This window comes from Rhinoderma darwinii, chromosome 2 (assembly GCF_050947455.1).
Source record: "Rhinoderma darwinii isolate aRhiDar2 chromosome 2, aRhiDar2.hap1, whole genome shotgun sequence".
In the NCBI taxonomy this organism is placed as follows: Eukaryota; Metazoa; Chordata; class Amphibia; order Anura; family Rhinodermatidae; genus Rhinoderma; species Rhinoderma darwinii.
The window spans coordinates 74,042,887-74,093,547 of NC_134688.1; the positions used below are offsets into that span (position 1 = coordinate 74,042,887).

A 50,661-nucleotide genomic window follows, 5' to 3' on the forward strand; every position below is an offset into this window, starting at 1 on the left:
AGGTAGGTGAGTTTGTGTACTACGGAAAATCAATCTTTCATGTAATTTAGAAATATGTATACCTTGGTGATTATTTGATATGGCTTAAAAGGATCTGTCACAAGGTCATATAAGTTGAACTGGTTTACTGACCTGAATAGCGATGTCTCTCTGATTTCAGCGCTGTTTTTCTTTTTATCCCGGACCCCCCCCCTTTCCGGAGATATGGCCCACTGTTGTATTGGCTCCCTATATGCTAATTTGCTGTAGTTAGCCAACGGGGTGGAGCTAGCTTCCCTGCCTCTGATGCTGACCAATCAGCACAAGGCAGCTTGAGAGTAGTTCAGGATCATCTTTTGGCTACAATGTAGAGCGGGTACAAAGAGTGTCTCCTTCTGGAGGACCTGTCCTGCGTTACAGTTGATATGAATGGACACTATGTAATGCTTAATTTCCCCTGTGGCGGCGCTGCAGTGAAACTGTAGACTTACTGCCAGGTTTCCCCACAGATTATAGCTGATTGCTGGGGGCCTCCACAGGGGGGGGACAATTTGTGAACAGCTCACTGTCAAGGGACTTTTCTAAAAGTAGGGATTGTTCAAAGTGGAGAACTCTTCAAAGTAAGGACTGTTCTGCCATGGCATCACGGTGCTGGAGAGATGTGGTCATGTGAGGGATGACAAGTAGTAAAGTTGTGAAGACGTGGATAATGGTGGTGATTTGGGTCCGCTGAGGTGTTTCATGTATTTTAAACATGTTGTAATGGTATTTTCAATGTTATTCTGAACATTTGTCTTGTATTAACCCTTTAGTGACCAGCCAATTTAGACCCTAATGACCAAGCTATTTTTTTTTTGTTTTTCCATAGTCGCATTCAAAGAGATATAACTTTTTTATTTTTCCGTCGACATAGCTGTATAAAGACTTGTTTTTTGCAGAATTAGTTGTACTTTTTAATGGCACCATTTTGGGGTACATATAATTTTTTGATTAACTTTTATGAACATTTTTTGGGGGGAATAGAAAAAAAAACCTAAAATTCCGACATTTTATGCGTTTTAAATTGACGCCGTTCACTGTGCGGCGTAAATAACATGTTACCTTTATTCTATGGGTTGGTACGATTATGTCAATACCACATATGTGTAGGTTTTTTATGTTTTACGACTTTTGCACACTAAAAACACTTTTGAACTAAAATTATTTATTTTTGCATCATCGCTTTCCAAGAGCCATAATTTTTTTTATTTTTCCATCAATGTAGTGATTTTTTGGGCTTGTCTTTAGCGGGACGAGATGTAATTTTGATTTGTACTATTTTAGGGTGCATGGGACTTATTGATTAACTTTTATTATGACTTTTTTGGGGGGCAATGGAAAAAAATAGCAATCTTGCCATTGTTTTTTGCGTGTGTTTTCACGGTGTTCATCTTGCGGTTTAAATGACATATTAACTTTCTTGTTTGAGTCATTACGGTCGCGGCGATTCCATATATGTGTACTTTTATTTATTTTTTACACTTTATGAAAAAAGATGTTTTTTTTTTTTTTTTTACTGTAATTATTATTAATAACTTACTTATTTTGTTAGTCCCACGTGGGGACTTTACTAGGTGATCTTTAGATTTCTGCTATAATGCTTTGGTATACTTAGTATACCAGAGCGTTATTGCCTCTCAGTGTAAATCTGACAGGCAATCTATTAGAACGTGCCTCTGACACGTCCTGATAGGCATATGCCCAGGGAAGACCTGGGGGCTTTTATCAAGCCCCCGGCTGCCATGGCACCCCATCGGAGGCCCGCGATTGCATTTGCGGGTCGCCGATGGGTGACAAAGGGAGCTCCCTCCCTCTGTAAATAAGTTAAATGCCGCGGTCGCTATTGACCGCAGCATTTAACAGGTTAAACAGCCGCGATTGAAGTAAACTACGAACGCGGCAGTTGAAGCAGGAGCCCGGGGCTCCGCTGTGACATCAGACAGCCGAGCACCTGCTCCAGCCTGCACAGGACACCTGTGCAGGGCTTAGACTGGGCCGCCGTGAAAAGACGATGGCCTAGCCTAAGGCCCCTTAGTGACCGCCGTGAAAAGGCGTATTGGTGGTCTTTAATGGCCTTTTGTGGTCATTTAAGGCTAGGTTCACATCTGTGTTGTGGCTTACGTTTATATTGAAAGCCTCAACACCGTGACGGTTCTGCCTCACAACAAGCACTAGTGACGCCCTACGGACTCCATTCACACAATGGGGTTTGATGGTTTCGCCATGATGTCCATTGTTTTCATTGAAAAATTATTTTCCCGTCAACATCGACGCAATCTACATTAGAGCCCCCGACCGGAGCCTCCGACGCATATGTGAAAAGCGCCTAATCCATGTACGTAGTGTGTTGTGTTTTTACTAATGTCACAGTAATGTATAACTGATCCCCTTAGTCATGAGCTGCTCTATGTTTTTAGGATGCTTGTATCCTCACCTCCCTCATTCCTAGAGCCTATTCCAATGTTTGGATAATATGACATTGATAAATGTCAATTCTTAACATATGTTATAATAGTTTATTTTACTTTAGTTTATTTTATTGCATACCATACATTAGATACAGTATGTTCACTATTTCAGAAGTAGGCGAGACTCGAGAAAATCACGTGGGGAATGAATTGTGAAAGGGTCACAATGGAATATGTAAACAGACAGGGGAAAACATCATTTTAGTAACAGGGATTAGGACACTGTGTAAATAGAGAGATTGTGCATAACCATGTGCTCCCTTTTTAAGTCCCACAAAGCCTGAGAGTCAACCAGAAAGCGGTGAGTCCTGTACTTTTCTTTCTGTACTGGAAGTCCTGATTTTGTGTAACGTATCTGTTTTACATGTAGCCTTTACATAAATCAGAGTTGTACCAGGGTTGTCACCCATCTGTAAATTCATGGGCCGTCCATAAAAATAGAAGACTTTTTACCCCAAAAAATCATGCTCCCGTGATTATTTTTGAAGCAGGAGGAGAAGCGTGTACAGGTTATTGGATTAGTGATATATCTACAGATCTCTATCCACATATACTTATATTATTGATCACTTAACTTAAGATGTATTTGTCACCTTATATGCTTAATATTTTTGAAATATGAAAGAGGAAGAGGATGTGATATATATATATATCACATCCTCTTCCATTGACAGGTAATACACTCATACATTAAAACAATGCAGCATACAAAACCTGGAAAGGGATAATCAAAGCTGTACTGCTAGAATTTTTTATTTGCAATGGAAAAAAAAGGTCGCTATGATTACGGCGATACCAAATTTAAATAGTTTTTTATGTTTTACCGCTTTTACAAAATAAAAACCATTTGCTAAAAATTCTCGCCATATTCTGAGACCCATAGCTTTATTATTTTTTCATAAATGGAGCTGCGTGAGGGCTTGTTTTTGTGGGGCAAAATGTAGTTTTTAAGGCCTTGTTTTCGCCGCGTTTTTGATGCTTTTTACTTGCCGAAAAACGCGCCAAAATGTGTCAAAAACTCATGCTTTAAACTTTCCATTGACATCAATGGGAAAGCGCATTGTAGTTCACATGCAGCGTTTTTTTTTACACGAACTTGTTTAAAAAAACGCGCCATTTAAAAAAAAGAAGCGTCAGGTCAATGTTTTGGCGCCTAAAAGGCGCTGAAAATACACCTAATTCCCATAGTCAATGGGAGTCCGAATTACGCACCAAAAAAAGCACCAAAAACTCAAACAAAATGCGTCAAAAAACACCTGAATTTTAAAAAGCGATTTCGAAAAACACTAGCGTTTTTGACCCGTTTACACATATTTTCTACTGAGCGCCATGTGAACAGGGCCAAATGGTACAATTTTGGGGTGCATTCAACTTTATGATCACTTTTTATTACTATTTTGGAGGAGGTGAGGTGATAAAAAAACAGCAATTCTGGCGTTCACTTTGCAGGATAAATTATGTTATATTGTAGTCAGGGCCGGCTCCAGGTTTATGTGGGCTTTTGGGTGATACAGACTTAGTGGGCCCCTTTGGGGGAACTAATGGCAACAGTAAATCTTCAGAAAAGTGCAGTTTGTGCCCCCATACAGAAGTTAGGCCACCCAGTCTGTGCCCCTAATGCCACAGTGCCCTCTGTAGGTAGTGACACGTGCCCTCTGTAGATAGTGCCACACAGCGCCCTGTGGCTAGTGCCACACAGACCCCTGTAGATGGTGCCACACACACCCCCTTTTAGATAGTGCCACACATACACCCTTTTAGATAGTGTCACACACACCCCCTTGTAGATAGTGTCACTTGTGTACACACACACACACACACACACACACACACACACGCCCTTGTAGATATTGACACACACTTACCTGTTTGTAGATAGTGCCAAGAGCAGAATCTCTGGGCAGAGCATCGGCAGCGCTCTGGCTGGGGATTCCGCTTCAGGAGGAGCCACTGATGTCATTGTCCAAATATGGATAGGGACATAAGGGGCTTCTCCGGGAGCGGAATCCCCGGCCAGAGCGTCGGCAATGCTCTGGCCAGGGATTCTGGTCCTGGATGAGCCCCTGACGTCCCTGTCCATATATGGACAGGGACATCAGGGGCTCCTTCTAGGAGCGGAATCTCCGGCTAGAGCGCCGGAAACGCTCTTGTGGGATTCTGCTCCTAGACAGGGGCTCCCTCTAGAAGCGGAATCACTGGCAAGAGCGTCGGCAACGCTCTGGCCAGGGATTCCGCTCCTAGAGGAGGCATGATGGCAGCATAAGTACACGGCAGCCCAGTGGGCCCTTCCAAGGGTATTTGGCCCTGGCACTTACCTGGGTTCGCCAGGTGCTGACACCGGCCCTGATTGTAGTAGTGCGACATTACCAATCATGTTTATTTTTTTATTTTTTTTACATTACTTTAGGGGGAAAATGGCAAAAGGTTTTTTTTGAACTTTTAACATAATTTATTTCCTATATTAGTAAAAAGTCTAAAGGGGTTTTCGCATTTTGGATATTTATGACACATCAACAGGTTATGTCCCAATGGGAGTAACGGAAACAGCCGAGCAAGCACTGCACGTCTGCTTCTGTAACAGCCATGTCTAAGATGGGAAAACCCTTTTAACTCGTTTTTTTTGGGATTTTTTTCCAATAAATTGTTATTCATTTTCAAGAAACATATATAAACAATTGACATACAATAAAATAAAAATAAAGAAACATGTCAGCCATCACATACATATATATGATCACAATAGAGCTACAAGTTGTGGTAAGAATTAGGTAAAGAAACCATAGAAACCAGAAAGCAAGCATCAATATTCCATATTCCAGTATGAATCCCATATGACATTGTCAAATACTATCATATTCTCTGGGTAGTAGAGCCAGCAAGCTTTTTAACTAAGCATGCCAATGAAGCTTAAGCGCAATCAATTGAGATGAATGAGAAGCTACTGCAAACTCGTGATGCATATGCGAATTAACCTTAGCACATAAGTCAGAAAGTGTTGGAGGGATAGAAGACTTCCAGTGTGAACGTGCTGAGGTTAAAATGTGCGCCAAAGGCCAACAAAGTTCTGGAGACATTTCCGCTACATTAATATTCACAAAGGCCATATCGGGGGCTGGGGAGATAACCAGCCACTAAAGCGATAACTTTGAAAGTATCCTCCCAAAACACTTTAACTATTGGGCAGGACCACCACATATGTTCCACATTGTCTCCAACAAAGATTCGAATAACCCGGAATAATATGAACTAGCTGGGATGGGTAAAGGTACCATCTTAAATGTCTTTTTTTTTACCTGCTCCAAGCGGTTCATACATCGAGATGAACGTATCAGCCAGTCACAAGCTCTTCTCCACTGAGGTACCTTTGTCTGAATATTTAAATCTTGTTCCCATTTATGCATATATGGTAATTTTCTTTCCCTTTCTCCCAGCACCGACAACTATTTATATGCAATAGACATAGAATAGACCCCTAGTATAGTTTTCAAGACCCAATATGAACTGTCGAATGTGAGACAGTGAACCTGTAGCCTGCGGTTGTGGGCGCTGTTGAAGAGCATGACGAATTTGCAAATATTGATAAAATATCGCCTTTGGCAGATTCGCCTCGCGACTTAGATCCTCAAACGTCCTAAAGATAGAGTTACAATAAAGTTTATCTATAGTATCTATTCCAGACAGACTCCACAACTGAAAATTAGAATGGGGTATATAATATTCCAAACTTTTTAACCCCTTAAGGATGCAGCCTAGTTTTGGCCTTTAAGGCTCAGTGCCCATTTTTCAAATCTGACATATTTCACTTTATGTGGTAATAACGTCGGAATGCTTAAACCTACCCAAGCGATTCTGAGATTGTTTTCTCGTGACACATTGGGCTTCATGTTCGTGGTAAAATTTGGTCGATATATTCAGTGTTTATTGGTGAAAAATTGCAACATTTAGAGAAAATTTTGAAAAAATAGCATTTTTCAGAATTTAAATGCATCTGCTTGTAAAACAGACGGTTATACCACCCAAAATAGTTACTAGTTCACATTTCCCATATGTCTACTTTAGATTGGCATCGTTTTTTGAACATTCTTTTATTTTTCTTGGACGTTACAAGGCTTAGAACATAAACAGCAATTTCTCATATTTTTAAGAAAATTTCAAAAGCCTTTTTTTTAAGGTACCTCTTGAGTTCTGAAGTGGCTTTGTGGGGCCTATGTATTAGAAACCCTGATAAAACACCCCATTTTAAAAACTAGACCCCTCAAAGTATTCAAAACAGCAGTTAGAAAGTTTTTTAACCCTTCAGGCATTTCACAGGAATTAAAGCAAAGTGGAGGTGAAATTTGCAAATTTCATTTTTCTTGCTGAATTTCAATTTTATTCATTTTTTTTTCTATAACACAGAAGGTTTTACCAGAGAAACACTACTAAATATGTATTATCCAGATTTTGCAGTTTTTAGAAATGTCCCACATGTGGCTCTACTGCGCTCGTGGACTAAAACACAAGCCCTAGAAGCAAAGAAGCACCTTGTGCATTTTGAGTCCTCTTTTTTATTAGAATATATTTTAGGCAGCATGCCAGGTTTGAAGAGGTGTTGAGGTGTCAAAACAGTAGGAATCCCCCAATAGTGACCCCATTTTGGAAACTACACCCCTCAAGGAATTCATTTAGGGTTGTTGTTACCATTTTGACCGCACAGTTTTTTCACAGCACGTATTTGAATTGGGCTCTGAAATGAAAAAAATGTCATTTTTTCCAATAAAATGTCATTTGTGATCAAAATTTCTTATTTTCACAGGGAACAAAATACCCCATTTTGTTGCCCAATTTGTCCTTAGTGTGGCAATACCCCATTTGTGGTGATAAACTGCCGTTTGGGCCCATGGGAGGGCTCAGAAGGAAAGGAGCGCTATATGTTTGTTGGAGTCCAGATTTTGTTGGATTGGTTTTCGGGTGCCATGTCGCATTTGCAGAGCCTCAGAGGTATCAAAGCAATGGAAACCCACCAAAAGTGACCCCATTTTGGAAACTACACCCCTCAAGGAATTCATTTATGGTTGTTGTTAGCATTTTGACCACACAGTTTTTTCACAGCACCTATTTCAATTGGGCTGTGACATTAAAAAAATGACATTTTTTCCAATAAGATATAATTTTTTACCAAAATTTCTTATTTTCACAGGGAACAAAATACTCAATTTTGTTGCCCAATTTCTCCTGAGTGCATCAATACCCCATTTGTGGCAATAAACTGCCGTTTGGGCCCATGGGAGGCCTCAGAAGGGAAGGAGCGCTGTGTGTTCTTTGGAGTACAGATTTTGCTGGTTTGGTTTTCGGGTGCCATGTCGCATTTGCAGAGCCCCAGAGGTATCAAAGCAATGGAAACTTACCAGAAGTGACCCCATTTTGGAAACTACACCCCTCAAGGAATTCATTTATGGGTAATGTGACCATTTAGACTCCATAGTTTCTTCACAGAACTTATTTGAATTGGGCTGGGAATTAAAAAAATATATTTTTTTTCCAATAATATGTCATTTTAGCTCAAAAATTCTTATTTTCACAAGAAATAAAATACTCCATTTTGTTGCCCAATTTGTCATGAGTGCGGCAATACCCCATTTGTGGTGATAAACTGCCGTTTGGGCCCATGGGAGGGCTCAGAAGGAAAGGAGCGCTGTGTGTTCTTTGGAGTACAGATTTTGCTGGATTGGTTTTCGGGTGCCATGTCGCATTTGCAGAGCCCCAGAGGTATCAAAGCAATAGAAACCCACCACAAATGACCCCATTTTGGAAACTACACCCCTCAAGGAATTCATTTATGGGTGTTGTGACCATTTTGACCCCATAGTTTTTTCACAGAACTTATTTGAATTGGGCTGGGAATGAAAACAAAATTATTTTTTTCTAATAATATGTAGTTTTGGCTGAAAATTTCTTATTTTCACAAGAAACAAAATACCCCATTCTGTTGCGCAATTTGTTCTGAGTGCCGCAATACCCCATTTGTTGTGATAAACTGCCGTTTGGGCCCATGGGAGGGCTCAGAAGGAAAGGACCACCATTTGGCCTACTGGGGATTTTCTAGTGCGAAGTCATGTATGCAGAAGCCCCTGAGGTACCAGTACAGTTGAAACCCGCAAGAAGTGACCCCGTTTTAAAAACTACACCCTAAAGGCATTCATCTAGAGGTGTAGTGAGCATTTTGACCGGAGACCTACACCCCATAAACTGTAATGTGGGTTCTCCCGGGTATGCAATACCCTACATGTGGATGTTATCAGCTGCCTGGGCACACAGCAGGGCCCAGAGGGGAAAGACGAGGGGGGATAAGCTGTGTGGAGTGCATCAGGGTAAGTAAAATTGGGGTAAATTATAAACCAAGGGATGTATGATAAATTTTAAAACACTTTCATACAGAGATCTGGTTATTCGGGACACGTGTCACATTGATATATTGTGTCATCCATTATCACCCTCTTATAGCAGACTTTGCACCTCTTTTGACTTTTTCCCTTCTTGCCAGTTTGGGGAACTTCTCCAGGAAAGTGTTGCCCTGGGCTCGCTTCCAGAAGTACTGGGTGCCCCCCCCCCCTTCTTGGTCCTAAAGATTAGGTTCTTGATAATCACCTCTTGAAATTCCAGGAAAGTTCCCGTCTGGCCTGCACATCGACGTAGCATGTACGCATTGTACAATGCCATCTGTATGATGTGCCCGGCCAGCTTCTTATACCGCACCGCATGGCGCTGTAGGGCTTCAGGGCTTGATCTTACAAGTCCATCCCTCCCATGTACCTATTGTAGTCCAGGATGAAGTCTGGTTTGGGGGTGGCCTTTCCTTCATATATCCTAAACCTGTAGGTATACCCTGATGCACTCTCACAGCTTATACATCTTCACGCCATACCTTGCCCTCTTACCCGGCAGGTACTCGCGGAATTGAACCCTCCCTTTAAAATGCACCAGGGACTCATCAATAGAAATACACTTCTCGGGGGTGTATGCTTGGGAAAACCTGGCACTGGAACGGTCTAATAGGGGTCTCCGTTTATACCAACGGTCAAAACTGGGGTCATCTCGGGGTGGGCACGGCTCATTATCAGTATAATGTAAGAAGCGAAGTATTGCCTCATTTATTTTATTTTTTTAGGTTCCAGTTCAGTTCTGAAGTTGCTTTGAGGGGCCCATATATTAGAAACCCCTATCAAATACCCCATTTTAGAAACAAGACCCCTCAAAGTATTCACAACAGCATGTAGAAAGTTTATGAACCCTTTAGGTGTTTCACAAAAATTTAGAGCAAAGTAGAGGTGAAATTTACATTTTTTTTTGTCAGAAAATCCTCTTTATACCATTTTTTTTATAACACAAAAGGTTTTATCAGAGAAACGCAACTTAATACGTATTGCCCAGATTCTGCAGTTTTGAGAAATATTCCACATGTGGCCCTAGTGCGGTAATGGACTGAAGCACCGGCCTCCGAAGCAAAGGTGCACCTAGTGGATTTTGAAGCCTCTTTTTTATTAGGCACCATGTCCGGTTTGAAGAGGTCTTGTGGTGCCAAAACATTGGGAACCCCCCAAAAGTGACCCCAATTTGGAAACTAGACCCCTTGAGGAATTCATTGTAGTTTTCTTGGGGTGCATGCGGCTTTTTGATCAGTTTTTATTCTATTTTTAGGTGGCGTGGTGACTAAAAAACAGCAATTGTACTATTGATTTTTTTTTTCGTTTTTTTTTACAGCGTTCACCGTGCGCTATAAATGACATATTCACTTTATTCTGCGGGGCGACACGATTACGGCGATACCCTATGTTTATAGTTTTTTTTTATGTCTTATGGCGTTTGCACAATAAAATACGTTTTGTAAACAATCATTAACTTTTTGTGTTACCTTATTCTAAGAGCCAGAACTTTTTTATTTTTCAATCAATAAAGGCGTGCGAGGACTTATTTTTTGCGTAACGAACTGTAGTTTCGATCAGTACCATTTTTCGGTACATGCGACTTTTTGATCTCTTTTTATTCCATTTTTTGGGAGGTGAAGTGACCAAAGAATTGTGATTGTAGTTCGGTTTATTATTATTTTATTTTACGGCGTTCACCGTGCGGGATAAATAATGAAATAATTTTGTAGTTCAGGCCGTTACGGACGCGGTGATACCAATTATGTATAGTTTATTTGTTTGTTTATATATTTTTATTAATAATAAAGGACTGATAAGGGAAAAGGGGGGATTTTTACTTTTAATACTTTTAAATCTTTTATTTTCTTATTTTTACACATCTTTTTTTAACTTTTTTTTTACTTTATTACTTTGTCCCATTAGGGGACTTGAGGGCAGGAGGCCCTGATCGCTATTCTAATACACTGCACTACATGCGTAGTGCAGTGTATTAGAACTGTCAGCTACTCACTGACAGCAAGCATAGTGGGTCCTGACGTTGTCATGACCCACTAGGCTTCCGTCTATGGCATAGCCGGACGCCATTGTTTGGTGTCCGGTTGCCATAGTCACCATCGCCAGCCGCTATCGTGTAGCAGGCCGGTGATGGCAGCTTAACCCCTAAAAAGCCGCGATCTCTATAGAACGCGGCTTTTAAGGGGTTAATCAGCGGGGACACAGCGATCGGTCCCCGCTGTAGGAGCTGTGACAGCTGCTGAACAAGACAGCAGCGTCACAGCTCCTGTATGTGTCGGGAGGACGGCCGAAACGGCCGTTACTCCCGAGACGTACTATTACGGCATGGAGCGCGAACGATACAGCTGCCATGACGTAATAGTACGTCAAGGAGCGGGAAGGGGTTAAAGATATCAATTTAGAGGGAATCCGGACATGCGTATTGTGTTTTAGCAAATATATCCAAATATCTAGAGTGGCCTGCATAGAGGACAGGGGAGTATGCGAAACAGTCTGCCTTAAACACTCCGCCTCCAAAAGTTCTCTTTATTAGGATCCATTTATGCTCAGAATCAGAATTCCACCACTCACGCAATGCATCAATTAAAGAGGCTCTTTGGTACAAAGAGAGGTTAAGGACACCCATACCTCCCAATTTACTAGGTTGGTATAAGATCTTACGTGACACCCTTGGATATCTATTTGCCCATACAAATTTCCCCACCAGAGCCTGAAGTTTATTAATATGGAAATTAGAGAATTTATATGGAAGGCATCTCATTGCATATAAGATTTTTGGTAAATACATCATTTTAAAACTATGAATTCTTGCTATCCAAGATAATTCAAGTTTGACTACTTTTTCCAATCAGAATATCAACATTAAGATCTATGAAAGACTTGGTAGGAAAGGACAGTTCCACCCCCAGGTAAGGGAGGCCATCAGTCACCCAAACAAAGGAATATACTTGTTTTAACTCCTTCCCGCATTTGGGTGTGACTGTACGTCCAGATTCAAAGTGAGTTCCCGCACAAGGACGTACAGTCACGCCCTGTAGATAGGAGCTGTGCGCGCTTCATCTTCAGCGGCTGTCAGCCGAGGCAGGACCTAATACGTTAAGGGCTTATTCAGACGAACGGGATATACGTCTGTGCAACGCGCATGATTTTCACGTGCGTCGCACGGACCTATATTAGTCTATGGGGCCGTGCAGACATGTGCGTGATTTTTACGCAGCGTTGGTCCGCTGCGTAAAAGTCACGACATGTCCGTTCTTTGAGCATTTTTCGCGCATCACGCACCCATTGAAGTCAATGGGTGCGTGAAAACCACGCATGTCACACGGAAGCACTTCCGTGCAAACAGCGTGATTCGCGCAACAGCTGTCAAAAGGATGAATGAAAACAGAAAAGCACCACGCTTTTCTGTTTACAAACATCCAAATGGAGTGTCATAATGATGGCGGCTGCGCGAAAACCACGCAGCCGCGCATCATATGATGCTGCCACACGTAGCTGTCAAGTGCCTTTTGCGCAGGCAAAACGCCCCGTTTTTGTGTGCGCAAAAGGCACACGCTCGTGTGAATCCAGCCTAACGGTCAGATGAAGAATGACAGTTACAATACACTGCACTACATAAGTAGTGCAGTGTATTGTAGCGGGGATCAGAAGACCAGATCTTTAAGTCTCCAGGTAAGTGTAATAAAAAAAGTGAAAAAAGTAAAAAAAAGATGTGAAAGAAAAATAAATAAATAAAAGTTTTAACTAATAAAAACCATATTCGCCCTGTTTCCCTGATCAACTCGTTTATAATTAGAAAAAAATGAAAACATGAAAAAAAAACTATACATAATATCGCCGCGTTCGGAACGGCCTAAACTCTAAAAATATCACATTATTTTTACTGTACGGTGAACACCGTAAAAACAATGACAGCATTTTATTTTTTGGTCATCTTGCCTCAAAAATTTTTTAATAAAAAGTGATCAAAAAGTTGCAAGTAACACAAAAGGGTACCAATGGAAACTAAAGTTCGTCACGCATAAAACAAGCCGTCCCGCAGCGATATCAACTAAAAGATAAAAAAGTTATGGCTGTCAGAATATGGCGACACTAAAACATTATTTTTTTTAGAATAGAGTATTTTATTGTGGGAACGTAGTGAAACGTAAAAAAAACTACATAAATTTGGTGTCGCTGTAATCGTATTGCCCCTCAGATTAAAGTTAATATGTTGTTTATACTGCACGGTGAACACTGTAAAAAATAAAAATAAAAACCGTGCTAGCATTGCTGTTTTTTTGGTTTCCTCATCTCCCAAAAAATGTAATAAATAGTGATAAAAAAAAATCGCATTTACCCCAAAATGGAACCAATAAATATTACAGCTCGTTCCACAAAAAACACGCCCTCACACAGCTCTGTCAACGGAAAAATAACACGTTATGACTCTCAAAACGCAATGATGCAAAATGATGCAAAATAACGGCCCAGACTAATTTTTTAGGTCCAGTAGAATTTCACTAAATACACCACATCGTCATTTGCTGGACCCCACAGGTGGGCCCTGTAGATGCAGCGGAGATGAGGAAACTTTAGAGCCTTGTGCTGCTTATAGGGCTAGTGAAGAAGTCAAAGATTAGTCAATGCTGGAGCGCAGATATTTTGTATAATACCCAATAAACCCGGCCTGTGCATAAAGGATTGGTTCAAAGCGACCACATCAATCCATGGATTATTCATTCACCCCATTATTACATCATCCTATTATGCCCTGATGCACTCTGCCCAGCTTACATATACCCTGATGGACTCCGCCCAGATGACATATGCCCTGATGCACTCTGCCCAGATTACATATACCCTGATGTACTCCGCACAGCTTACATATACCCTGATGTACTCCTCACAGCTTACATATACCCTGATGTACTCCTCACATATTACATATAGCCTGATGTACCCGCACATATTACATATGCCCTGATGTACTCCGCACAGCTTACATATACCCTGATGTACTCCGCCCAGGTTACATATACCCTGATGTACTCCGCCCAGTTTACATATACCCTGATGTACTCCGCCCAGCTTACATATACCCTGATGTACCCCGCCCAGCTTACATATACCCTGATGTACTCCGCCCAGCTTACATATGCCCCCACATTATAATCTGAAATACCAGTAAAACACCAAGCAAAATCTGCGCTTCAAAAGCCAAATGGTGGTTCAACTGAGCCTGGCAGTGTGCCCAAACGGCAATTTATGACCACATATGGGGTATTACTGTATTGTATTCTGGAGAACCTGCTTAACAATTTATGGGATGTGTGTCTACGGTGGTACAAGCTGGGCACAACACATTGGGCACTGAAATGGCATATCTGTGGAAAACGGCAATTTTCAATCTGCAACATCTATTGTGTACTCATTTTTGCAAAACACTTGTGGGGTCAAAATGCTCACTACACTCCTAGTTAAATTCTTTGAGGGATCTATTTTTCAAAATGGGGTAATTTTTCGGGGGGTACCACTGTACTGGTACTATAGCTCAATGCAACATGGTGTCAAAAAACGAATCTTATAAAATCTCCACTCCAAATACTAAATGGCGCTCCTTCCCTTTAGAGCCTTGCTGTGTGTCCGAATAGCAGTTTATGACCACGTGCGGGGTATTTCCCTACTCTGAAGAAGTTGCTTTAGAAATGTTAAGGTGCTTTTTCTCCTTTATTTGTTGAGAAAATGAAACATTTTGAACTAATTATTGGAAAATAATGTAATTTTTCATTTTCACTGCCCATTTCTAATAAAATCTATGAGACACCTGTGGGGTCAAAATACTCACTACCCCCCTAGATGAATTCCTTAATCGGTGTAGTTTGCCAAATGGAGTCACTTTTGGGGAGTTTCCACTGTACTGGTACCTAAGGGGCTTTGCAAAAGCGACATGGAGCAGAAAAACCAATCCAGCAAAATCTGCTCTCCAAAAGCCAAATGGTGCTCCTTCCCTTCTGAGCCCTGATGTGTATTTATACAGTTCTTTATTACCACATATGGGGTATTTCCGTACTCCAGAGAAGTTTCTTTACAAAACTTACGATGCTTTTTCTCCTTTATTTGATGAGAAAATGAAACATTTTGACCTAAAGCTACGTCTTAGTGGGAAAAAAAATGTTTTTTTCATTTTTACTGCCCAATTCTAATGAAATCCATGAAACACCTGGGGGGGGGGGTCAAAATGCTCACTATACCCCTAGTTGAATTCCTCTAGGGGTGTAGTTTCCCAAATGGAGTCACTTTTGGGGAGGTTTCCACTGTACTGGTACCTTAGGAGCTTTACAAATGTGAGATGGTGCAGAGAAATCAATCCAGCAAAATCTGTACTCCAAAAGTTAAATGGCGTGCCTTCCCTTCTGAGTCCTGCCGCTTGCCCAAACAGAAGTTTATGACCACATGTTGGGTATTTCCGTACTCTGGAGAAGTTGCTTTACAAATGCTGGGCTGCTTTTCCTCATTTATTTGTTGAAAAAATTGAATGAAATATCTGTGTGGTCAAAATGCTCACTACACCCCTAGATAAATTAATCTTGGTGTGTAGTTTCCCAAATTTATTCACTTTTGGGGGGTTTCCTTTGTTTCGGCACCACATGACCTCTTCCAACCTGACATGTTGCCTGAAATATAATTTAAGAAAAGGAGGGCCGAAAAATCCACTAGGTGCTCCTTTGTTACTGGGGCCTTTGTTTCAGGCCCGTAGAACACTAGGGCCACATGTGGGATATTTCTAAAAACTGCAGAATCAGGGCAATAAATATTCAGTTGTGTTTCTCTGGTTAAAACCTTTAGTATTTCAGGAAAAATGGATTAAAATGGAATTTCTGCAAAAAAAATGAAATTTGCAAATTTCCCATCCACTTTGCTTTAATTCCTGTGAAACGCATAAAGGGTTAAGAAACTTTCTAAATGCTGTTTTGAATACTTTAATGGGTGCAGTTTTTCAAATGGGGTGATTTGTGGGGGTTCCTAATATATAAGGCCCTCAAAGCTACTTCAGATCTGAACTGTTCCCTAAAAAAATAGGCTTTTGAAATTTTCTTGAAAATGTGAGAAATTGCTGCTAAACTTATAAGCCTTGTAACGTCCTAGAAAAATAAAAGAATGTTCAAAAAATGATGCAAACATAAAGTAGACATATGGAGGATGTTAACTAGTCACTATTTTGTGTGGTATAACTATCTGTCTTACAAGCAGATACATTTGATTTTAGAAAAATTCTAATTTTTGAAAATTTTCTCACAATTTTGGTGTTTTTCACAAAAAATATTGAATTTATCAACCAGTTTTTTTCACTAACATAAAGTACAATATGTCACGAGAAAACAATCTCAGAATCGCTTGGATAGGTAAAAGCATTTCAAAGTTATTATTACATATAGTAACACATGTCAGATTTAAAAAATGAGTGTCATTTGGTCCAAAAGTGGCTGCGTCCTTAAGGGGTTAAGGATCGCAAGGAGTCGGCTGGCATAAAAAGAGGCAAAATAAGAGTCTTAGACACATTTAGCCTATAGTAAGACACTTTAGAAAATGTGTCTAACACCTCCATTATGGCTGGGATAGAAGATAATGGTTTAGCACATGTGATGATAACATCATCTGCATATAAACCCAAATAATGGAACTCCTTTCCCACAAGAATGCCCGATATATACCATCATGTGAATAAATAACCTCTGCTAACGGTTCCATAACTAAAGCAAATATGACCGGAGACAGCGGGCAACCCTGCCTGGTACCATTACTAATATCAAAACTGTCCAACAAAAATCCTGATGTCAAAACTTTTGCATTAGGAGATACATATAAAGCCATAATAGCCTTCTTAATGTCTCCCGCAAACCCAAATTTAGAAAGGACAGCATCAAGATAGCCCCAGTGCACCCAGTCATCTAAAGACAGGAATGCACTCGGGACCTTAGACATCTCAACCACTTGAAGGAGGTCTAGCATACGTCTTAGACCTCCTGCCCGCTACAAATCCTACTTGATCAGGAGAGATCAATGCAGGGATGACCTCTTGTAAGCAAAAGGCTAACAACTTTGAATATATTTTTAAATCACAGTTCAACAACGCTATAGGTCTAAAGTTCTCTGTTTTAGTTGGAGGCTTCCATGGCTTGGGCAAAGCTGAGATAATTGCTTCAGAACTCATTTTAGAGATAGAGCCTGAGGTTTGCCAAGAAACATATAACCACAATAGATAAGGTGACAACTCTTCTACAAAGAGTTTATAATAATCATTGGACAAACCATCAGGACCTGGAGCTTTATGTCTAGCACACGATTTTATGACACGGCGAATCTCAGCAATTATAAATGGGGCATTTAAACATTCCAACTGAGGTTCAGAAAAAGTAGGTAGATGTAACGAATCCAGAAAGCATTTAATAATCTACTCAGAAAGTTGATATATAGAGGGGTCAATTTTTTAACTATACAAACCAGCATAATATTGCGCAAATTTATTAGCAATATCAATGGGGTTTCTGATCTTAGTACCAGTGGAATCTTCCAAATATTCTATCTTGGACTTAGCCGATTGATTTTTTAACTCTGCGAGCTAGAAGAGCACCCGTACGATCCCCCATAGCATAATATTTAGTTCTACATTTCCTCACATTATGTTCATACTTATCCAACATAACCGAACGCAACATGGTACGCAACTGCGTGAGATGATTGCCTAGAAGCTGAGATGGGGAGCTTTTGTTTTCTTTTACCTTCTCCGTAATCTGAGTCAACAAGTTAGCAATTTGCCTTTCTCTTGCACGTTTCTGATTAGCCGCTAATTTTATACATATACCTCTAATAAAGACTTTATGAGTAGCCCATAAAGTTTCGTCGGACACTTCCCCGTTATCATTAATTAAGAAAAATTCCCTTAAATGAGATAAAATGTCATCCTTAAGGGCAGGCAGTCTAAGGAGAGAACCATTTAATTTCCGCATATATGGTGGTAAGGTCTGGAACTGCTCCTCCACCACTAAAAATATCGGGGCGTGATCTGCCCACGTAATAGCACCTATAGATGTCTCGGAACATAAATGCAGACAGGAGGAACCCACTACTAAATAATCTATCCTAGAATAGGACGCATGCCTAAGGGAAAAAAAAGCTATAATCCACACATCATGTAGGTTTTCCCCTCTGAGCAAAAAAATTATGTCACCTCTGTCCTACCGAGGTGAAGAAGAAGTGTCAAATTGTCTGTTTACAGGGAGATTAAAATCACCGCATAATATCAGATGACCTACCCTATGTTCTCCCACCTTCTTAAACACCATTCTAAGGAATCTAGTCTGGGCCTTGTTAGGAGCATATAAAGCAACAATGGTAAATTGCTGACCATTTATAGTGCAAACCAGAATTATAAATCTAAATTTCTCATCAATAAACGTGTGGTCAACCACCAAAGCCAACTTATTTTTCACTATAATACACACTCCAGCTTTTTTGGCATTAGATGTTGAATGCACAATATAAGGAAACTAGTAATGCGCCACTCTAAAACAATCTTTGGGTAGCAAATGGGATTCTTGAATACACAAATTAGTATACTGGAGTGCAGTAACTCGTAAGTATGCGAGTACATAGATGAAAACAAAGAACTGTAGCCCAATCTGCATCCAATCTGCCAGCATTTGGAGACCGAGCAGAGGGGGACGTTGTTGTAATGGCATTAATTTCCACGTGCACATCAGGTCTTCAGCTCGGTCCGGGCTGTTGCAAGTAAACATAGATCCCTCTTTGCGAATAACCAGTTTCACTGGGAAGCCCCATTTATAGGGAATGCCAGAGTCCCTCAAAATCTTGGTCACAGCAGAGAATTCCCTTCGTCGAGTCAAAGTAGCTGCTGGGAGATCAGCATATAGTGATATGTCGCCATAACCCTCAGGCATAGTAGGATATCTTCTCAGATGATTCAAAAGGAAATCTTTAGTCTTAAAGAAATAAACTCTAGCCAGAGCATCTCTAGGCACTGAGGGTCCCAAATATTTGGGCTTTGGAATCCCCTGTATTTTATCTACCGTAAGATCCAAAACACTAAGATCCGGCAGAATTGTTTGCAACAGCTTTTGAAAATAGGAGTCAAGGTCAGAATCAGGGACCGTCTCAGGTATACGCACATTGTTCCGCCTGGACCTATCTTCCAGATCACAAACTTTGCTCCTAAGGGCACGTTCAGACGTGGCGGAATTGCTGTGGACTTCCGCTGCGGACAGTCCGCAGTGGAAATCCGCAGCAAACAGTTCATCCATTGGTTTCCACACCTTTTTAGTTATCTTCGTGCAGACATTGTGGAAAACTCCGCTGCGGACCATAGGCTGCGGTGCGGAATTTTCTGTCCGCAGCATACACTGTCTGTTGCGGACTTGATGCGTACTTGTTGCGGAATTTCTCCATTGACTTCAATGGAGTTTCAAAATTACGCAATGAAATCCGCAGATGTAATGTGTGTTGCGTTGCGGATTGCTTTCAGGAACAGGATATTTCATCATTCTGGCTGGACCTACAGTATGTGTGTCGAGGTCTATACCCAGACTGGGATGGGACAGGGTCTGATCTGCACTTGAATCCGCAACGAGAAATCCGCTGCATTTTACTTAACATTTTAGCCAAATCCGCAACGGAATCTGCAACGCGGATTATGTGCGGCATTGATGCGGACAGTGTCTGCAGAATTCCGCCACGTCTGAACATGCCCCCAGCGGATTAACCTCCTCTTCCAAGACAGTTTGCACATCAATCAGTTCATTATGTGAAGTAGCGTATTCCACCATTTTAGTTTCAATATGAGCCGTCCTGTCTCCAAAATCTGCCAACTCCTTCTTTATATCTGCCATCATAGTTTTAAAGTCCAGTAAGAGAGAATTACGTAGGGATTTTAACATTGATTGCATGACAACCTTAGATAGAGGAGAATCAATTGGCTAACCGCGTTCCTCGTGTCCAGACACATCAGAGAGGCAGCCGCCAGATGATGCAGGTAAAACCGCCATTTGAGACGACGCCATGCGGGAGGATGCAGATCCAGTTTTCCTGTCTTTTCCACGAAAAATACTAAAGCTGGGACACTGGTGCAGGTAATGTAGCCGAAAGAATGCAGATCTAGCTGATTTGTGCCAATATTTGAGGAGATGAAGACGGAGCTCTAATTTCCAGCAAACGGGCACGTCCCCTTTTAACTCATTCTGACATTTTTTTTTGTCCCACTAAGGGCTTTTAACAAGTTATCTCTCTCCAAAACCACTCAGATGCGGCGCACGCTATTGAGCGCCGCATCTGAGGGGTTAAACAGGTGAGATCGATACTAATATCGATCTCACCCGGTCGAGCAGGGTTGCCCTCAGCTACCTCTGGCAGCTGAGAGCAGGGAGATTTAATGGCTCCCTACTCTGTTTGTTTATTTATTCCGATGCAGTGACGTAAAAAGGCTATTGCATCGGAATAAAGCCCATTAGTGACCGACGTAAAAACACTATGGGGCGTTCACTAACGGGTTAACCCATTAGTGACCACCAATACTCCTTTTCACGGCGGTCACTAAGGGGACTTAGGCTAGGCCGTCGCCTTTTCACGGCGGCCCAGTCTAAGTCCTGCACGGGTGTCCCGTGCAGGCTGAATCCGGGGCTTGGCTGTCTAACGAAAACTGGACTCCTGCTCCAAAGACCGCAGTTTACTTAGATCGCGGCCGTTTAACCCGTTAAATGCTGTGGTCAATAGCGATAGCGGCATTTAACTCGTTTACAGAGGGAGGGAGTGCCCTCTGTCACCCATCAGTGGCCCGCAAATGCAATCGTGGGCCTCCGATTGGGTGCTATGGCAGCCGGGGGCCTGATAAAAGCCCCCAGGTCTGCCCTGGGCATATGCCTATTAGGACGTGCCGGAGTCACGTTCTAATAGATTGCCTGTCAGATTTAGGCCGGATTCACACAAAGTGTTTTGCGTGCGTTGCAGTTCCGTGTGTCATCAGTGAATGGTGCGTGGCTACGTGATTTTCACGCATATGCCATCCTTATGACACACGGTTTTGATGTTTAGAAAAAGAAATGAAGGAAGTGCTTTTATTTTTTCCTTCATTTCTTTATCTACTGTTGCGCGAATCACACGCGACACACGGAAGTGCGTCCGTGTGCCGCGCGTGATTTTCACGCACCCATTGACTTCAATGGGTGCGCGCTGCGCGAAAAACGCCCAAGTATAGGACATGTCGTGAGTTTTACGCAGCGGACACACGCTGCGTGAAAATCACGGAATGTCTGAACGGCCCCATTCACTAACATAGGTCCGTGCGACGCGCATAATTTTCACGCCCGTATCACGGACGTTAAACACGTTTGTGTGAATAAGGCTTACACTCACCGGCAATAATGCTTTGGTATACTAAGTATACCAAAGCATTATAGCAGCGATCGAAAGATCGTACACTGAAGTCCCCTAGTGGGACTAATAAATTAAGTAAGTAATGTGAAATAAAAATGATTAATAAAAATTACAGTAATAAATAAATAAAAGTACACATATATGGTATCGCCGCCACCATAATGACCTAAACAATAAAGTTAATATGTAATTTAAACTGCAAGGTGAACACAGTAAAAAAAACACAAAAAATAATGGCGAAATTGTTATTTTTTTTCCATTGCCCAGCAAAAATGTCATAATAAAGTTAATCAATAAGTTCCATAAACCCCAAAACAGTACCAATCAAAACTACGTCTCGTCTCGCAAAAAACGAGCCCAAAAAAATCACTACATTGATGGAAAAATAAAAAAAATTACGGCTCTTGGAAAGCGACGATGCAAAAACAAATAATTTTAGTTCAAAAGTGTTTTTATTGTGCAAAAGTCGTAAAACTTAAAATCATAAAAAACCTATACATATGTGGTATAGTCGTAATCGTACCGACCCATAGAATACAGGTAACATTTTATTTATGCCGCACAGTGAACGGCGTCAATTTAAAACGCATAGAACCTTGTCAGAATTTCAGGGTTTTTTTCTAAAAAAAAAACTCCTCATACAGCTATGTCGACAGAAAAATAAAAAAGTTATAGCTTTTTGAATTCGACTATAGAAAAACGAAAAAAAAAAAAAATAGCATGGTCGTTAGGGCCTAAAATAGGCTGGTCACTAAGGAGTTAATTATTGTAGTTTTACATTTTGCTAATTTGTCTTAGGCTATGTTTACACTTGTGCCATGGTTTACGTTTACAACATAAGCCAGGATGCTGCTGAACGACGGATTCATTGCTTTATGATGGGGTCCATCAGGATTTCGTTGCTTTGACAACAGGAATAGCGCTGCTTGCTGCGTTATTATTGCTGTCAAAAGTAATGGAAACACCAACAGAATCCCCAATGAAGGCACAAACAGCCTGAGCCGGGCTCCCCTTCTCATGGCTCCCATAGTAGCTACATGAGCTGTCTCTATGATGTGTATACCTGTGGGTGGTATTATTTTGTGTCAACTTTAAAAAGCACAATGCTTTTTGGCATAAAAAAAATAATGTTACTTGTAAGGAGTGTCATACTATATGTGACCTAAACCAATTACAATAATTCAATTGTGTCCTGTAACAAATATAAAGCAACATAATTGAACCCTAAAATAAAAAAGAAAGGAAAATAGAATTATAAAGTTGCGCAGTAGATCATGAGATATAAAGGTCACATAACAGTGCAGTCACCTAGTTTGGCATCTGACTCAGATGTTGCCAGAGCAAAATCTATTACACAATTATCTGGGATACCTGGTTTCACAATATTGATGTATTCATTATCTTTACATATATACAATAAGTAGGTGACTCCTGTAATGTCTTTGTGTTCAACATATCTATAGCATCCGGTTTCATGAAGATATATGATAAAAAACGTCTCTCAAATATAAAGGAATTTAGGGAACTGCTCTATATAATACATATTGCAATTCTGGGAGTCATCTTCTAGTGAATTCTGATATGGACACTGGTCGTATAATCTGAGCCCTTTGTGATCTATGGAAGAATAAATGAACGGAAACAAAAGACAATAATAAATAAATAAATATACATATACATATATATACAGTGCATTCAGATTCGGCAGACACTTTATTCACATTTTGTTATGTTGAGGCCTTGTGCTAAAATAAAAAAAATCACGTTTTCCCCCATAATTCTGCACTCAATATTTCATAATGACAAAGTGAAAACATAATTTTTTAATTTTTTGCAAATTTCGCATGGACATAAATATTCAGACCCTTTGTTACGACACTTGAAATTTAACTCTGGGGGCCTCCCATTTCTCTAGATCATCTTTGAAATGTTTCTACACCTTGATTGGAGTCCACCTGTGGTAAATTCATGTGATTTGACAAGATTTGGAAAGACGCACAACTGTCTATATAAGGTCTCACAGCCAGGGCCGCCATCAGGGGGGTATTAGGGGTACTTCTGTAAGGGGCCCAGCCAACCCTAATTGAAAGGGTGGCCCGGCCACTGCCACGACTTGCATTTGGTAGAAAAAACAGGCCCCTGCAATGGGGTCTGTTCTTTTCACCAAAGTAATGTCGTGAGCTGCGGGCCCCCCTCTCGTCGTGGGGGCCGTCAAACACCACCCGCGTGCGTGTGCGCCCGCCCGTCCTAAGCCTCGTCCTCCTTCTAAGCCTCATCCTCCTCCTCCTCCTCCTCCTCCTAAGCCTCGTCCTCTTTCGGCCTCCTCCTCCTCCTCTGCCTCCTAAGCCTCCTCCTCTGCCTCCTCCTCCTCCTAAGCCTCCTCCTCGTCCACCTCCTAAGCCTCGTCCTCCTCCGCCTCCTACTTCTCCTAAGCCTCGTCCTCCTCCGCCGCCTTGGCCTCCTCTGCCTCCTCCGCCTAGGCCTCCTCCGCCTCCTCCGCCGCCTCGTCCTCCTCCGCCTCCTAAGCCTCGTCCTCCACTGCCTCCTCCTCCGCCTCCTAAGCCTCGTCCTCCACCGCCTCCTCCTCCTCTGCCTCCTAAGCCTCCTCCTTGTCCTCCTCCACCTCCTAAGCCTCGTCCTCCTCCGCCTCCTACTTCTCCTAAGCCTCGTCCTCCGCCGCCTCGGCCTCCGCTGCCTCCTCCGCCTAGGCCTCCTCCGCCTCCTCCGCCGCCTCATCCTCCTCCGCCTCCTAAGCCTTGTCCTCCACCGCCTCCTCCTCCTCCGCCTCCTAAGCCTCGTCCTCCTAAGCCTCGTCCTCCGCCTCCTAAGCCTCAGAGTCGTCCTCCTCCGCCTCCTAAGCCTCGTGCTCCTCCTCCTAAGCCTCGTCCTAAGCCTCGTCCTCCTCCTCCTCCTAAGCCTCGTCCTCCTCTTAAGCCTCGTCCTCTTTCGTCCTCCTCCTCCTCCTCCTAAGCCTCCTCCTCCTAAGCCTCGTCCTCCTCCACCTCCTAAGCCTCGTCCTCCTTCACCTCCTAAGCCTCGGCCTCCTCCTCCTCCGCCGCCTCGTCCTCCTCCGCCTCCTAAGCCTCGTCCTCCTCCGCCTCCTAAGCCTCGTCCTCCTCCGCCTCGTCCTCCTAAGCCTCCTCCTCCGCCTCCTAAGCCTCGTCCTCCTCCTCCTCCTCCACCTCCTAAGCCTCGTCCTCCTCCGCCTCCTAAGCCTCGTCCTCCTCCGCCTCCTAAGCCTCGTCCTCCGCCTCGTCCTCGTCCTCCTCCGCCTCGTCCTCCTCCGCCTCGTCCTCCTCGTCCTCCTCCGCCTCGTCCTCCTAAGCCTCCTCCGCCGCCTTGTCCTCCTCGTCCGCCTCGTCCTCCTCCGCCTCGTCCTCCTCTGCCTCCTAAGCCGCCTCCTCCTCCGCCTCGTCTTCCTCCGCCTCGTCTTCCTCCGCCTCGTCCTCCGCCTCCTCCTCCGCGTAGCTGCGTAAGGAGAGGGGGAGGAGTCCAAATGTAGCGTGAAGGACTGGACGTCTGGACCGAAGACATCGCCTGGAAGACATCGCCTGGAAGACATCGCCTGACAACGAGGACTGGAGTGGGAGCCAGCAGCTCTTCTGACACAGTGAGTAAAGTGTCTCAAAGTGCTGATTATGTATGGCCCTGTTCACACAGTGTATTTTGCAGGCAGAAAAAATCTGTCTCAATATTCCTTAAAGAATTTTGAGGCAGATTTTGACCTGCCCACACTATCTTGCTGCGTTTTTTGCCTGCGGCGATTGAGGACAGCAGACAAAAAACGCAGCGAAAAATGCATTTTCTGCCTCCCATTGATTTCGATGGGAGGTCAGAGGCGGAACCGCGGCAAGAAAGGACGTGCTGCTTTTTATTTTTTCCGCGACTGGCTCCCATTGATTTCAGATTAAATCAATGGGAGGCGGTTTTGGATGTTTTTTGGCCCTGATTCCGACGCAGTGTCCGAGTCAATATCAAGGCCCAAAAACTCTGTGAACTGGGCCTTATTGTTAGGGTAGGAACATACTAGGCACGAATACTGCGGATTTTATGCAACACGTTTTATTGCGGAAAATCCGCAGCGTATTACAGTCGCAGCAGAGTGGATGAGATTTGAACAAATCTCATCCACACGCTGCAAAAAAAGTTGACCTGCAGTGTGTTTTTTTAAGCCACAGCATGTCAATTTATGCTGCAGAATCGCTGCTCCTCTGTTGCGGAAATGCTGCGGTTCTGCAGCAAAAATCACAAATGAGAAAAAAAAAAGGTATTTTTTTTAATTTATAAAAAAGTTTAGACTTACTCCAGCCGTAGTCCTGGTGACGCGATCCTCTATTCTTAGCGCAGTCCGGCCTCCTGTCATGACGTTTCATCCCATGTGACTGCTGCAGCGGTCACATGGTCTACAGCGTCATCCCAGGAGGCGGGGCTTCGTTCAGAAGAGAGAGACGCGTCGCCTAAACTACGGCCGGGGCAAGTCTAAACTTTTTTTTCCCTGCAGGATTCCCGCAGCGGACATGCCTCACGAAACCTGCGCCACTATTTGGTGCGGTTTTGCTGGCGGAATTCCCTGCGGCTACCGGGGCGGATAAGCTGTGTAGTTTTACTCAGCGTATCCGCCTAGTGTGTTCCTACCCTTATGATGTGCTCCTGGAGCTGCTGCCTGTCTCTAAATAAGCAGTTGGTTCAGTAGAATTTGCAATTATTTTTTTCTGTGAACCAGCTTAAAAAAATACAAAACTTGAGGCTGCCGGATTCACAAGAGCATGTTCGGTCCGTAAAGGAGGGAACATATTTCGGCCGCCAGTCCCGGACCGAACACAGTGCAGGGAGCCGGGCTCCTAGCATCATAGTTATGTACGACGCTAGGAGTCCCTGCCTCTCCGTGGAATTAGCGTCGTACATAACTATGATGCTAGGAGCCCGGCTCCCTGCACTGTGTTCGGTCCGGGACTTGCGGCCGAAATACGTTCGTGTGGCGTAGTTACATCCTCAGGATAGGCCATCAATAGCTGATGGGTCGGTCCGAGCGCTGCTTCCTCTTCATTTCTACTTGCTCACTGTGAATCGTCGTCACGGATGTAGCGCCGATTCACAGTATTGCAGCCTTCTCACAATTAAGTGAATGTGAGGAGGCTGCAATACTCTGAATTGCACTACATCTGTGTCGACGATTCTCAGAGAGCAAGTAGAAATGAAGGGGTAGCATGATATAGTGCTGGACGGAGTACCGTTAACAGGCGGTGCCACGGTAGGGGGGCCCAGAAAATTCAGCTGTATGGGGCCCTGAAATTCCTGATGGCGGCCCTGCTCACAGCTGACAATGCGTATCAGAGCAAAAACCAAGCCATGAGGATAAAATAACCCAAGAGCACAGATCTAGATCTGGCAGCCCACCAAACTAAGTAATCGGGGGAGAAGGGCCTTGGTAAGATATTTGACCAAGAACCTAATGGTCACTCTGGCTGAGCTCCAAAGATCATTAGTGCAGATAGGAGAAACTTTCAGAAGGTCAACCGTCACTGCAGCACTCCACCATTCTGGGATTCATGGCAGAGTGGACAGAAGGAAGCTTCTCCTCAGTAAAAGACACCTGAGAGCCCACCTGGTGTTTGCAAAAATGCTCCTAAAGGATTTTCAGACTGAGAAACAAGATTCTGTGGTCTGATCAAACCAATATTGAACTGTTGGCCTAAATTCTAAGTCATCTCTGGAGGAAACCAGGCACTGCTCATTACCTTCCCACTACCATCCCTACAGAGAAGCATGATGGTGGCAGTATCATGCTGTGGGGATGTTTTTCAGCGGATGGGACAGGGACGCTGGTCAGGGTTGAGGAAAAGATGAATGGAGCAAAGTACAAAGATATTCTTAATGAAAACCTGATCCAGAGTGCTCTGTACCTCATACTGGGCCGAAGGTTCCCCTTCCAACAAGACAACGACCCTAAGCACATAGCCAAGGCAACACAGGAGTGGCTTAGGGACAACTCTGTGAATGTCCTTGTGGGGCCCAACGACAGCCCTGACTTGAACCGAATTGAACATTTCTGGAGAGACCTGAAAATGTCTGTCCACCGACGGTCCCCATCCAACCTGACAGAACTTGAGAGGATCTGCAGAGAAGAAGGGCAGAAAAACTCCAAATTCAGATGTTCAAACCTTGTGGCATCATAACCAAGAAGACTGGAGGCGGTTATCACTGCCAAAGTTGCTTCAACTAAGTACTGAGTAAAGGATCTGAATACTTATGTCAATGCTATATTTTAGTTTTCCCTTTTCAATAAATTAGCAAAGATTTCTAACATTCTGTTTTCACTTTGTCATTATGGGGTATTGATTGCGAAATGATGGGGAAAAACTTGAATTTTATTTTATTTCAGCAAGGCCTCAACATAACAAGATGTGAAAAAATGCCAAGGGTGTAATGTCGGGGTAGGGAAACAGACAAGTGAGCCCTAATCTACCCGCCACTCAGTCCCTGCCTACTTGCAACGACCCGCCCTAGGCGATGGGGTACAACTGGGCGACAGTCCCTACACTCAATAGGTGCACGACAGACAAACAGACAAGGGTACAAAGAAGCCAGGGAAATGGGGAAGTTGCCCACGGGAACACTGTGAGCAACAAGCGAGGTGAACGAGCCGAGTCAAACCAGGAGATGAGCGAGGTACAAAAACGCAGAGCAGAAGAGTGGTCAGAAAAGCCAAGGTCAATCACAAGCAGAGGATCAGTAGTTCAAGAAGCTGCAGCAGGGCCAGGAAACCAACAGAGAAGAATCACAAGCAAAGGAGGAACAGGAAAGGCAGGATAAATATACAGAGGGCGGGAGCTAGCTCCGTCTGGCCAGGCTGTGATAGGCTCTCCCACTCCTAAGCCTGCCATCCTGGGTGGTGGAAGATGGAGTCAGTCTCACAGACATAGAAGCAGGTGCAGACTGATTACCTATGGGCGTCGACACAGAAGTTGTGTCTGGCAGATCCTTTACAGTACCCCCCCCTTTTATGAGGGGCCACCGGACCCTTTCTAAGTGGACCTGGTTTATTGGGGAAACGAAGGTGGAACCTCCTGAGCAATACCCCAGCGTGAACATCCCGGGCGGGTACCCAAGTCCTTTCCTCAGGCCCGTATCCCCTCCAATGGACCAGGTACTGGAGGGAGCCTTGGACCATCCTGCTGTCCACAATCTTGGCCACCTCGAATTCTACCCCCTCAGGGGTGAGAACAGGGACCGGAGGTTTCCTCGAGGGAGCCAAGGACGGGGATCAGCGTTTAAGGAGGGAGGCATGAAACACGTCGTGTACTCGAAAAGACGGGGGCAACTCCAGTCGGAAGGAGACAAGGTTAAGGACTTCAATGACCTTGTATGGCCCTATAAACCAGGGAGCAAACTTCTTGGTCGGGACTTTAAGGCGCAAATTTTTTGACAATAGCCACACCAGATCCCCGACCACAAACAAGGCGTTAGCAGAACGTCTTCTATCTGCCTGAGTCTTTTGTATGCTCTGGGACGTCTCTAGGTTCTTCTGAACCTGGGCCCAAACTGTGCACAGTTCCCGATGAACGACATCTACCTCGGGATTGTTGGAACTACCAGGTGAAACGGAGGACAACCATGGATTAAACCCAAAATTACAGAAAAAGGGGGAGACCCCTGACGAGTTACTGACCCGGTTATTAAGGGAAAATTCGGCGAGGGGAATGAATGAGACCCAATCATATTGATAGTCAGAGATAAAACACCTTAAATATTGTTCTAGAGACTGATTAGTCCTCTCAGTTTGGCCATTAGTTTCAGGATGGAAGGCAGAGGAGAAGGACAGATCAATCTCCAACTTTTTACAGAAGGCTCTCCAAAACAATGAAACAAATTGTACCCCTCTGTCAGAAACAATATTGACAGGGACCCCATGGAGATGCAGGATGTGTTTGACAAACAAGGTAGCTAACGTCTTAGCATTGGGTAGTTTCTTGAGGGGCACAAAGTGGCACATCTTACTGAAGCGGTCTACTACAACCCACACCACCGACTTGCCTTGAGATGGAGGCAAATCGGTGATGAAATCCATGGAGATATGGGTCCAAGGTCTCTGGGGAACGGGCAAAGAACATAGTAAGCCCGCTGGTCGGGACCTAGGAGTCTTGGACCTAGCACAAACTTCACAAGCGGCGACGTAGGCCTTAACGTCTTTGAGCAACCCAGGCCACCAATAGTTTCTGGCAATGAGATGCTTGGTACCCAGGATGCCTGGATGACCAGATAGTGCAGAGTCATGATTTTCCCTAAGTACCCTTAGCCGGAATTGCAGGGGAACAAACAGCTTGTTCTCAGGAAGGTTCCCGGGAGCTGAACCTTGATCAGCCGCAATTTCAGAGACTAAATCAGAATCAATAGAGGAAATGATTATACCTGGAGGCAAAACACAAGCAGGATCTTCCTCCGAAGGAGGGCTGGCCATGAAGCTACGCGACAGTGCATCAGCCTTAATATTTTTAGACCCAGCCCTATAGGTAACCAAAAAGTTGAATCTGGTAAAAAATAACGCCCATCGAGCTTGTCTCGGGTTTAGCCTCCGGGCAGATTCTAGGAAAACCAGATTCTTGTGGTCGGTAAGGACCGTTACCTGGTGCCTAGCCCCCTCCAGGAAGTGGCGCCACTCTTCAAATGCCCATTTAATGGCTAAGAGTTCACGGTTGCCAATATCATAGTTACTCTCAGTGGGCGAAAACTTCCTGGAGAAGTAGGCACAGGGGCGGAGACGGGTGAGGGACATGGTACCCTGGGACAAGACAGCCCCCACTCCCACCTCGGACGCGTCAACCTCCACAATAAATGGCTCCATTTGGTTGGGCTGAACCAGCACTGGGGCTGAGATAAAGCACTTCTTAAGGACCTCAAAAGCCTGGACAGCCTCAGGAGGCCAGTGGAGGAGATCAGCACCTTTGCGAGTGAGATCCGTAAGAGGCTTAGCAATGACCGAGAAGTTAGCAATAAATCTCCTGTAATAATTAGCGAACCCCAGGAAGCACTGTAACGCCTTCAGGGAGGCAGGTTGGACCCATTCCGCCACAGCCTGGACCTTGGCGGGGTCCATGCGGAATTCATGAGGAGTGAGGATTTGACCCAAAAACGGTATCTCCTGCACCCCAAACACACATTTTTCGGTCTTCGCAAACAGTTTGTTTTCCCGAAGGGCCTGGAGCACCTTCCTGACATGCTCAATGTGGGAGGACCAGTCCTTGGAAAACATAAGTATGTCATCAAGGTACACTACAAGAAATACCCCCAGGTAGTCTCTTAAAACCTCATTTATGAAATTCTGGAAGACCGAGGGAGCATTACACAACCCAAAGGGCATGACAAGGTATTCGAAATGACCTTCGGGCGTGTTAAACGCAGTCTTCCACTCATCCCCCTCTTTGATGCGGATAAGGTTATAAGCCCCCCGTAGATCAAACTTAGAGAACCATTGGGCCCCCTGAACCTGATTGAAGAGATCAGGAATCAAAGGAAGGGGATACTGGTTCCTTACAGTGACCTTATTCAAGTTTCGGTAGTCAATGCATGGCCTAAGACCACCATCCTTCTTCCCTACGAAGAAGAAGCCAGCATCTACCGGAGAAGTAGAGGGGCGAATGTAACCCTTGGCCAGGCATTCCTGGATATACTCTCTCATGGCTTCACGTTCGGGACAGGAGAGATTAAATATCCTACCCTTAGGGAGCTTAGCACCTGGTACCAAATCAATTGCGCAATCATATTCTCTATGAGGTGGTAACACTTCGGAGGCCTCTTTAGAGAAAACATCAGCGAAGTCCTGAACAAACTCAGGTTCACCTCCTCAGGGAGAGAAATAGAATTAACAGGAAAACATGACGTCATGCATTCATTACCCGATTTGGTAAGATCCCCAGTATTCCAGTCAAAAGTGGGATTATGCAACTGCAACCAGGGAAGGCCTAAAACCAAATCGGACGATAATCCCTACATCACCAGTACAGAGCACTACTCCAAATGCATGGAGCCCACAAGGAGTTAAAAAACAGGGGTATGCTGTGTAAAATAACCATTAGCAAGAGGAGTGGAGTCGATACCCACTACAGGGACAGATTTAGGCAAATCAATCAGTGGCATAGCTAGAGACATAGCAAATTCCACAGACATAATATTAGCAGAAGACCCTGAATCCACAAAGGCACTGCCGGTAGCAGACCTACCACCAAAAGAGACCTGAAAGGGAAGCAAGATTTTATTACTTTTCATATTTACAGGAAATACCTGTGCGCCCAAGTGACCTCCCCGATGGTCACTTAGGCGCGGAAGTTCTTCCGGATGCTTATTCTTACGCCTAGGACAGTTGTTCACTTGATGCAGAGACCATTCTTCCTGCGGAACTCTCTACGTTGTTGGGGGGACACGGAGGCTCCGAGTTGCATAGGTACCTCCGAGTCTTCCGTGGAAGAACGAAGCAACGGAACCTCGGGAGGCATCATGGGGGAGTCAGAGGAGAAAACACAAACACGTTCAAGTCGTCGTTCCCTGAGACGTCGGTCAAGTCGTACCGCTAAAGCCATAACCTGATCTAGGGAGTCAGAAGAGGGATAGCTAACTAGCAGGTCTTTCAGGGCGTTCGACAGACCCAATCTAAACTGGCACCTTAAGGCAGGGTCATTCCACCGAGAAGCTACGCACCACTTCCTAAAGTCAGAACAATACTCCTCAACAGGTCTCTTACCCTGATGTAAGGTCACCAGCTGACTCTCGGCAAAGGCAGTCTTGTTAGTCTCGTCATAAATGAGCCCGAGAGCAGAAAAGAAAAGATCAACGGAGGAAAGTTCAGGGGCGTCAGGAGCCAAGGAGAAGGCCCATTCTTGGGGCCCGTCCTGGAGCCGGGACATAATTATACCCACCCGCTGGCTCTCAGAACCTGAGGAGTGGGGCTTTAAGCGAAAATAGAGCCTACAACTCTCCCGAAAGGAGAAAAAAGTCTTCCGGTCCCCTGAGAACCGGTCAGGCAACTTGAGGTGGGGTTCAAGAGGTGAGGTGAGGGGCACTACCAGGGTAGCATCAGGCTGGTTGTCCCTCTGAGCCAGGGCCTGGACCTGTAGGGGTCCATAGTAGTGTCAGGGACCAGGGTAGACTAGGTATATGGGCTTGTGATTATGTAATGTCGGGGTAGGGAAACAGACAAGTGAGCCCTAATCTACCCGCCACTCAGTCCCTGCCTATTTGCAACGACCCGCCCTAGGCGACGGGGTACAACTGGGCGACAGTCCCTACACTCAATAGGTGCACGACAGACAAACAGACAAGGGTACAAAGAAGCCAGGGAAATGGGGAAGTTGCCCACGGGAACACCGTGAGCAACAAGCGAGGTGAACGAGCCGAGTCAAACCAGGAGATGAGCGAGGTACAAAAACGCAGAGCAGAAGAGTGGTCAGAAAAGCCAAGGTCAATCACAAGCAGAGGATCAGTAGTTCAAGAAGCTGCAGCAGGGCCAGTAAACCAACAGAGAAGAATCACAAGCAAAGGAGGAACAGGAAAGGCAGGATAAATAGACAGAGGGCGGGAGCTAGCTCCGTCTGGCCAGGCTGTGATAGGCTCTCCCACTCCTAAGCCTGCCATCCTGGGTGGTGGAAGATGGAGTCAGTCTCACAGACATAGAAGCAGGTGCAGACTGATTACCTATGGGCGTCGACACAGAAGTTGTGTCTGGCAGATCCTTTACAAAGGGTCTGTAAAAGACTTTCCGAATGCATTGTGTATATGTATATGTATATGTATATATATATATATATATATATATATATATATATATATATATATATATATTTGCACACTTTATAGTGAAGTTCCCTTAACCCTGCCTCAGGGATAATCTGCCATTTTCCAGCAAAGAACTACAATATAATTTGAAATTTCAAGAGACCAGAAGCAAAAGTATTACCCCACAATAAGGTCTTGTTCACGTGGTGAACATTTGATTCATATTTTGTATGTTGTTTTTTTTAAGGCAAAACCAGGATTGGATCCAGAAGAGTAGACCTATAAGGCCTTCCTTTATATACTTATTTTTCTGTTTAGGTTCAATTCCTGGTTTTGCCTTAGAAATACAACTAAAATCTGCATCAAAACATCCATTGTGTGAACAAGGCTTAAGGCTGGAATCACACATCACGTATTTGGTGCATCAAATTCTGCAACAAATACGCGTTGTGTGAATCCAGCCTAACAAACCAGTGGCTCTCTTTCATGACTTCTGTCATAGTGTGGTTGAAAGATGATGACACATAGAGGTGAGTATCCGTGATCAGTGGCCATCTTCCATTATACTGAAAAACACATTACTTACATATTAAATTCTTTAAATCACCATGGTCATATTTGGATATATAATTTGCCTGTGGATATTCGGTTAGTTACCTAACATATTTATTATAGTGCGTCACTTTCAAGGTAATGTCTGACACAGTGGGGGGGAATATATTAAGGCTGTATTTACATGGGGCAAATACGCTGCGTAATAGCACGCAGCGTATCCGCCCTGTGTGCCACAGGGAATTCCGGGCGAAAAAGCGCACCAAACTGTGGCACAGTTTTTTGCCCGGAATGTCCGCTGCGGAAAACTGCAGCATTTACCGGCATGGTAGCAGGCCGGCCTCCTAGGATGACGTTTCATCCCAGGAGACCTGTGGAGAGCCTGTGATTGGCTGCAGCGGCGGTCACACGAGATGAAGCGTCATCTCAGGAGACCCTCCCTCTGACGTTATACAGACCGGCCTCCTGGGATGATGTTTCATCCCATGTGACCACTGCTACAGCCTGCTGCAAATTTCCCGCAAAGAATTCCGTTGCTGAAAAACCCCTTGTGTTTACACAACCTGTGAAATGAACCTAAGACTGGAGTTTCAAACGCCAGTCTTAAACTATTTAACATCAGCGGTAAATGCACCAAATATATTAATATGCACACACCTCTTGATATATTTGGCACCTTTTTGGCTGTCCCTGCGATAGAAATGCAAATCTACCCCTGATATGGGCAGGTGTAAATTTGCGCCATAACTTATGGCCACTTTCAGAAAGTGTTGAGAAAAGTAAAATGACGCAAATTTTAGCACAACTTTGGCGTCCAGCAAAATGTGAGTATTGTTTAGGCCACAAAACTAGTGTTAACCTCTTGATATATTCCCCCCAGTGATTCAGAACAGTGAAATCTCACGAAAAGAGCACCTCTTGGAGACACCACCTCCTATCTAGACTTTTCTGTAAAAATGTTTACATTTCCACATATCTTTTGTATATTTGACAGAACCACCCCTCTAGAAAGGGTGGGAATCTCAGAGAGGTTTTTACTGTATGCCCTTGCCTTTATTCAGAGGTGGATAGCAGCAGAGGTCGGTTCTGGGCATAATAATTTTTTTTATTTTATTTCCTATTCCATCTGCCACTAAACAATATGACTGGGAGCTATTACAGGCTAGGGTTTGGCTTCCAACAGAACCCTTTATTGGCTTCATACAGAGAAAAACTGTCAGTACCCAATCAGTTTCCTTTCAACTAGGTACAACTAGGACTGCCATCTACATGGTATTGTACTAGCCCAACTGGTAATTAATACAGGGAGGCCAGTGCCAGTATAAATCTTTTACTGGCAAGTACACAGTCGAGTCACATTATAATGACCGCCTCCTACTTTCGACGTTGGCAGCGAGTAGCCCATGAAGTCAGTGCTGTGTCGTGGGCTGGCTTGGTGGGTATATAAGGTGTACGATAGTCTGTCTGAACACATCACTTGTTGTTGCCATAGGTAAAAGGGGCAATTTATCAGAGCTGCAAAAAGGGATGTTTATTGGCTTTCGGGCCAAGGGTGGCAATATTTCTCCAACAGCGCAGTTTGTGAACTGTTCGTGTGCTGCTATGGTGAAAGTGTATTGTGAGTGGACAAATGGCACCATTGGGAATAACCAATGTGGCGGGCCAAACGACGCACTACAGTGGAGCAGCTCACCATGAAAATCAACCATTGGACTACCAGACGTGTCATAAAAACCAATTTAGCTAACCCTACTGTGTATTGGGCTCCGAAGCAGATGGATGGTCACTGCTCCTATGCTAGCAAAGGTGCATTGGAAAAAAAGGCTTCGATACTGCCGTGCAAACAAGCTGGTTTGCACGGCAGTATCGGAATAGGACCACCGACTATTGGCAAAGGTTTGCCTTCTCTGATGAGTCACGTTTTCTGCTTCATCGAACAGATGGACGCTGGAATTTCAGGGGAGAAACATCATAGAGTAAACATCCTGCAACCATTGCTGGAAGAACACAAGCTGGTGGCGGCAGCGTTATGGTCTGGGGAATTTTTTCATGGCATTCTCTAGGCCCACTCATCCATTTGGAAGGCACTCTGAACCGATTTATGTATGAATCCATCATTGCAGATGACATCCACCAAATACATGCTGTTTGTCTTCCCTGGGGCAGATGGAATCTTCCAGCAAGACCATGCAACATGTTACACAGCTAGAAATGGCCAACAGTGGTTGGAAGAGCACGACCAAGACTTACAAGTACTTCCCTGGCCCCCTAATTCGCCAGACTTGAACCCAATTGAGCATCTCTGGGACCACCTTGATCGTCTTGTTCGCTCCATGGATCCTTCCCCACGCACCGTCCAGCGAATATGGGATGCACTGCAGTCAGCATGGCTCCAGATACCGGAGACAACCTACCAGCACCTTATCGAGTCACTCCCAGCCCGTCCAGCTGCTGTCCGTGCTGCACACGGCGGTTACTCTGGATATAAGCTGGTGGTCACAATGATGTGACTCGACTGTGTACATTGCCCATATATTTTTAGACCGACACAGCCGAATGTCTGCTGGCATGCTTTCCCTTCTGACTTGGGCAGTAGCAGCAGGCAGCATGCAGGAACCAGGGACCTCCTGGCTTCTTCATTTTACATCTAGTGCATTTAGCCTTTGAGCGGCCGTGCTGCTAGTGACTTATAGTAGTAGCAGTATCCCTTCTTAAGGCCCTTTTACACGGGCCAATTATCGGGCAAACGATCATTCATAGAATCATTGTTACCGTGTAAGAGGACCTTAAGAAGTTTGTGAACAGATAATGACAAAGATGCCCAGCAGACCCTGGCTTCTGGCACCTGAGGTGGTCATAATATGGATGTTACAATGCTGCTATTTTGCGGCCATGTGAAATACATTCCGTGTGAAGCCATGACCACAAAAGTACACCCATGTTTACCCAAGAAACATAGGCCATCAATATTTCATCGGTCGGCATCCGACTACTCTTGACACCCACGACGATCAGCTGTTTTGAAGGGGCTGCATTGCTCATATGAGTGCTGCTTCCCACTTTTTTCCTTAAGGCTGGGTTCACACGACCTATTTTCAGACGTAAACGAGGCGTATTATGCCTCGTTTTACGTCTGAAAATAGGGCTACAATATGTCGGCAAACATCTGCCCATTCATTTGAATGGGTTTTCCGACGTACTGTGCAGACGACCTGTAATTTACGCATCATCGTTTGACAGCTGTCAAACGACGACGCGTAAATTGACTGCCTCGGCAAAGAAGTGCAGGACACTTCTTTGCAACGTAATTTGAGCTGTTCTTCATTGAAGTCAATGAAGAGCAGCTCAAGATTTACGAGCATCAAAGACGCCTCGCATAATGCGAGGAGCTTTTACGTCTGAAACGACGCAGCTGTTTTCTCCTGAAAACAGTCTGTCTTTTCAGACGTAAAAGCAAGCTAGCGTGTGCACATACCCTTACTGCTCACACTGTGAATCCCTGACACACTTGTAGCGGTGGTTCACAGTATTATAGCCTTCTCCCATTAATTTCAATGGGAGTTGGCTGTAAGGGTATGTGCATACGACCAATTTTGAGGCGTAATGGAGGCGTTTTACGCCTCGAATTACGCCTGAAAAGACGGCTCCAATACGTCGGCAAACATCTGCCCATTGCTTGCAATGGGTCTTACGATGTTCTGTGCAGACGAGTTGTCATTTTACGCGTCGCTGTCAAAAGACGATGCGTAAAATTACGGCCGCGTCAAAGAAGTGCAGGACACTTCTTGGAATGTAATTGGAGCCGTTTTTCATTGACTCCAATGAAAACCAGCTCCAATTATGTCCGTAAAAGACGCCGCGAAAAACGCGTGCACTTGTAAAAACGTCCGTAATTTCAGACGTATTTGCCATTGTCGTGTGCACATACCCTAATACTGTGAACCGCTGTTACAAGTGTGTCGGCGGTTCACAGTGTGAGCAGCATAGGAAATGAAGGGGAAGTAGTGCTCATACGAGGGCTGCGGCACCTTCAAAACAGCTGCTTGGAGTCGGACCCCGACCGATGAGATATTGATGGCCTACCCTGAGGATGTCTTAGGACTGGAAAACCCCTTTAAGTCCTTTTGTATTTTATAAAACATCCAGACAGTGATGGACCCTGTTTTTTGCTGACAGACAGCGGACATAGGTTCAGAATTGGATATACATATATTTTTTTGTGTTTTAGTGAAATAGATGGATCTTTTGACTGACTCTATTAATTTCTATGGAATTCAATCAGTTCTGTCATGATCTCGTTTTTATAGGACCCAAGACACATATCCTCCTGCATTTTGGGTCCTGTAAAAAATGAATTAGTGATGATCAGTCACAATCGCCTTATACCATTGAGGTCAGGCGGTGACGGTTTGGACAAAAGATATATGGAATCTAATTGGTTGCTATGGGCAACTGCTCTATTCTTTCTTGGCACTGGTTTTAATAAATGTGTCCGAATGTTTTTTTTTCCCTATTGAAGTTAATGGGATAGAAAAACATTATTTTCACTATAACAAGACCTTCAATTGTAATATGAATTTTTTATTTTTTTTAGGATTCTAGAGTATTAATACTACATGAAGACAGGTGACAGTGGCAAGGAAAGATGAAAACAAATAATACCATCCAGGCTGCCATTGACCTGACAGCTGGTGCCGCAGGTGATTTCACAGTCTCCTCTTTATTCTATGATTCTCAAATTATCTCAGATTCAGGGTACGTTTACACACGTATCGTAAACACTGCAGAATTTCCAAATGGATTTTCTATGTGGAAATTCCACAACGTTTACGCAAAAGAAATTGAAATACTGCAGATTTAAAATTCGAGCTGCAAGTCAATTTCTGCACTTCTTTTCTGCATATTTTTTACGCAGCGTGTGGAGGAGATTTGTTGAAATCTCATTCACTTTGCTGCTACTGTAATACGCTGCAGATTTTCTGCAATGAAATCCGTTGCGGAAAATCCGCAGCTAATCCGCCACGTGTGCAGCTAGTATTATAAGTGTAGTTATTACCTATCATTTCAAGTTATGCTACACTAGTAGGTAAGCAAATTCTACCTTACCCCTGGAATCACAAGGGATACAAATGCTACGCAAACGCTCCGCATTCTGTACGAAAAATCTGCAGCAGATTCCCAGCCATGTGGATGGCATTTGAACAAATCTCATCTACATGTCGCTGAAGATTTTCCAGACAAATATTAGAGCATTTCAATCCCATATGAATCCAGCCTACAAGAGAAAGGGTTTAGCAACCTTTGGCACTCCAGCTGTTGTGAAACTACAATTCCCAGCATACCCTGACAGCGTTTTGCTGGAATAATATAGGCTTTTTTTGGTCAGGGCATGCTGGGACTGGTAGTTTCACAACATCTGCATTGCCAATGATAAGCTGCTAATGATGAGCTGATCACAGAATGTCCTGCTGCTAGGAACCATAGAAATCAGATTTAATCTATGCGGGAACCTGGCAGCAAGTGTTCAATATCTATACTGGGGTAATGAAGCCATACATAGTTTCCCTTTAAATCAATGGGCTATCCGTGTAATATAGGACATCCAGAGTGAAAGACGCTCGTTCTAGCCGCTCTCCTCTCTGGCTAATAAATGAGGGTCCTGAATGTGGGATCACCAGGCATTTGAAAATAGATAAATTTTTTTAACCAAACAGCCCCTCTAAAATATGTACACTATTTAGTTGTTAGGCCGGGTTCACACGAGCATGTTCGGTCTCTAAAATACGGATCGCATGTCGGCCGCATTTCCCGGACCAAACACACTGCAGGGAGCCGGGCTCCTAGCATCATAGTTATGTACGACGCTAGGAGTCCCTGCCTCGCTGCCGGACAACTGTCCTGTGCTGTAATCATGTTTTCAGTACGGAACAATGATGCTAGGAGCCCGGCTCCCTGCAGTGTGTTCGGTCCGGGAAATGTGGCCGACATACGGTCGATATTTTACAGACCGAACATACTCGTGTGAACCCGGCCTTACACACATTGCAGATTTTCTTGCAGAATTTTTCTGCGACTGAAAGTCTGTTCCATTCATCTGAATGGGGTTTGCAGAAATCCATATACATGCTACAGAAACAACCACATTCAGGGCTTGTTCACACGCTAAACAAAAAACGGCTGTAAAATACAGAGCTCTTTTCAAGGGAAAATAGCCTCTGATTTTCAGCCGTTTTTTTAAGCATCAACCGTTTTTTGATGCGTTTTGCATACGCGTAAAAAAACACCCCGTCTGAACGAAACGCAGTTTTTCCCATTGAAATGACTGGGCAGATGTTTGGAGGCATTCAGCTTCCGTATTTTCAGCCATTTTTTGGGGCGTTTACACCCTGAAAAACATCTGAAAATGAGCTGTGTGACCATACCCTCAGATGAATGGAACTGACTGATTTTCAGTTGCAGAAACTTGTGCAACAAAATCATCCATGTGACTGCACCTTTGGGGTATGTTCACACGGGCTATTTTCAGCTGTTTTTTTAAATGGCTGAAAAATCGGAAGCAGAACGCCTACAAACATCTGCCCGTTGATTTCAATGGGAAATATGACGTTCAGTTTCGACGGGGCGTAATTTTATGCCTCATTTTCAAATAACGGCGCTTATGAAGACGATGGTAAAAAGAAGTGCATGTCACTTCTTGAGCCGTTTTTGGAGCCGTTTTTCATTGACTCAATAGAAAAACAGCTCCAAAAACGGCTTCAAAAAAATGTTTGTTGATTAAAAAACGCCTAAAAATTAGTAGCTGTTTTCCCTTGAAAACAGCTTCGTATTTACAGTCGTTTTTGTTAAGCGTGTGAACATAACCTCAGTTAAACTGAAAGCCACATGAAGTGTGTCTGGTGGCTCCGCAGGATCACTAGCATCTACTGAATGTACAGCGTGGATAAGAACTACTTGCACAATGCACTTTCATCCATAATAAAGGTTGACCATGTGGGCTTCCACCAGGGTGACCCCCACCACCATGATCAGCTTGTCTTTACAGAAACCCCTATCTGAAAATGGGTGTTGCAACTTCCAAACTCTTTGGGTATGTTCACACGGCAGTGTCCGTAATGGCTGAAATTACGGGGCTGTTTTCAGGAGAAAACAGCTCCGTAATTTCAGACGTCATGGCATGTTGAGTTGCTTTTTCGGTGCGTCAATTACGGACGTAAATGGAGCTGTCTTTCCATGGAGTCAATGGAAAACGGCTGCATTTACGTCTGAAGAAGTGACAGGCACTTCTTTGACGCGGGCGTCTATTTACGCGCCGTCTTTTGACAGCGACGCGTAAATTTACGCCTTGTGGGAACAGACCAACGTAAAACCCATTGCTTTCAATGGGCAGATGTTTGCCGACGCTATCGAGCCGCATTTTTGGACGTAAATCGAGGCGGAAAACGCCCGAATTACATCCGTAAATAAGCCGTGTGAACATACCCTAATAGCTCAAGCCGAAGTCATCCAGTGCAGATATCGATAAAGAACTAAGTAGTGATGGATCAATATTAGGTTATCGGTTGGCACTTATTGAACAATAAGTTGTGCCCTGTGTCCAGCGAATAGTTCACTACAAAGATGACATGAAATGTTCTTGTTAAATATCCATTGTATAATTATTTCAGGTGGAACCGCATGTGTTCTAACCGGACAGCCATTTGACACTGCCAAGGTGAAAATGCAGACGTTCCCTAATCTGTACAGAGGCCTTATAGACTGTGCGGTGAAGACGTACAAACATGTCGGGTTCAGAGGCTTCTACAAAGGGACCAGTCCAGCTCTTCTTGCAAACATATCGGAGAACTCTGTTCTCTTTATGAGCTATGGTTTCTGCCAAAGAGTTGTGAGGAGGATTGTGGGTTTGGATAAGAATGCACCTCTCAGGTAAGGTTCAGGGAGAGCCGGAGAACCAGTTATATTGGATGATGATGTATAAGCAATTCAGAAATTAAGTGTAAAAAACGCGACAAAAAACGGCTGAAATTGCCTCCCATTGATTTCAAGCGGAGGTGGAGGCATTTTTTTCCCTCAAGCGGAAATAAACGCTCGCGGGAAAAAGAAGCCCCATGACCTATCTTGAGATGTTTTCCAACTCAAAACCCCATTGAAATCAATGGGAGACGGAAAAAAAAGTCTGCGAACTGGCGACGCGTTTTTTGACGCGTTTTATGGTAAAAAAACGTTTGCAGTTTTTTCCTCTGCCTGTTGAAGAAAGAGGTATAAAAAAAAAGCATAAAAAAACGCGGTAAAAAAGACCTCTGTGGTGCAAAACCACTTAAACAAAGCGGAGCTGATTTTTACAGGCAGTATTTTCTGCCTGAAAAAAAACTAAGGGCCTAAGGGCATGTTCACACGCTAAACTAAAAACAGCCGTAAAATACGGAACTGTTTTCAAGCAAAAACAGCTTCTGATTTTCAGCTGTTTTTAAATCAAACGGCTCAAGAAGTTACATGCACCTCTCTTTACGGGGCGTTTTTTTACGCGCCGCTTTTACAAATGGCCACGCACGCAACCCCCCCCCCCACACACACCTGTCGGAACAAAACGCAGTTTCTCCCATTAAAATCAATGGGCAGATGGTCGGAGGCTTCCATTTTTTCAGCCATTTTTCAAGGCGTTTACGGCCCGAAAAACGCCTGAAAATAAGCCGTGTGAACATAGTCTCAGGGTGAGGTATGCCACTGTATGGCATACGTCAGTATATGTTAAATGTATACATCATGGGCTTTTCAATAACCTTTTATGATGTATACGCTAAACAGATACAGTTATAGTCTATGGGCGGCGTTTGCGTTAAACAGATGCCAAAAAGTGTCATCCGCCCCCTATAGAATATGATGGTATCCATTTAACATATACGTCATAAACAGGGTCATGAGAGTTCATGACGTGTACGTTTCACGTACTTCAATAAACTCTATGATGAGGGATGCCACTGTTAAGGCATCCATCACATCCTAAGTTCGATGTATATGTCGGGAGCTATACGCTAAACGTAGACCAATAACGTGATGTGCACATAGCCTTATGTCTACAATATCTGACTGGTCATAACGATCATACAAAACATGTTTTCCAGTATCTGTCTCACACAATTTTGACTGTCGAGTCTTATCTTTGTTTTAGTGATCTGCACAATGCAACCGCAGGCTCCTTTGCAGCAGCATTTGCCTCACTCGCTCTTTGTCCCACAGAGCTGGTGAAGTGTCGTCTTCAGGCCATGCATGAAATGCAGCTATCTGGAAACATTATAGAAGGACAAAAGTGAGTTGTGATGGAATAGAAACTTTTCTGAATCTATCTTGTGAAATGCACTTTATTTATAATATTGAACTTCTCTCCATAGCACAGTGTGGTCAGTAGTAAAGAATATTCTGCACACAGATGGTCCAATGGGCTTTTATCATGGACTCTCCAGCACCATACTCAGGGAGGTCCCAGGCTACTTCTTCTTCTTTGGGGGCTATGAACTGAGTCGCTCCTTTTTTGCAAGAACTGGAAAATCTAAAGATGAGTTAGGTATGAAAATGACTCCCCACATTATTTTATATAAATAGGGCTTTGTAATTTTAATCTGCCGTAAATGTTTTGTTTAGAAAACTCATTTTTAAATACTCTCAAGGGGATTCTATGCTAATAGGGATGGTTCCCCCCCCCCCCCCCAGCACCCTCATTTTTTAGCCTGAGCAGGAAACAGCAACAAAGAGCGTCTCTTGCTCTGGAGGACCCAACACATCTTTGCCTATCATGGATTTAAATGGAAACTGTGTACTTCTTCATTTGTCCTGTAGTGGTGCTGCATGGAGAATTAAACATTACTTCCAGGTTCCCCTCATAGATTGCAGTTGTTTGGTAAAGTGTAATTAAACTTTTTCAAAACTTTTGACACGTCATAGTGAAATGCCAGAAGTTTTGATCGGTGGGGGAATTAGCACTGAGACCCCCACCAATCACTAAATCAAAGTGGCAGAAGCGCTAGGATAAGCGCTGTACCACTTTGTTTATGATCGCCTTTCCTTGGAGAGGTATACGGGCTCAATAGAAAGTCTATGATTACGTACAACGCTAGTTCTGCTCTCCGAGGAAAGGTTCAGTGCTCAGACCCCCACTGACCAAAACTTCTGACATGTCACTATGACATGTCAAAGTTTTTTTTAAAGTTTGGTTACCCTTTAAGGATCCCAGCAGAACACACTTTGATAAATTTATCGATGGGGGAACCATTTTAACATAAAGGGAATGTCAGCAAACAACACTGTTAAGTTTTCCTGTATACAAGGCTTGATTCCTTTGACTTGTCCTTCCATCTGTGCTCTGTTGTGTTAAGCTTATATTAATTAAAAAAGTGAACTGGTCACATGAGGCATAGCTATTACTGTGGTCTACCTAACAAGGTCAACAAGGCTATGAATGGTTATGATCTCACTCCTCTAAAAGTGACAATTCAAAATTAATATGGAATCAAAGGGGTTTTTTCATACGCAATATTATATTTAATATCTGATTGGAGGGGGGTCCAAAGGCTGAAACCCACACCAGTCCTGGGCTTACCTGGCCGTCTCACTGCGTCCCATATGAATGGAGTTGTGTCTGGCAGCCCCTTAGAAAATTAGTGGTGTGATTGCCGATCATGCGCATAACCGGTCCATTCAGATCAGGCATACAGGGACAGCCAGGTAAGCCCGTTCTCGGGATTAGTGGGGGTTTCAAGTGTCTGACCCCCTCCGATAAGATGTTTATCACCTATCCTGTGGATAGATAATAAATATTGATTATGCAAAAACCCCTTTAAGTGAAAAACATGAATCACAAAAATTAGTGACTTTAAATTAAACTATGAGTAATTTTACATTTATGGAACCATTATGGATTTTCCTCCAGGAATAGTGCCATTGATGGTCAGTGGAGGATTTGGAGGGATCTCATTGTGGCTGGTTGTCTTCCCGGTGGATTGTGTTAAATCGAGAATCCAAGTCCTCTCTATGACAGGAAAACAATCAGGATTCATGAGGACATTTTTGAACATTTTGAGAAATGAAGGTAAGTATTAGTGCATTTTGAGGGAAAGCCGTGCCTCTCCTTATAACTTTAAACTCGCACATCCATTCAACCACATCCATTCAAATAAAAATGGTGGTCCTAGGTATGATCTATGTCTGGGAATGTTCATTATGTGGGATGCCCTTATTCCTAACTTCAGGAACTATAGATTATCTTTCCATTATATATTAGTATAACTTCCTATCATAATATTGTAAAAAAAATAAACGCTTTTAAAGATTATATTGCATATTGTGTAGCTCTGTCACCAGAAGAATGTGGGCAAGAAATAATTTTTCAAACCATGCCAGGAAGATACCATTGCCGTCCATTAAACTTGTCTACCTGTAGATTAGTTCAATTACATTGGGGCTATTATGTTTTTTGGAGCTCACACGTTATCTTGCAACAAAAGAGAACAGCAGAGGTATAAGGGCAGCGTCAAGGGAAACAATGACATATAATACATGCACAATGATGAAATCACACAATACTATGTCACAATGCAGACAAATCCTTCATATTTATAGTCCTATACGGCTTGACATTATCGTATATAACATCACTGGCACATCATTTACACTTCTATGTCTTTCTTTCACACAGAAAATACCTTAAAGCGGCTCTGTCACCACATTATAAGTGCCCTATCTCCTACATAAGGAGATCGGCACTATAATGTAGGTGACAGTAATGCTTTTTTTTTTAAAAACTATCTATTTTCACCACGTTATTAGCGATTTTATATTTATGCTAATGAGTTTCTCAATAGACAAGTGGGCGTGTTTTACTATTGACCAAGTGGGTGTTGTACAGAGGAGTGTATGACGCTGACCAATCAGCGTCATCCACTTCTCTCCATTCATTTAGTCAGCGCATAGGGATCCTTTTAGATCAGTATGTGCTGTCTTTTACGAACACATTAACGATACTGAAGTGTTTAGACAGTGAATAGACATTCCACGGGATGTCTATTTAAGATCTCTGCACTTCGTTAATGTTTCTGTGGTCGTTACAGCAGAGCAAGCGTAATCCCGCGAAATTACGCTGTAAATGACAGGTTACAACGAGATTACACTTGCTCTGCTGTAACTACCACAGAAACATTAACGAAGTGCAGAGATTGTGAATAGACATCCCGTGGAATGTCTATTCACTGTCTAAACACTTCAGTATCGTTAATGTGTTCGTAAAAGACAGCACATAAGGATCTAACAGGATCCCTATGCGCTGACTAAATGAATTGAGAGAAGTGCATGACGCTGATTGGTCACTGATTGGTCAGCGTCATACACTCCTCTGTACAACGCCCACTTGGTCAATAGTAAAACACAGCCAGTTGTCCATTAAGAAACTCGTTAGCATAAATTTTAAATCGTTAATAACGTGGTGAAAATAGATCGGTTTTTTTAAATAAAAAGCACAGCTGACATCTACATTATAGCGCCAATCTCCTTATGTAGGAGATAGGGCACTTATAATGTAGTAACAGAGCCTCTTTAAAGGGGTTTTCCCATTTTGGACTTTTATGGCATATCCACAGGATATGCCATAAATGTACTATAGATGCAAGTCCCACCTCTGGGATTCGCACCTATCTCTAGTTCAGTGCCCTCTAAACCATGTTCTGTCTTGCTCTGCTTTCGCTGCCTCCTGGCCACTTCCTTGTTAGGTGATCGGGAGTTACGGAAACAGCCAAGCCCCCTTAGCTCCGCTGTTTCCTTAACTCCCATAGAAGTGAATAAGAGTTACAGAAACAGCGTATCAAGGCGAGCTATGCTGTTTCTGGAACTTTGGAGCTACGGGAACAGTGTCATTCGCCGTGCTAAGCTGTTTTCCGTAACTCCCATTCAATTATATGGGAGTTCCAGAAACAGCGTAGCTCAGTGAGCTCGGCTGTGTCCGTAACTCCCAACCACCTAATTAGGAAGTTGCCAGGAGGCAGCGGGAGCTGAGCAAGCTAGAACAGGGTTTAGGGGGCCCCGATCTAGAGATACTGTGGGTGTGGGTCCCAGAGGTGGATATGCCATAAATTTCCAAGATGGGAAAACACCTTTAAGGCCTCATGCACATGGATGACAGAATAAAATCATGGCATGCTTCATTGGACACCAATTTTCCCTAGAAGCAGTTCTTGTAAGGGAGAATAACTGTAATATGTGGCTATATGGAGCACCATGTGGTTACACATGGAGTGCCTGTGGCCCCTTAGTTCAGGGCCACAAGGAAGCTGTGTGCCTCTGTACAGCCTCCATGCACATGGCTCTACCATGTGCATGAGACCTTACTTTGACATTACACAGTTTGCAAAAGTGTTTATCCATTCTGTGATGTAACATATTTCTTTGTTTGGTATCATTATTTTGAATATTTCTACACAAAAGAACACAGGTGTAATTTTAGCTGAATAAGGCTTTGTTACATCTGCATTGGGACTCCATCCATGGGTTCCGTCGGACCATTCTGTCAGGGAAACCCATGAACCGAATCCAAACTGAAATAAACAGTGTCCATAGGTTTCCGTTTGCATCACTATTAATTTCAATGGTGACGGATCCGGTACAAATGGTTTCCGTTTGTCACCATTGTTTAAGGGTTTCGTCATTTTGATGGAATCAATACCGTTGTCGATTGCGCTATTCATTCTGTCAAAACAAAGGTACCCTTAAACAACTGTGAGAAAACATCTCTGTACAGGGGTCCCGACCCTTGTTCCTCTCTTACTGCACGATCGCATTGAGGAGGATTTTGTAGTGGTGGTCGAGCATGGTCAAGAGTCAATGGAAAAAGCGCGACCACCGCTCTTTTCAAAATCCTCCTCACTGTGATTGTGCAGTGAGGAGGAACGGGATCGGGACCCCCGTTTTGGAGGTCGGTTAGGGTCCCAGTGGTGGGCCCCCAGCAGTCATACATTTATCATCTATCCTGTGGATAGGTGAAAAATTTTAATTGTGGCAAAGCCCCTTTAAAGGTATGTACACTTTTTTTTTATCTGTATATATAATAAAAAAATTATTAAACTTTGCAAATAGTCCTTAAAAATATCATACCTTTTTGTGTCTACAGATCCTAATCAGACCTTTGTGTCTCCATGGTTACAGACTACAAGCAAACTTAACGTAGTCTGATCCTGCAGCCATACTCCCATCTGTCCCCCACTTCGTGTAACCTACCGAATGTAAGCTAGCAGAAGAAGGGGACAAATGGAAAGGAGTATGACTGCAGGATGGGACTACACAGAGTTTGCTTGTACTTTGTAACCATGGAGACACATTGGTCTGCATAGGCGCAGTAGTCATAAAACAGTAGGATATTTTTAATCAAGACTATATGCAAAACTGCTTTATTGTTATTTTAGATAAATTAAAGCAATAAAAAATTGGTTGCCAGCCTTTAATCCTAGTAATTGGAAAAAATTACAGACTGTGCAATACTATAATGAAATGTGCTACAGTTTCTTAAAGGATTCGTGTACTATTCTGAATATACATTACGTAAGAAGCCTGCCTCTCTGAGAAGATACAGAATGAACAGAGGGAGTTGGGTCTAGGGACTAAAATGCAACAACCCCTGTGACAACCACCTAGGTACCTATAGGATTTGACAGTCCATCTCTTCCCACAATCATTTATTCTGTAGATAGAAATTTTGTTTGGAAACACTACAATCATATTGTACAAATAGTAAGTGAGCAGCTAAGGCCTCGTTCACATCTGCGTTGAAGGCTCTGTTACGCAGATCCGGCAGAGATTACCGGAGATCATAGTGGAGCATGCTGTGCTATTATCTTCGGTGAAACCACAGACACCCCGACAGAGAGACAATGGAATCCATTAAAGTCAATGGGTTTCGTCGGCCGCCGGTGGTGTCTGTGGTGCAACGGAACCGTTGCTTCCATTATTCCGCTCCTCTGACGAATGACACAATGCAGGTGTAAACGTAGCCCTAGATCGAGGACCACTCACATGTATATCTCATTACTGAAGTGACTCCATATTTATTTTGCAGGTATCCTGGCTTTATACTCTGGCCTAAAGCCAACATTAATCAGAGCTTTCCCAGCCAATGGGGCGCTGTTTGTAGCCTATGAATACAGCAGGAAATTTATGATGCAGCAGTTTGAAGCCTAGCGTACAGTATATAATAATCTTATGAGGAGACCCTCTCACTACTGCAGAGATGAAGAATTCTACAAGATCGTCCGTATTCCCATTAACATTCAGAGTGCCATGCGCCCTACCATCATTTTTGCCAGTTCAATTTTTGGAGTGAACTTTTTAGATACTTTTGTACTGTATCCCCAAGATTTATATAAGGGTCACAATATGACGTTGTTTAATAATAAACATTTCAGTTCATATTTCATTTAAACTGACAGAATTTTATATTATCTTAACATGTAATGCTAAGACCTCATGCACACGACCGTATGGGCTTTGCGGTCCGCAAACCACGGGACTGTTGTGGTCCGTCTTACCCCAAAAAAATGATTTGTCCTGAGTATTTGCAGTCTGGATTTGCGGCCCCTGCTCCGATCCGTGTAAATCACGGTCGTGTGCATTGGGCCATAGAAAAGAATGGTCCGAAATTTAGCTGCACAATTGTGGATAAATTGCGGCTGCAAAAATACGGTTGTGTGAATGAGGCCTAACAGAATGTATACACTTCGCTACGCTTTCCTAACTACACATGACGAAATTGATCCTATTCTTGGAGTAAATATTTGGTCCACATTAGTCATATTCATATATTGTTGTCATTAGCTCAAATCCAACTAGGGCGACATCTACATGATAGACCATGTTCACATGGTTTGGTAGGAAAAATAGTACAACTGATGCACTTTTTGCTTCCATTACAGTTTGCCTTTTATGTCATGCAATGGGTTTTAAAGCAAAGCTTTGTTCTATGCTGAGTACTATTGGGCTTTATGCTACGGCTACAAGGTAAAGTCCATCATTTTAGGATCTGCCGGTAGCATTGCTGCAACAGCTCTCCAATGGGGCTAATAGGGTCCTGAGCCGAGAACCCATATCTATGACATTCATAGGTTTTTCTAATGAGTTTTGCCTCAACTGAATGCCCAAAACATGGCGTAAAAGGAGTCTAAATACATACAGGATAACCACACAGCCACAACACCCAGAACTCTTGGGCCTCATGCACACGACTGTAGCCATGTACACCGCCGCGATTTTCGGGTCTGCCGGCCACGGAGTGACAGCTGCGAGCCGCCCGCAAATCACGGGCCATGCACATGGCCGCGGCCATTCTTTTCAATGAGCCCGGACCGCAGAACACGGCCGTAATAAGGCTTGCCCGTTCTTTCTGCGGTGCAGGCTGCTGGGCCATGGTCGTGTGCATGGCCCCATAGGAATGAATGGGGCCGCAATTCTCCCGTGGATTTTTGGGGGAATTGTGGCCGCAAAAGCACGTTCATGTGCATGAGGCCTTGTGTTTCTATTGAACTGAACTTCGATCACTAATAGTGGTTCAGTACAACTGCTGGGATATTCATGTGTAGTGGCAATAATACGGACTCTACATTGCGCCTGTATTATAGATATCTAAAACTGGCCTTACTGATACGGTAAACCCTTTTCACACCACTTTATCTCAATTTCTAAAGCTACTTGGGGTATGTTTAGATATGTTAGATATTCCCTGTGAATTTCAACCTATGAATTAAAAGGGTGAAATCCGTGTTAAAAAGACGCAGCTTGCTCATATTTCCGGGCAGAATTTTTCCGCTATGTGTTTTGTACTGTACATTGTTGCAGAATCCGCAGTACATCCTCCACATCTGAACAGTTAGTAAACAAAGAAATTGTTAAAGGTGCTGAAACCATTTAGAAACTTGTTTTCTTTTTTTCATTCAGTTTTCAAGTGGACGTTCTGAATTGACTATATTGTCTGCTAAGCTGTATTGTCT

General features: G+C 43.5%; 1 protein-coding gene across 3 annotated transcripts; it reads left to right on the top strand.

The window, feature by feature from the left end:
- The first annotated feature begins 2,699 nt into the window (after positions 1-2,699).
- LOC142742221 (mitochondrial ornithine transporter 1-like) lies at positions 2,700-49,100 on the top strand. 3 transcript variants are annotated; one of them, XM_075851751.1, is made up of 7 exons: positions 2,700-2,787; positions 38,244-38,349; positions 41,314-41,572; positions 42,816-42,953; positions 43,036-43,208; positions 44,571-44,729; positions 48,738-49,100. In XM_075851751.1, the coding sequence occupies exons 2-7, from the start codon at positions 38,295-38,297 to the stop codon at positions 48,857-48,859; spliced, it is 906 nt and encodes a 301-aa protein (XP_075707866.1). In that variant the 5' UTR covers positions 2,700-2,787; positions 38,244-38,294; the 3' UTR covers positions 48,860-49,100. The 3 variants fall into 3 exon arrangements, with proteins under 3 accessions (XP_075707866.1, XP_075707867.1, XP_075707868.1); XM_075851752.1 differs by lacking the exon at positions 2,700-2,787 and adding an exon at positions 5,791-5,844; XM_075851753.1 differs by lacking the exon at positions 2,700-2,787 and adding an exon at positions 19,919-20,031.
- Positions 49,101-50,661: the final 1,561 nt, after the last annotated feature.

Bases quoted from the DNA above. Each gene is read 5' to 3' on its own strand.
- LOC142742221 (XM_075851751.1), top strand. From the start codon at position 38,295: ATGAAAACAAATAATACCATCCAGGCTGCCATTGACCTGACAGCTGGT. The intron at 43,209-44,570 runs GTATGAAAATGA...ATTTTCCTCCAG, and splicing joins AAAATCTAAAGATGAGTTAG to GAATAGTGCCATTGATGGTC. The intron at 44,730-48,737 runs GTAAGTATTAGT...TTTATTTTGCAG, and splicing joins GAACATTTTGAGAAATGAAG to GTATCCTGGCTTTATACTCT.